Source organism: Anabrus simplex, chromosome 5 (assembly GCF_040414725.1).
Source record: "Anabrus simplex isolate iqAnaSimp1 chromosome 5, ASM4041472v1, whole genome shotgun sequence".
Classification (NCBI taxonomy): domain Eukaryota; kingdom Metazoa; phylum Arthropoda; class Insecta; order Orthoptera; family Tettigoniidae; genus Anabrus; species Anabrus simplex.
The window spans coordinates 354870011-354942099 of record NC_090269.1 but is presented as its reverse complement, the minus strand read 5'-3'; the positions used below and the strand labels follow the sequence as shown (position 1 = coordinate 354942099).

At 36.8% G+C, this 72089-nt stretch overlaps 1 protein-coding gene across 1 annotated transcript; it reads left to right on the top strand.

Annotated features, from left to right (window-relative positions):
• The first annotated feature begins 37871 nt into the window (after positions 1 to 37871).
• LOC137501005 (beta-1,3-galactosyltransferase 1-like) lies at positions 37872 to 68507 on the top strand. Its single transcript, XM_068227834.1, has 5 exons — positions 37872 to 37974; positions 39340 to 39605; positions 51650 to 51921; positions 53230 to 53597; positions 68389 to 68507. Exons 1-5 carry the CDS (start codon positions 37872 to 37874, stop codon positions 68493 to 68495), a joined length of 1116 nt encoding a protein of 371 aa, XP_068083935.1. The 3' UTR covers positions 68496 to 68507.
• Positions 68508 to 72089: the final 3582 nt, after the last annotated feature.

The following is a 72089-nucleotide window of genomic DNA, read 5'->3' as shown; positions in this document are numbered from 1 at the left end:
TAACAATTGTTAGTTAACATTTGTTAAGGAAAATTTAACATACAGTTGAAGAAACCGAGCCAAAGAGGAGAAAAGACAAAGCATGAAAACACAAAGCGACAAGGACAGTCTCCACATCTTCAAACAGATAGGCTCTTTAATCATTAATCCCAGTTCTTCTACATTCATCTCTTCTCAACCCATGCATGAAGAGTTCATTTCTGCCTCCCAGCTTTATTATTACTAGGGCCTAGATGTTTGACCTAAAAATGTTAGAAATATGCAAGCATTTATGACCTAAAAATTTATTAAAATATGACTTAAAAGTTTTTGATCACATTTTCATACATACATACATACATACATACATACATACATTATCATTATAGACTGTTATGCCTTTCAGCATTCAGTCTGCAAGCCTCTGTGAATTTACTAAACGTTGCCACAATCCTCGATTTGCAACTAGTGTTGTGGCCTCATTTAGTTCTATACCTCTTATCTTTAAATCATTAGAAACTGAGTCTAACCATCATCGCCTTGGTCTACCTCTACTGCTCTTACCCTCCATAACAGAGTCCATTATTCTCTTAGGTAATCTATCCTCCTCCATTCACCTCACATGACCCCACCACCGAAGCCGGTTTATGCGTACAGCTTCATCCATCGAGTTCATTCCTAAATTAGCCTTTATCTCCTCATTCTGAGTACCCTCCTGCCATTGTTCCCACCTGTTTGTACCAGCAATCATTCTTGCTACTTTCATGTCTGTTACTTCTAACTTATGAATAAGATATCCTGATTCCACCCAGCTTTCACTCCCATAAAGCAAAGTTGGTCTGAAAACAGACCAATGTAAAGATAGTTTCATCTGGGAGCTAACTTCCTTCTTACAGAATACTGTTGATCGCAAATGCGAGCTCACTGCATTAGCTTTACGACACCTTGATTCAATCTCACGTACTATATTACCATCCTGGGAGAACACACAGCCCAAATACTTGAAATTATCGACCTATTCTAGCTTTGTATCACCAATCTGACATTCAATTCTGTTGAATTTCTTACCTACTGACATCAATTTAGTCTTCGAGAGGCTAATTTTCATACCATACTCGTTACACCTATTTTCAAGTTCCAAGATATTAGACTGCAGGCTTTCAGCACAATCTGCCATTAAGACAAAGTCGTCACCATAGGCCAGACTGCTTATTACATTTCCACCTAACTGAATCCCTCCCTGCCTTTTTATACCTTACAGCAGATGATCCATGTAAACTGTGAACAGCAAAGGTTAAAGATTACAGCCTTGTCTGACCCTTGTAAGTACCCTGAACCAAGAACTCATTCTACCATCAATTCTTACTGAAGCCCAGTTGTCAACATAAATGCCTCTGATTGATTGATTTTAATAATCTACCTTTAATTCCATAGTCCCCCAATATAGCGAACATCTTTTCCCTCTGTACCCTGTTATATGCTTTCTCTAGATCTACGAAACATAAACACAACTGCCTATTCCTCTTGTAGCATTTTTCAATTACCTAGCGCATACTGAAAATCTGATCCTGACAGCCTCTCTGTGGTCTGAAACCACACTGGTTTTCATCCAACTTCCTCTCAACGACTGATCGCACCCCACCTTCCAAAATGCCAGTGAATACTTTGCCTGGTATACTAATCAATGAGATACCTCGATAGTTGTTGCAATCCTTCCTGTTCCCTTGCTTATAAATAGGTGCAATTCCTGCTTTTGTCCAATCTGAAGGTACCTTACCAACACTCCATGCTAATCTTACTACTCTATGAAGCCATTTCATCCCTGCCTTCCCACTACACTTCACAATTTCAGGTCTAATTTTATCTATTCCTGCTGCTTTATGACAATGGAGTTTATTTACCATCCTTTCCACTTCCTCAAGCATAAATTCACCAACATCATTTTCCTCCTCCCCATGAGCTTGGCTGTTCGCAACACCACCAGGATGATTTCCTTTTACATTGAGAAGATGTTCAAAATATTCCCTCCACCTCTCCAGTGATCCCCGGGGATCTATTATGAGTTCACCTGAATTACTCAAAACACTGTTCATTTCCTTTTTCCCTCCCTTCCTAAGATTCTTTATTACAGTCCAGAAAGGTTTCCCTGCTGCTTGACCTAGCCTTTCCAGGTTATTCCCAAAATCTTCCCAAGATTTCTTTTTGGATTCAACAACTATTTGTTTCGCTCTGTTTCTTTCATCTACATACAAATCCCTGTCTGCCTCAGCCCTTGTTTGGAGCCATTTCTGATAAGCCTTCTTTTTACGTTTACAAGCTGCTCTCACTTCATCATTCCAAGATGTTCACCTTTTCCCATCTTTACACACAGTTGTTCCTAGGCATTCCCTTGTTGTTTCTACTACAGCATCCCTGTATGCCACGCATTCACTTTCTATATCCTGAACCTGCTTACCGTCTACTGTTCGAAACTTCTCACTAATCATATCCATGCACTTCTGTCTAATTTCTTCGTCCTGGAGATTTTCTACCCTTATTCGTTTGCAGACAGATTTCACTTTCTCTACCCTAGGCCTAGAGATACTTAGTTCACTACAGATCAGAGAGTGGTCTGTATTGCCCCCGTTTTGCTGGGCAGCTCAGCCGGTAAGCAAAAGTCCCAGAGGCGGAACGTTCGCTTACAGGCAACGCTAAATTATTGAGGACAGGGACAACCTAAGGACTGACGACAAATGAAAACACCAAAAAAATATGGGTTTTAACATTTATTAAAAAGAAATTATTAGCACTTTCCAAATTCCATTAATATTTTCAAAATCTTGAATAAAAGTATTTAGCTCTTCCCTGCTGGAATTCATCCACAGTTCTTCATTAAATTGCATTCTGCAAAGATACGAAACTGAGTCTTAATAAATCGTATTAGGAAATTAATTAACTTATTATCTGAGAAAATCCTATCTCAAAATATCAAAAATCTGATTTTTCAAATTATTATTTAAATTAACAATACTCTGCGATTTATTTTGCAATGAGTCAAATTTTTACCTCACACGAAAAATCAAATAAATCATTTCTATTAATGAAATATTATTCTAATTAATTACTTATGCTTCAAATTACTTAATTAAATTATTTTGAAGTCCAATATTCAACTCATTAGATTTTTACTCTTGTGTCAATTGACCTAGTGTTGTGCACAACTCACAATAAAGACTTAAAATTCTCGCATTGTAAAGTTAAACATTTTACATTTTGTAAGCTTAGTTCATTGACGCGATCCTTGCTTAAGTATTTGCCCTCGAAGCAAAGATCCTAATCTATCTTATTCCGTCATAAAATTGCTTAAAGTTTTATAATTGAGCCAAATATGCTCGCCACAAGACAACAAAAAAAATCGAAAACTTTACGCGCACAGCGTACACATATCATGACAAAATATCACCATGAAAATCACATTTACAAAAAAAATCATTCATCCATCTCACATTCAAGCTTTGGTCCACGGTAATATTATCAAATAGATTTTTCGAACCCTATCTCTTGATTTTTAATTTTAAATTTTATTTGAAATATGAGAGTTTCTCCCGATGACAATATCAGATAAGGGCTACCATTACAATCGTCTGGCGTGTGATTGTAACAGGATTATCACTTTTCCAATGAAACAGATTCCACAACGATGTTCCAGGATAATTTTACAGTAGAAATCATCACTAAAAATTCCATAGAATTGCCTACAGTCATAGATAAATAAGCATTGAGTCACGACTACGTTATTTTTAATCTCCTATTATCTCAAATTATCGATCAATATGTGCTGCATAAGAAGAAATTATGTTCAAAGACACACTCTCTTCCTTAACTGACTCATGTAATGGACACACAAATAAAATCCTATCTTAAGATCCATTTACAAGTCTCAAAAATACCAGTAACAGTAAATGCAAAATTTGTGGACATTCAAGCCACGACCAATATTTCAGGCCAACATCTACTTCAATATAGCACACATTAATCATTTATAAGCACAGTAATAATTACACTCATGACCTTTAAACATTCTATTAGACCGTAATAATATCTATTATTATTATTATTATTATTATTATTATTATTATTATTATTATTATTATTATTATTATTATTATTATTATTATTATTATTATACGCGCGCTGTCGCGTCATCGTAGGTTATGGTTTAATGAAATCATAGATGACTCTATCCTATCTCGAATCTATGATAAACCACAAAAACGTCAAGGAAAAATCCTAAATTCACAGAACACGTCGATATTCTGTCCCAAATAATTAAAAAATTATTCCATCATTATTTTATAAATTAACAAATGTTATCGCATGGGTCAAATATTTTTAACACTTTCCTCGACTTATCATGGGACAGGGAGAACACGTCACGAAGCACTCACTCAAATAGAATAAATTATAGGTCCCAAAAACACTCTCACACACATCAAATCTACCAACACCAGTGAAAGAAGAGTGAAATTCCTAACTACAAAGACTATTAGAAATGATCTCAAATATTCAAGCAAGGACTACGTCTACATAATTATTACAACAGAAATAGAGAAAAGTATAATTTAAAATCTTAGCTGTAGTAGACTTGGCTTCTGGACTCGGTTGATGATCAGTGAATATTTAACCAAATTCCATCTCCGATATTATTCTCCCCTGGGCTGAATTATGCCTCACATTTTAGTTACACATGGCTGCAGCAGGCGAGGACTTAGGACAATTACAAACTCCGTCGTAATGTTGAAGTTCCATTCTTCCGAAATAGTTCAGGACTGCTAGTGTTCTTCCGTCTTCTGGTGAAAGCTGAAACTAAAAGGTTTGCTTTAGTAATAGTTCCCAACACACACTCGATTCTCCAAGCTGGCACAGTTTTTACGTACTTTAAATTTTTCCTCAGATTTATAAAATTAAGGAAATCTGAACTGCTGCGTTTCCAATATTTCCGTATCTTAAAATTTCCTCAGAAGCAGAAAAAATATCATCTTTCATCAAATGAATGCTTGTAATGTTCAACGTCGTATATGCCGTCTCCAATAACACATGTGCTCTTACAACACGATGACTTGTACTTGTGCGAAGCAATTATTCACATACACAACTGAAGACACAAAAAAGCAAAAGAGCAAAAAGAGGAAGATTCCCCCAGATACATGGGTATTTATTTCTTCAAGACGTAGGTGTGTTTGTTAAGTGAATTTTATTGGCTGAGATTTAGCGATCGGGCTAACCTTGCGATCCAATTGGTTAAATATCATGACGTCAAAATCTCAAAGTATTGATCGCTTTTGGTCTGGTAGAGTTCATGTCCACGTGCTACTCATCTGGTGTCTTCAACAAGGCACAAAAAAAAACCAGACTCGCTTACACGGCGGGGAAAACCTGTTCCACTGCGGGCTAGCAGACAGTGCAGAGTTGAAATCTCCTTCCTGGATGATAATTTTATGCATTGTTCCACCCCAGTAATAAAATATTCTTTCCATACAAACCAATAACCAATTTTCAAGGGTGCAGTATCATCGAAAAATCCGCGAAAAACTTGTACATTCCTAACAGATTTCCTGAATTCGAAATCGGTTAAGATATAGTCTATTATGGATCTGGTACCCCTAGCTTCCCATGTGAAGCGGTGAATAGCCTTATGCTTGAAGAATGTATTCGTAACTGCTAAACCCATACTAGCACAGAAGTCCAGCAAACGCTTCCCATTCCCATTAGCTTATCTTCCCCACATTTACCAATCACCCTTTCGTATCCTTTAGTTCTATTCCCAACTCTCGCATTGAAATCGCCCATTAGCACTATTCTATCCTTGCTGTTGACCCTGACCACGATGTCACTCAATGCTTCATAAAACTTGTCAACTTCATCCTCATCTGGACCCTCACATGGTGAATACACGGAGACAATTCTAGTCCTGATTCCTCCAACTGACAAATCTACCCACATCATTCGCTCATTTACATGCCTAACAGAAACTATGTTGCGTGCAATGGTATTCCTGATAAAGAGCCCTACCGCAGACTCTGCCCTTCAATTTCTAACACCCGTCAAGTACACTTTATAATCTCCTATCTCTTCCTCGTTATCTCCCCTTACCCGAATATCACTTACTCCTAGCACATCCAGATGCATCCTCTTTGCTGACTCAGCCAGTTCTACTTTCTTTCTTTCTTCCATAAGCCCCATTAATATTGATAGCTCCCCATCGAATTCCATTTTGTTCGCCAAGTTGTTAGCAAGGAGTCCCTCGCCTGTCAAATGGGAGTGGGACTCCATTACTCCCATAGGTCTGAGGCTTGCTTAAAATGTTCTGAGACCGGTAAATTCATGAAGCAGGATGCTACCCTACTTGCACATAGTCCAAGTGAGGATCTCTCCTCTAACGGGTTATGGACCACCGGTGAATTGTATAGTCCTAGCCGCCTGAGCACAAGGAAGGCCATGACGCAGAAATATGTAAGAGATGCCCACTCCCATTCCATAGCAACTGGTATCCCAACTCTCAGGACCACTTACTAGGCCACTCAGCCGTTGCCCATGGTTCACGGTCTAGGACGTGACTACAGTAACCCACACCATGAACCATCACATTTTCAAAATCTTCAAAATCTTGCCACTCTTTAAATTAACATCATATTGAAAATATACTTTTAAAATCTAGAACATTCAATAATAATAAATATGTAATAATATTAATTTTATTATTTTGAATTTATTTAATTACTCAGTCCAAAGATAACTCTCGCCTTTGCACAGAATGAAATAAATGTCACATTTTGATGGGCAATCGGAAATAATTACAGTAGCAAATTACATATATTTTAAAGTTTTCAAATAGGAATGATCTTCTATTTTCACACAATATTGACTTGTGACGGGGAAAAGACCACTCAACATCGCAGGATATTATTGGGCCATATTTGAAGGACGTCAAATCATCAGAGTTCAATTGAGAGTCACCTCTCTGCCGCTTTATATGCATCTGTCTCTTTTTATATGGCTTACCCTCCTAATTCACATGAATACATATTTCTAAGAAAGATAATTGTAAGAAATTACAGACGACAATTAGGAAATGTGAAAAATCTGTCTTCAAGGCGACTGAAACCAGGTATGCGAAAATGGAATAAAAAGATAAAAATATGGCAAAAACACAAAATGCACAGGGAAGTAAGACCATAATATGAAAAATTACCGGAAAGTGACAGAAAACGTTAAAAGAGCCAAAATATGACTTTGTATGACCCATTAAAATTGCATAACTTTATTCACCATAGATAAAATCGTGCTTAACTTGTATTTTTCATGGAAATAGTATAAAGAAATAAAATATGGCATGTTATAAACTTCCGGGCCCTTATTATTACGATTATTACTGCCAACATTGCAGTGCCATTCTGTTGAAGCCTGCTGTTCGGTTTTTAGTTGAAATTAAACAAATGTGATTCTGCATCTGAAACACTCTTATCAGCTGCAGTGCATTAATAATGCACCCATGCAGACAGCTTTGCCAGTATAGAAGACGGATCTAGAGTTGCCTGAAAAGGTGGTGATAATTCAAATGGATTTGTGACATGACTAGACATGGAGTACAAGGAAGCACTTTGTCCCCAGTATTGTTCATCATTGTGATGGTTGAAAATGTGAAATGGAACAAACAGCAGACCAAGAGTAAAGAATTAAAATCCTTACCTTCACAGACGATGTAGTAATATATATACAGGGTGAACCCAAACTCCACCGACAAATAGAAACCGACTTTCAACCTATGAGGTCGTGTTATGTACATTTAGAACGTGTTGAAGAGATGTTGAGTACAGAACAACAATGGCCAACCGGACACCAGTGGGATCCGAACCCACAACCTCCTGATTTCGCATCGGTTGCTCTGCCAATTGAGCTATGGTGGCCTAGGCCATATTTGTTCTGTTGGAAAGGATCTAAGCTACAGGTCTGGCACTACTGCCATCACACTGCAGAGTGTGTTTAAGTCGCCCGTTGAGGGCCAAGTCAATTAATATTGAATTTTCACGACTGCATTGTTGTCAAAACCGACTTTCAACCTATTAGGTCGTGTTATGTACATTTAGTACGTGTTGAAGAGAATTTGAGCACAGAACAACAGTGGCCAACCGGACACCAGTGGGATCTGAACCTACGACCTCCCGATTTTCCGCCGGTTGCTCTACCAATTGAGCTGTGGTGGCTTAGGCCATCTTTGTTCTGTTGGAAAGGATCTAAGCTACTCAACATCTCTTCAACACGTACTAAATCGGTTTCGATTACAGTGCGGTCATGAAAATTCAAAATTCATCCACCGACAAACTTCCAGATGTTGTTCAGGGGTATCTTCTGAGTATATTTATATAAGGGACCCATGGTCTCCAGTGGCTTATTACAAAGTAATTGCAGTTCGTTTGGTCTGTTGCCCCAGTTGGCTTTGTGTCTGTATTGCACTAAAAAAATAATGTTATTTGTTTTACATCCATCCTAAATGGTAATTATTGGCGATTGTCTGGTGTCAGAACTTTGTCCTGCAGGAATTCTTTAACGTGCCGGAAGCCAATGATACGGAGTTGTTACCTTTAAAACACTCTTTAAAGGTATAATACAGGCTTTTTCATTGTTATGAAGATATTTTTACAGAAACAATTATGATTTGGGATAACAAACTGAAAAAATCATAATTACATTATTAATCTGTAATGAGCCACTGGAGAACACGTTTTCGTTATATCGATATACTCAGAAGGTATCCTTAAACAATCTCCAAAAGTTTGCCTCGGTGGAGTTTGGGTTCAGCCTGTATACCGTATTTACTCATGTATTAGACCACCACCACCCCTCACCCCTCCCCTCGATCCTGGTTTTTGGAGACGAAGAAAATGAAAAATAATTTCACATACAAGATCCTCCCCCCCCAACATAATTAGTTGAACAATTTCGCTTCAAAACAGGTACAAGTCTTACTGCAGCTCTAACATCACACAAATTTTTGATAGTTTCGTCCATAAGACCCACGCAGAGGAAATACACGTCAAAATCTTGCGGTACATCTGTGTTTCGTAGTTAAGAAATATACACCTCTGTAGTGTAGGCCTACTGCAGCTCGGATGGCGGCGCACTAATAGGTGAATAGTTTCGTGTTCGACCTGCGCATTGCAAGCACGCATTGGTCATGTATATATGTCTGTGTTTTGTAGTTAAGAATGTCCGGCAGTGTAATGGTTAGCAAAATTAGCTGCCGTTCCCAGGAGCATTCCCAGTACCGTACTGCCAGAGATTTACGAATGGCAGGAAGGTTGATAGGCGGTAAAAATGGTATATTCAAGTCCTCTCCACTGGGGACCTGTCTAAAAAGAGCTGCACCAGGTGAGTTGGCCGTGCGGTTAGGTGCGCGCGGCTTTGAGCTTGCATCTGGGAGATAGTGGGTTCGAATCCCACTGTCAGCAGCCCTGAAGATGGTTTTCCATGGTTTCCCATTTTCACACCAGGCAAATACAGGGGCTGTACCTTAATTAAGGCCACGGGCGCTTCCTTCCAACTCCTAGGCTCTTCCTATCCCATCCTCGCCATAAGACCTATCTGTGTCAGTGTGACGTAAAGCCACTATAAGAAAAAGAGCTGCACCACTTCGCGATGAGGAAACGAGTTTACTTTAGTTAATAAATATTCACGGTTATTGTTATTAGTATAGCAGGCGAGATCATTGACAAAGTGATAGTTTAATATCTCGTAACTCAAGCCAATATTGGCTTTTTTTGAAAGAAATAGGCTTAATACGAGATAAAAACAATCCAATCATAACAGTTGTTTTACTCGCCAATGTACCTCACAAATAATAATAATAATAATAATAATAATAATAATAATAATAATAATAATAATAATAATAATAATAATAATAATAATAATAATAATAATACTTTTACGTCCCTACTGAATGATTTTCGGAGATGCCAAACAAAACATCGATGCATTAAAAAAATGGAGACAACGATCGTACAAAATTAAAATGCATTAGCACCACACCGGTAGATAGCCATAAATGCGGCAAACGTTTTTGTTAATCATTTTTAATCTTTCCATCGTGGAACGTCAGGCACTATCTGGACACTTGATAGCATACTTAAACAGTGTGGTGGTCTCTCATCTCATTTACAGTTGTTTAGGTACATTTTGAAGGTTGTAAATGTAGAGAACAAGCGTAAAATATACTTAAAAATAAGGGTTTGGCTTTCAACAGTTGCAGTTATCCAAAGAATGCTTCCAGTCACTACGTTTTACATTCGGAAGTACAACTTGTAACATATGCTAGTTATCAGCTGGTGCTTCAGCATGCTTTCTACAGCACGGCTTTATTCAGGAGTGGCTTCTGCTACATATACACCAACTGGGAATATCAGAGACCATGTCCAGAAACCATTTGGGAATAGATTCTCACTGTTTGGACTCTATAGTCGGGAACAAAAAAAAACTATTTTTAAAAGTTTCAAAAAGACGGGACCTTGAATACTCTCAACGCATGGCTGTTGACATGGCAGTGAAGATGACATCATTTGGAATTATGACATGCCAGTTAGCAGGGAATTTGGCGGCACAAGACGATGATTCAAATGAAAGCTGTGATTAGGTGTACTCGGTTTTACTGTGTGGTAAGCCTACTGCTCAATTGACAGACAAAAATGACTGGCCATTAAGTTCTTTTGTTTCAGTGTTGCATAATATAATACGATACCCTTATCTCTCTTCTCTACGGGGTCAAGTATGAAGTGAGAAGAATCTTCACAGCGAGTATTTACGACCATATGCCCTTCCTGACGTCAACCTAATCAGAGGAATTAATGAGATGAAACGAATGGCGTGATTTAAGTAACTAAAACTGACTATATTTACTTTAGATGTAGGCCTAATAGCCGTGTTCACCATTTATCATCTTTTTACATTTAGAAATACTGCTTTGAGCGAAAATAGCCAGTATAACTCAAATACATTCATGAGTTTGTTACAAAATGATGTACAATATTTACATGTATAATTTATAGCTCTTTATAGCCTAGAAGACATGTGTTCACTGCACAAAATTTGAGGTTATCGCATATTGGACCCTCTTACTTTTTTAGCTATAAAAGTGGGAGGAAAAGGGGGTTTAATACGGGAGTAAATACGGTACACAAGGGCTTTAAGTAAATTAGTGGCAATGTAGACCAGACACTCGCAGGAGATCGGGCATGCTAAATAGGATATGGGAGAGGTCAAGTGGTGCTGTTGTCGATTTTGTACCCGATGCATTTACTGGACGTATTAAAAATGGCGCCTACGGAAGGTAGAGGCCAGCCAAGGCAAAGAAATGTATAATCGGATATCGATATTGACGAATGCTAGGAGGCCATGACTAACTTAAACCTACCACTATGAAGGCGGTGTACAATGGTGTAGAATCGATAAAAATGTTTTTTAAAAAATAAGAAGGATCAAACAGATTATTATAAAAACTGACTTAAAAAATTGACGTGGAGAGAACAAGACGTTCCGAACTTCGCTCTCAAAAATAAGCGAGATTGGCAATATTTAGCGAGAAGTATTAAACTGAGAGGACGGAAATATTGAACGAATCGAATAGATAAACGTGGAAATACTGTGAAGAGGGAAATAAATCCTGAAGCTTTGAAAAATACGTCCAGATATTTAGACGCAAAGTCGTTTGAAAACCAGAACTTGATTGAGACGTGAGAGCTCGAGATTGAGCCACATTTAGTAAAAATTATCGCAAGGACAACCTAAAATAAAAAGCAATCACCATAAAATATATATATTCTACGCAGAACTATGACGAATTTATATTTTTCAGAATCAACGTATATTGTCTACTGTGTTGCTGAGCAGATGATGGCTTGCTAAATCTGCATAGACCAACCTGGAGGAAGATGTCATCCTGGCCGTTAAAACCACCCGACCCGTGTGGAGGAGGTCACTCTACCTGAAATACCAGTGGTGGAGATCCTGCCCAGTTCCCGATCCAAGGACTACGACCACACCGAAGAGCAACTAAGGCCCGAGATATTGAATGGCGAGCTAAGTAATAGTATTAAGTAATATAATTTCTTATGTAGAGTATTACCAGTATATACAGTAGATCTGAATAGCCTAAGCGTGAGATAATTAAGTGTGCTGTGAATATAAGAAAGTGCTGTGTGAAATATTTAAGACGATACCTTGTTACAGAATGGTAACGCGTTTACTACATTATTTTATCCAAGGATGAAGGAATACGATTTAAAAATACGACATAGTGTAACAGCTGTTTTCAAAGAGTCCCGGTTAGTTAGAAAGATCCATGAGTGATGTAGTACTAGTCAAACCCTGTTACGTCACAGAGGGACGCATGTTGAATTGGTTTAGTTAAGTTACCATACTCTTTGCTGTGTGATTTTATTGAAAGGAAAGATACTGAATTTGGGGTTATATACGGAATTGTGTGATAAAATGCGTTTTGAGGAACGAATTCTGCGCTATTGATGAGATACGTATCGTTGTGTAATTAATATTGGAGGTTAAACGCGGTAATTGTGAAGGTTAAATGAGTTAAATATGGATTGAATTGAAGGTTTATAGTAAGATAATGGAAGTGTATAGTATTTTAAATGATATATTGCGCAGATTAACAGGAAGTAAAGCGTATTTGATATATTTTATGTGCGATGTTGGAGCGCATGTATTGCGACTACAGAATTTAAGTATGCCCCAGGGAGGAACCATAGCAAGGTATGGACAATAAAGTTACGTATATTTTAATGAAGTGTGAAAGTGGTTTGACAATAATAACAACCGGTGATGGGTAAATGAATACATGATTATATCATATTCTGAATGAATAGTTATTGCATGGAAGAACAAGCTTGTATGCAAGTAGTATGATAATGTAGTGTTGAAATATCTTTGTGTTGGCATTACCACACCTATATATGAAAAATGCTTACTGGCTGTATATATATCGAGCTGGAATACGATACATAAGAAATTATTTAGCTAGAACAGGGAAATTATTTGACATTTACGTAGGATATCATCGATGTTTTGTTAATATGAAATATTATTAGAGCGAATATTTACTTAGGAGCCGTAATTTAAGTGGCAATCGGACCGAGAAACTTAGTGCGTCATTCAATATTTCATTTTCTACACTGTAGTCTGCACCAACGAACTCAGATAATTTTCAAATGTAACTTAGGTCACTGATATTTATATTCAGGACACATTATTCAAATTCAAGTCATTTCTGCGGTAACTTGAACAATGTTATGATTGTATTTTTTGATTAAGGTATATAATTAACACCGTGAGTGATGGAATAATTTATTGATAAACCGAATTTTGACCATGATCTGAAGACTGTGATGTAATATACTTAAGTGATCAAATGTAATGTTTAATGGGAAGATAATTCATTTCAGGAATACGTGACCTACAATATTAAGATGTAAACTTAGTTTAGGAATTAGGCAGCGCTGACCTTAAATATTTGATTCACTAATTAAAATATTTATTTATTAGATTGATAATTGGAAGCTTATGAGCCATACTTGATATTAACCATTTCTTTTGCGAATCTTGACAATTTAATAAATATGTTTCTTCATTAGTTTTTTATATAATGAAGTGAGTTTACATTTATACTGGTATTCAATAGTTGTACTTAGTGAGTAAGGTTCTTGTTGTGCGGATATTAATTTTTTTATGGGTGACTGAAGTTTACGTTCACGAAAACTACTACTGAGCGTTGAATTATGTAATTCTGAACCGCATATGATACCGTTATTTCTCTTCGAACACACGTTAAACCACACATAGAAAAATTAACCATTTTTCTGGAGGCATGAATACCCTGAGATATATATAACTGACTAGTTGGGATTACTGTGGTAACCCTGACCCGTAGGGTGCAGTAAAATTTGGCGCCTCAACGTGTTGCGAATGAAAAGGAAGACACCGCGTTAACTGTTGGTCGCAAAGCAGTAGTAAATTTTGTCGACCAACAGTGGGGCATTTGAAGAGAAAGACACCGCGGGAACATCGAATAATGGACCGCCAAAAGTAAAAATTTTCAACGTGGCGCGATTAAAGAGAAAGATACCGGGGAGAGAGACATATCAGTCACCAAAAATAAGGAAGTAAAATTTGTCGCACAACAGTGAGGAAATTGAAGAGAAAGACACCGCGGGATCGATTATTTAATTGAGAGTTAGACCCGAGAAAATAGCCCGATAACTTACTGCTGAACCAACATGGAGGTCAAAAGAGAATGATATTGCGGAACGTTGTGGGAAGCAAAAGAGCCCAACATGCAGTTGGTGAAAGAAATACTTGGAGATTTGTCAAGAAAATAGGCTCGGATGAGAAACTGATAGTTGAGTATTGAGAAAATGATGTTTAAGTATGAATATTTTCCAGAAATAGATTGTTAGATGGAGTGATAGGAGGATATTTTATCCTTTTTATTGAAATAATTGTAGGTCTTCATATTTCATTTTTTATTTTAAAATATGATTGAATTTATTCTTGGTATTTGGATTAATAGTTAGTATGTAAGTAAACGACGAATACCACATGGTGGGTAATTATTTTTCTCTTTCTGGGAAACTATTTCTGAAATGAATTCAAAGGAAAATGATCTGATTTCGTTGGGAAGTTGCTCATATTTTAACTGGCAGGATGATATCGATCTTCAGGAAGGTCTATATTTCAAATAATTTGAGAAACTAAGTGAATATTTAGTATATAAGACTTGATTGCTAGTTTTAAGGATATTTTAGATTTAGAAATTGAAAAATATTTCACATATTTATTGACACTGTGTGATATTAGAGAGCTTGGAAAGTTAAAGTTGGTTAGGAAATTAGAGAATTATTCGAAATATTACTGAAATTGACGAGAAAATGGCAACTCAGGGAAGAGTGCAAACCAGAAGGGAACAAGAAGAAGAAATGAAAAGAGCACAGGAAATGCAGGAACGAATGCCGTGGTGGTTCCTAGAATATATAAAGAAACAAGAAGAAGAGAGACAAAAAGAAAAACAAGAACGAGAGGAGAAAGAAAAGAAACAAGAAGAAGAGAGACGGAAAAAAAACAAGAACATGAGGAGAAAGAAAAGAAACAAGAAGAGGAGAGACGGAAAGAAAAACAAGAACGTGAGGAGAAAGAAAAGAAACAAGAAGAAGAGAGACAGAGAGAAAAACAAGAACGTGATGAGAAAGAAAAGAAACAGGAAGAAGAGAAGGATAGGAGACGGGCAGAGAAAGAACAAAAAAGAACGTGAAGAAAGGAAAAGGGAACATCAAGAATTCATAAAGAAGTTACTCAAAATGTAAGATGATATGTACGATAAGTTGATCGAAGAATGCAGAAAAAGTCGAAAAGAAGATAGAGAAGAAACAGCCAAATTCCGAACATCAATAAATGAAATCATGGGAAAGATGAGGTATGATGAGGTAGGCAAAGCCAGTGAAGAACTAAGAGAGAGCCAAGAAGTCATCCAAACTTCAAGAGAAGAAGAAATGGAGGAAAACCAGGAACTGGACGCAGAAACAGAAAAAGAAGAGAAGTTTATGGAACAACAAGAAGACACTCAAGAAGATGAAAAATGAAGAAAATGAGGAAGGTCAGCGAAAACTCACCAAAGAAACGGATAGAAAAGAGTGTCATAAGAATCAAACGGAGTTACCACAAGAAATAAAAAAGAAAGCAGAATTATTACAAGAAAAATTTGATAATCAGGGATTATCACAGGAAATATTGAATAAACAAGAACTACCGCAAAAGATAATTCGTCAACCGGAACTGTCAGATAAAATAACCAATAAACCGGACTTAACTCAGAGAAACCAGAGAAAGAAGAAGAAGCGAAAAGAAATAGTTAAGAATGAGGGAAAAGAGTTACGGAGGAAGACCAAGAAACAAGTAGGAAAACTGCAAACATTGCTTGAACTAGAAAAGAGAAGAGCAAAATTGGAAGAACGAAATATTCAAAGGGAATGGCAACATAATCAGCTAAATCAGATGAAAAGGATGGAAGAGAAGTTACGGAAACTGAGAAAGATAAAGATTAAAATAATGCAAACAGAAATATTAAAAATGAACGATGACATAAACTTACATCAGCGTGATATGCAAGAACAAGGAGATTCCCGTATACTCGAGGTGATAAGAACATTGACAAAGCAAGTTAGAACTAGGTTAAAATACATCGTGGAGACATGTCAGGAAAATTATTACGAAAATGGTAGATTGATTCCGGAAGGCGGAATAAAGTCGAAGCAAATACGGGAAACATCCAAACCACCAAGGAAGAGAAGGAAATCACTAAACGTAAATTAAATTGGACTCTAAACTAGCGAAAGAAATGGTAAATTTGACAAAATTCGTAGTTGGTTAATTGCGCAAGTAGACCACGGGAATATTCGACATGATAACCAGCGAAAGAGTAACTAGGTGGATACATCACACACATAATGTTCAGTTCGGCACCCATCTGCAAATCCGGTGGAGCGATACATGAAAGAAATAGCAAAATTCTGTAGGATATACTGCAATCATTGTCACTGGAAATGGATTGATGTAATAGAGATAATAGAGGAATGCCTAAATAACACCATAAATGAATCAATTGCTCAGGTCCCAAACTTGGTACATCACAATAAAGAATCACGAAGAACATGGGACAATATAATAAACATACCACTTGAAGAGAAACCAGACATCCAGCAGATCAATAAAATGGTCCAAGAGAGGTTAAAACAACAGTCTGAGAAGAGATTAAGAAGATTACGAAAGACAAGATTTCACGCACCATTTAAGAAAAACGATCTCGTTTTGATTAAAAAGGCACCAGTAACGAACGCACCAGCCAAAATATGCGCTAAGTTCAATCATTTATATGAAGGACCGTATAGAATTGAACATGCTTACGGAAATAACGCATATCTTATTATAAGCATGGATGGAAAATACAAAAACGTTCACAATGCATGTAATATGAAGCTATATTTCCCAGAAAACAAGGCTGGAGAAACGATAATATAAATCCCACAGAAGTACAAACCAAGTTCAGAGTAAATATATTGGTAAATCAGCTGATATGCAAAGAGATAGGCTTATAGAAGCTAAAAAATCATCAATCATAATAACAGAATAATCGATACGATTCCATATAGAAATAAAATCAATTAATCGATCAAAGAATCATGGAGAAATACCAGAAATGCATCGTCACATTTGTCAATCATAGTTCAAGAGAATAAATATATCGCAAGCAATATATTTAATCTGTACTGGGGGAATAAAATGTACCCGATGCATTTACTGGACGTATTAAAAATGGCGCCTACGGAAGGTAGAGGCCAGCCAAGGCAAAGAAATGTATAATCAGATATCGATATTGACGTATGCTAGGAGGCCATGACTAACTTAAACCTACCACTATGAAGGCGGTGTACAATGGTGTAGAATCGATAAAATTGTTTTTAAAAAAATAAGAAGGATCAAACAGATTATTATAAAAACTGACTTAAAAAATTGACGTGGAGAGAACAAGACGTTCCGAACTTCGCTCTCAAAAATAAGCGAGATTGGCAATATTTAGCGAGAAGTATTAAACTGAGAGGACGGAAATATTGAACGAATCGAATAGATAAACGTGGAAATACTGTGAAGAGGGAAATAAATCCTGAAGCTTTGAAAAATACGTCCAGATATTTAGACGCAAAGTCGTTTGAAAACCAGAACTTGATTGAGACGTGAGAGCTCGAGATTGAGCCACATTTAGTAAAAATTATCGCAAGGACAACCTAAAATAAAAAGCAATCACCATAAAATATATATATTCTACGCAGAACTATGACGAATTTATATTTTTCAGAATCAACGTATATTGTCTACTGTGTTGCTGAGCAGATGATGGCTTGCTAAATCTGCATAGACCAACCTGGAGGAAGATGTCATCCTGGCCGTTAAAACCACCCGACCCGTGTGGAGGAGGTCACTCTACCTGAAATACCAGTGGTGGAGATCCTGCCCAGTTCCCGATCCAAGGACTACGACCACACCGAAGAGCAACTAAGGCCCGAGATATTGAATGGCGAGCTAAGTAATAGTATTAAGTAATATAATTTCTTATGTAGAGTATTACCAGTATATACAGTAGATCTGAATAGCCTAAGCGTGAGATAATTAAGTGTGCTGTGAATATAAGAAAGTGCTGTGTGAAATATTTAAGACGATACCTTGTTACAGAATGGTAACGCGTTTACTACATTATTTTATCCAAGGATGAAGGAATACGATTTAAAAATACGACATAGTGTAACAGCTGTTTTCAAAGAGTCCCGGTTAGTTAGAAAGATCCATGAGTGATGTAGTACTAGTCAAACCCTGTTACGTCACAGAGGGACGCATGTTGAATTGGTTTAGTTAAGTTACCATACTCTTTGCTGTGTGATTTTATTGAAAGGAAAGATACTGAATTTGGGGTTATATACGGAATTGTGTGATAAAATGCGTTTTGAGGAACGAATTCTGCGCTATTGATGAGATACGTATCGTTGTGTAATTAATATTGGAGGTTAAACGCGGTAATTGTGAAGGTTAAATGAGTTAAATATGGATTGAATTGAAGGTTTATAGTAAGATAATGGAAGTGTATAGTATTTTAAATGATATATTGCGCAGATTAACAGGAAGTAAAGCGTATTTGATATATTTTATGTGCGATGTTGGAGCGCATGTATTGCGACTACAGAATTTAAGTATGCCCCAGGGAGGAACCATAGCAAGGTATGGACAATAAAGTTACGTATATTTTAATGAAGTGTGAAAGTGGTTTGACAATAATAACAACCGGTGATGGGTAAATGAATACATGATTATATCATATTCTGAATGAATAGTTATTGCATGGAAGAACAAGCTTGTATGCAAGTAGTATGATAATGTAGTGTTGAAATATCTTTGTGTTGGCATTAGCACACCTATATATGAAAAATGCTTACTGGCTGTATATATATCGAGCTGGAATACGATACATAAGAAATTATTTAGCTAGAACAGGGAAATTATTTGACATTTACGTAGGATATCATCGATGTTTTGTTAATATGAAATATTATTAGAGCGAATATTTACTTAGGAGCCGTAATTTAAGTGGCAATCGGACCGAGAAACTTAGTGCGTCATTCAATATTTCATTTTCTACACTGTAGTCTGCACCAACGAACTCAGATAATTTTCAAATGTAACTTAGGTCACTGATATTTATATTCAGGACACATTATTCAAATTCAAGTCATTTCTGCGGTAACTTGAACAATGTTATGATTGTATTTTTCGATTAAGGTATATAATTAACACCGTGAGTGATGGAATAATTTATTGATAAACCGAATTTTGACCATGATCTGAAGACTGTGATGTAATATACTTAAGTGATCAAATGTAATGTTTAATGGGAAGATAATTCATTTCAGGAATACGTGACCTACAATATTAAGATGTAAACTTAGTTTAGGAATTAGGCAGCGCTGACCTTAAATATTTGATTCACTAATTAAAATATTTATTTATTAGATTGATAATTGGAAGCTTATGAGCCATACTTGATATTAACCATTTCTTTTGCGAATCTTGACAATTTAATAAATATGTTTCTTGATTAGTTTTTTATATAATGAAGTGAGTTTTCATTTATACTGGTATTCAATAGTTGTACTTAGTGAGTAAGGTTCTTGTTGTGCGGATATTAATTTTTTTTTATGAGTGACTGAAGTTTACGTTCACGAAAACTACTACTGAGCGTTGAATTATGTAATTCTGAACCGCGTATGATACCGTTATTTCTCTTCGAACACACGTTAAACTACACATAGAAAAATTAACCATTTTTCTGGAGGCATGAATACCCTGAGATATATATAACTGACTAGTTGGGATTACTGTGGTTACCCTGACCCGTAGGGTGCAATATGTTGTGTGCATCTGATGGGTATCCAATTGGGAGTATTGTTGCTGTGTGACATTGAAGTGAATAGTGTTGATTTCACCACTCTAAAGCATGTTTTCAAAAGATGATCAGTGTTCATGGATTAAAACCGAGGTTGCCCGTGGCAAAAATGCATCAGAATGTTAACAAGCAGTACTTGAAGCCTGTGGCGTGAGAATGCATTACTGTATAGGACGGTTGCACCACAATAGGTCAAGGCGTTTTGTGTGGGTCGGAATGAGACTGTGGATTTGCACCACGCAGGTCAGCGTCCATTCCTCAAGAACAGATTGACATTGTGAGTGGTCTCTGGTCTCGTTTCCATAGACCATTTATGGACTGTCCGGGAAATTATTTATAGAGGTTGGTCTCAGTCATTAAATGGTGTGGCACATATTGACAAAATGTCTTAACATGAAGAAAATCGCCTCTTCTTGGGTTATACATCAACTCGCCAACGTACAGAAATGGCACTGGTATGCACTGGCTGGCATCCACCTGGACAGATACTGCAACGAAGGAGATGCATTCTGCAGAGTATTGTTGCCATTGATGAGATGTGGGCATGAGCTTATGAGCCTGAATTAACGCACCAATCGAATGAACGGTGTCGCCCAGTTGTGCCACGTCCACCCATTTGAGTGAAGCTTATGCTGATTGTGGCATAGGACTGCGAGGGTGTAATTCTTACGCATGCTAGGTTCGAGGGACGAACCGTCAACAGTGGCTACTATTGTCAGTTTCTGAAGCAACATCTGCATCTGGCTATGCGGCGTGAACGTCCACGTTTATTGTGAGCCAATCGTCCTATTGTGTTGCATGACAATGCACATTGTCATGTCACTTTGTCAAGCTCTTATTGCAACTGTGGCATTGGGAGGTGTTGGAACACCCTCCGTACTCACCAGACATGAGTCCTTGTGATTTTGACCTGATTCCAAAATTGAAAGAACCATTCCGAGGCCACAGATTTCCTGATGTTTCTTCTGTACTCCATGCAGTAGGGCGCTTCGTTGCTGTCATTAACAGTGGTCCCCAACGGCTTCCCAACATGTGGCAAACGGTAGTAGACTTTGTGGGTATGTACTGCAGTTGTACTTGTTAGTTCATTAAATATTGGTTGTATCAGTATTGCACTACTTTATTTACAGCCTTTGTACATACAGTGCTCTTTTTCTGGGAGAAAAGGTACCAGTACTCACCATGTACGTGCTGTTAAATCAACTTTCACACTTCTAACGAATACTCCTATATATCCTCGTCATCACCATCCAACCTTTCTTTTCTCTCATAGATGCCTTTTTTCTCTTTTGTGAAAGTGTCCAACTGTCTAGCCAGTCGTTATCAGAAACTGTTTCCGTTTGACCCCTTGAATCCTTGGTTTTGTTTTCGTGATCCTCTTCGTCACGTGTATTTTCGGTGTTAGTTTTTTGATGTACAGGATCACAAGTAGATTGGACAATTTCGGTTTCTTCAGCCTTCCTTATTTTGCGTATTGACATAAAGTAACTATTTATTTTACTAATTTTGAACAATGATTGCACTGATTTAACTTAACAATAGATTTATTCAAAACTCACGTGAAGACCTGCATGTTGCAGAGCATACATAGAACTGATAGTCCCCTATGAACCATGTGATCTTGCTGTGGTGGGGAGACTTGCATATCCCAATGAAGCACGTAGCCAAGCCGTAGGTGCAACCATATCGGATGGGTATCTGTCAAGAGACCAGTCTAATGAATGGTTCATCGAAAGTGGGGGGAGGGTAGCAGCCTTTCGGAAGTTGCAAGGGCGGCAGTCTAGATGATGGACTGATATGGTCTTGTAATAACATTTAACATGGCTTAGCTGTATTGATACTGCTACATGGCTGAAAGCAACGGGAAACTACAGCCTTCACCAATTCCCGAGGACTTGTAGCTCTCTCTGTATGAATTATGCACCGATGATGGCTTCCTCCCAGGAAAAAAAATATTGCCTAGGATCTCCGATTGGGGAGTATACGAGAGGGGGCAATAGTCAGGAAGATGGATACTGGCATTTGGCCAGAAGCATGGAATGTTAGAACTTTGAACCCTTGTAGTAGGTTAGAGAATCTGAAAAGGGAAATGGATAGACTAAAGTTATGTGTAGTTAGTATAAGTGAAGTACGTTATCAGGAAGAACAGGATTTTTGGTCAGGTGACTACAGAATTATCAATACAAAATCAAACAGGAAAGGCAGGAGTTGGTTTAATAATGACTAAGAAAATAGGGCAGCAGGTAAGCTATTATGACCAACATAGTGAAAGGATTATCGTCAAGATAGATACCAAGCCAATGCCCACCACAATAGTCCAGGTCGATATGCCTACTAGTTCAGCAAATGTTGAAGAAATCAAAAGAATATATGAAGAGAGAGAAGATTTAATATAATATGTAAAAGGTGATGAGAATCTAATTGTGATGAGAGACTAGAATGCAGTAAAAGGCCAAGGAAGAGAAGGTAATGTGGTAGGAGCATTCGGATTGGGACAAAAGAATGAGAGAGGAAGTTGCTGGTTGAATTCTGTACCAATCACAATTTAGTCTTTGCTAACACTTGGTTCAAACACCACAAACAACGGCTGTATTCGTGGATGAGACTTGGAGATGCTGGAAGGTATCAAATAGACTTTATTATGATTATGCCATAGATTTGGAAATCAGGTGTCGGATTGCAAGATTTTTCCAGTGGCAGGAAGGAATGCCAAGGGATGAGATCTAGACAAGCTGAAAGAAAAGATTGTGAGGGATTATTTCAAGGAACATGTTACACAAAGACTAAATGAAAAGGCTGAAGGAAACATAGTAGAGGAAGAATTGGACAGTCTTAAAGAATGATATCAGTAAGACTGCTGAAGAAAAGTTAGGAAGAAAGGAAAGATCAACTAAGAATCAATGGATAACTCAGGAAATACTAGACCTGATTGATGAATGACGAAAGTACAAGAATACAAAAGAAAATAAGGTCAGAATAGAATACAGGCAAATGAAAAATGAAGTAAATAGAAAGTGCAGGATAGCTAAGGAAGAATGGCTGAAACAGAAATGAGATTCAGAGATTCAGAAATCAGTTGTTGAATTGCAAGATTTTTCCAGGGGCAGGAAGGAATGCAAAGAAATGGGATCTAGACAGGCTGAAAGAAAAGATTGTGAGGGATTGTTTCAAGGTCCTAGGAAAGGTAGATGCTACTTACAGGAAAATCAAGGAAAACTTTGGAGGAAGAAAAACTAGGTGTGTGAATGTTAAGAGCTCAGATGGAAAACCACTTATAGAGAAAGATGATAGCGACATATCCGGCAGTTGTATCAAGGTATAGAAGTAGATGATATGGTTCTGGAATAAGGAGACCCAATTTTGAGGTCAGAATTTGACAGAGCTTTGAGAGGCCTATGTAGGAAGAAGGCAATGTGAATTGATAACATACCCTCAGAATTCCTGACTGCCTTAGGAGAAACCAGCAAGGCGAGGTAATTCCATTTAGTGGGTAAGATGTATGATACAGAAATGCATCCGGTTTTTTTTTTTGGCAAAATGTTGTTATACCTATCCCCAAAAAAGCCGGTGCTGACAAGTGTGAAAACTACCATACCATTAGTTTAGTATCCCTCACCTGCAAATTTTTAACATGTTTTATTTACAGAAGAATGAAAAAATAAGTTGAAACTGAGTTGGGAGAAAATCAGTTTGACTTCAGAAGAAATTTAGGAACACATGCAACAATCCTGATTTTACGTCTGATCTTAGAGGACCGAATTAAGAAAGACGAGCCCATGCATGTGGTATTCATAGATACAGAGAAGGTGTTCGATAATGTTGATTTGACCAAGCTATTTGCGATTCTAAAGGAGATCAGGATTAGATACTGAGAAAGGAGAATTATGTATAATTTGTACAAAAATCAGTCTGCAGTGATAAGAATCGAGGGCTTTGAAAAAGAGGCAGCAATCCAGAAAGGAGTGAGGCAAGGCTGCAGTTTGTCCCCTCTCCTTTTCATGTTTACATACAACAGGCAATAAAGGCAATCAAAGAGGAATTTCGAAAGGGAATCACAATACAAGGAGAGGAAATCAAAACCCTGAGATTTGCTGATATTATTTTACCTTACTCTGCAAAAGATCTGGGAGAAATTACTGAATGGTATGGACAGAGTAAGGATAGTATTGAGAAAGGAATACAAGATGAAAATAAATAAGTCAAAAACAAAAGTAATGGAGTGCAGTCGAACAAAATCAGGTGATACAGGAAATATTAGATTAGGAAATGAAGACTGAAAGTAAGTAGATGAATATTGTTACTTGGGTAGTAAAATAACTATGGTGCAAGTAAGGAGGACATAAAATGCAGACTAGCACAAGCAAAGAAGGCCTTTCTTAATAAAATAAATTTGCTCACCTCGAACATTAATATAGGAATTAGATGTTCTTGAAGACTTTCGTCTGGAGTGTGGCATTGTATGAAAGTGAAACATGGACAATAACTAGCTCAGAAAGACAGAGAATAGAAACTCTTGAAATGTAGTGTTTCAGAAGAATGCTAAAGGTGAGATGGGTAGATTGTGTCATGAATGAAGACATAATCTAATTGGTGAGGGAAGAACGATTTGGCAAAATTTGATGAGAAGAAGAGATAGAATGATAGGGTACATCTTAAGACACCATAGACTTGTAAAGTTGGTTTTTGAGGGAAGTGTAGGCAGTAAGAACAATAGGGACAGACGAAGGTATGAATGTGATGAGCAGATGTGGGATGTAGTAGTTACATAGAAATGAAAAAGGTAGATCTGGATAGGGTAGCATGGAAGCTGCATCAAACCAGTCTATGGACTGATGACTGAAACAGCAGTCTGACATTGGGTGCAATCAGAAAATGAACACAACTTCCTCTTCCTGGCTATGTTATGAACCTATGAAGCCTATGAAACATGGTGCCAACCCGCAAAATGAAACCGAAAATTTAATTTGTGAACACAATATCGTCTGCTGGAGTATTCATAATAAATTTATCTGTCAATATTTCACAGTTCTGGGAAAAGAAGGTGCCAGTACTGCATATCGTTTTGTACCAGCAGAAAAAAGCAATGTTTTATATATACACGTCTATCACCTTTTCTTGTGTAGAGGGATTCCTTCAGGCCTCCCAGGCTGGAGAGAACTTTCATTGGTCATCCAGAGCAAACCTTGGATAAAAAATTGGGAAATAAAGAATAAAAGTATAAAAATTAAAGGTCCTGATCAGAAAAGGAAATCGTTATACTTTAGATTTTCCTTAATTTTAGGGCAAAAGGGACCAGTCTCACATACATAGAAGTGAGTCACAAACAAGAAGTAAATATTTGTTGCCCAGTGTAATTTAAGGCCAACATATGTAGCCCTATGCTGTATTCGTATTGCCGTGGCACCTGGTTTTCAGAACTGCTGCCTAGGTCAGAAGAAAAATGTTTGAGTCCTGCCTATGAGTCATATTCCCTTCTTTTTAGTTCTTAATTAATCCCATTCCCTTTGGCTTTCCTATCCACTGTATAATTACAGTCCATCAGCTTTTCATAAATGGAGGGTTTCTTCTACTACTTGCTCAAACCCTGTCACTGTTCTTCACAAGATTAGAAGTGGAATACTATAGAACTAGTGTCATCAAGAGAAATAAACATTGATGTAAAAATATAAATATTTGAAGAGATTCATTGTCATTTACAATGCTGAGCAGTTTAATTATTCTTCAACATCCTTAACTCAGTTTTGTACAAACATACAACATATTATCAAATATGTCTTCCATGCTGAAGCTTTGGACAGCAACTGCAGTCATATCACATTGTAAGAAGCTCTTTTCTATTATGTAAATAGCTCAGGAGAGATTGATTTGTGTCGTATAAATCTTCAGTCTGGTAACCTTTAGATCTGTGTTATTGCAAAACTTTTTATAACATTGATTATTTGTAATAGTTTGATTGAGAATAAAAAAGCTCTGTGGATAACCAGTTGAAACATGCCATATTTTGTTCCTAGTCAGGTCACTGATTATATCCAGGTTTTCAGGCCCTGTAGATATAAGTGGTTTTGAAATATATTGGATAATTCTTGTCAAAGTTTTGTCTAAGTATTTTGACCACATACTTCAATTCATGAGCAACAAGATGACATGTCCTTTGAATTGTCCCTATTTTTTGCCTCCTTTAAATTGTCCCAAAATAAAATTTCCCACTCCTCAATAATCCTTATAAAATCTGTACTCTGAGATTTGAGCAAAGTTTGACTGACTTAACAGTGGGGCAACATACTATATTACAGTATGAATTCAAAGCAAATTTTCCTTTTTTTTAATCTTGCATAAAATGAGAATGACATAGTGAGCCTATCTATTCAGAACATTTGTTAGACTATGCACCCAGCTCCAGTTTCCTTTTGTGTAGAAAAATGTCATATCTGGCAGAGGCAATTTTTGTTACTTGTTTTGTCAAGGATGATACCTCTTTTTGCTAATTATGGACACCAATTTTAATCTGTAATAAATATCTAAAAAATATTATGACTTTATGATAGGCCTTTCCAACTCGAGCACTTAGTGCTGGGGCACACCAGCACTGCACTCAGCAGCACCGTTCCCCTCCTTCCCCACCTATCCCAGGCAGTGGTCGGTGCATGTGTGCGTAAGAGACAGTACATTAATTCTCATTCTCTCTTTGTGTGTGTCATTCTCAGTGGAATCAATTCGATAGAACAGATAGCAGAGCAGTTGGTTTCACCTTCGTTAAAAATGTTGTTTAATCCTTCATGGGTGGATTCATATTTTGTTCTCAATACCGAAGGAAAAGCTCAATGTTTAATTTGTCATGTAATTTTACGCGTAAAGTCTTCAACCGTTTGACTACACTACCACAATAAACATGTTTCAACCTATGATGATATTGTTGGCGCAGCAAGAACCGAATGAAATGCTAAGTTAAAATCGGAATTGCCAAGTTCTTCAGAGAAAAGTAATAACTTACTCATTAGGAATTGTTTTACATCCAATTCAGGGGATTTGTTTTCGTTTTGGGGTTTGTATTATTAAGAACTGTTTAGAATTAGACTTAGATGTGCTGCTAAGAAAACACAAAGATAATTATACAAAGATACTACCACTGGCACAGATATATTTGCAGCTGTTGAAGATGCAATGAGCGATATGGGCTTATCACTCGGAAATCTGTCTAGTGGAAAATTCTAAATTCCCATGGAGGGAATTAGGTATTTTTCACCAATAGAGCATGTCAAAAACATATTATACACCCAGCGTCAGTGGGTAGGATCTGACACATCCCACTCTGACGAGTCTAGTGTCAGACCTAAGACGAAACGCTGGTTAATAGAGCAAACGCCTGAAAAGCCTTACTTCTGATATGAATCTGTCTAGTATCGCTATTGAAGGAGCATCAGCGAAGTCGTCGGGTGGGCAAGGTTTTACAGGCCTCATCAAAACAAAGGTGCGCGATTCTGGGTTACCTCCAATATTATCGGTACCGGTACATTGTGTTTTACATCAAAAACTATTATGCACCAAGAATTTTTGCAGCTTTAAACCTGTTGTGGATACTGTGTCAAAATATGTAAATTTCTGCAGAAAGCAATGTTTGAACCATTGGCAGTTCAAAGAAATTTTAAAAGATCTTGAGGCAGAATGTAGCAACATTCCCTTTTATTGTATTGTGTGCTGGTTGATTGAAGAAATTCCTCTGTTCATGGAGATGAAAGGTTATCCACAACCAACTTTGCGGAGTAAACAATGGGTAGCTGACCTTGCTTTCTTGGCAGACATAACGTCTTATTTGAAGGATTTAAATATTTCATTGCAAGGAGAAACAAACTGATTAGCACCATGTGTGATAAAATTAAGGCTTTCAAAATGCAGAGTTTGTTATTGAAAAGTCAGCTTGAATATGGCGATTTTGACAATTTTCCTTCATAAAAATCATTACACTTGTCTACTTATAAAAATCTTGGAGACTATCAGACGTTGTTACAGACTTTGCACTCTGAATTCAGTGCCCAATTGAAAGAAATGAATGATATGGCAGCTCAATTTGAAATATTTATGACCCCGTTTTCAGCGCGTTTTGAAAAATCACCATCATATTTCCAAAAAAGAGCTGATAAAACTACAGTGTGACGCAATCCTAAAGGACAGGTACTACCACTACAGCGGTGATTTAATTTCCTTTTACAAAGGTGTTCATCCACAAGAACTTCCTAGACTTCAAGGACTTGCCTTAAAATTTACGTCAATGTTCGGTACAACGTATGCATGCGAACAGATATTTTCAGTTCTGAATTTAAATAAATGGAGAACTAGGATTTCTCTGTCTGATGCTGAGTAATTAGAATTTCTAATGCCAAATCAATTGTACCCAATATTGGTAAATTAGTTGCCACAAAACAATGTCAACAATCGACTTAAATGCTAAATGTACATTAAGGCAAACGCAATGTATGTACAGAATAAATTGTGTGTTTATGTGTTCATAGAATTGTCATAAATAATATTGTTTTCATAAGCTGCGTGCTGACTTGACGACCTGTGGTTCTGCCTCTGTCACTTCCCCTCCTTCCCCCACCACCACAACGGTGCTACAGCACTGTGCCGGGGCTGCTGCCGGGGCCGTGTGAGCACCTCAGTTGGAATCACTTGCTTTATTAAGAAATAAAGGAAATGTGTCCTAGCAAGAAAATGTAGGCTGGCTACTTTAAATCAAATCCAAGGTTCTTATAAATAACGTAGAAAAATTTACTTCTGAACTTCCTTATTCAGATGCTTTGAAATTTTGGGTGTGGAATTGAGTCATTTTGGTTCTTTCTTGGGTGGTTGATAAAAACTTCTTATCAAAATAAGTTTCAAACATATTTTCCTTAATATGGAAAGAGTATATATTTTGTCAAGGATGATATCAAGAACTCCTTTTGCTAATTATGAAAACTCTAATTTTAATCTGTAATAAATACCTTTGTTTTGCCTTAGAGAGTTCATTTTATATTATTTTGTATTTCATTTTGTTTTAATTATCTCTTGATATGAATCACAATTATAGCACAATAGGTATATATCCCATTGTAGAAACTAAAATAACAAACTAGAAAGGATCCAGATGGGATTAAGCCCTTAACAGTAATTTTTCAAAATAGTTTGTTTCCCCTTTTTTTATGATCAGCATACAATGTCTATTTTAAAAATAATTTTTGATATTCAGAGAATGTCCATAAGAAACAAATAGGCAAGAATGCCAGGTCAGAAATGGTGATGGAAGACAACTCTCTTTCTTTCTTTCTTTCTTTCTTTCTTTCTTTCTTTCTTTCTTTCTTTCTTTCTTTCTTTCTTTCTTTCCAGAAAAAATAATCTGGGCTAGACAGATTCACATCATAGTGCTAAAGTATTATACAAAGCTCAGGCGAGAGTAAATTCTCCTAAAAACATTTTTTCTCGAAACACATCCATAACATTCTTTGAATCCTTGATGAACCTGTTCTTTATATCCTTCACTTCTGAGGTCCTTAATGATTGCTTTTCCTTCCAAGATACAAAATGCTCTTAACCCATGCTTTCCAAAGGAAACGGTGGAAATCGCAAATGTATGTGTGCTATACAACTTTAACTTCTAGTTAAGGAAATAGTAATTTATAAAGCAATGTTCATCCAGCTAACAAATATACCACTTGGCATAGATTAGGTATAGACCAACTGGATGAATATCTCTTGTGAAGATTGCGTTATTATGAAACAAACAGAGTATCAGATTTTGAAGTAAATTAGGGTCTTTAACATTTATAGTTATGTTTCCCAACCTTCTAAGCCTACTCCTTTGAAGGACAACTCTAGAATCACATATTAAATCACCATTTCAGACTGTGGTGAGAAGAGACTCCTGTTGTTCTTTTTGCTATTTGTTTACTGTTTATACTTTCAGTGAAGAGCCAACAATTTCTTTGTATCTGTAATGCTTTGACACTTCGGTCTCTCCTACTATACGATGCTGGCACTTGCACCACAGACAGTACTAACCACCCTATTGCTTCATCTATGTTGTGAAGTGTCTGTATGTTTCACTCATAAGTTGCAGGGCTTTTTCCTCATCTTTGGAATGCTGCTGTGTCTAATCACTTTTTTTTTTTTTTTTTTTTTTTTTTTGGTGTATTCATAATATTGATAGAATGGTGTTTGTATTGTTTCACTAATGCTAGTACCTTTGAGTTTTGTGTAATTGAGAAGTGTGCATAAAATAAGTAGGCAGGTGAAATATGGCAATCTTTGTACCTGATGTAACCTGATACTGTGGAAAATTTTTATTGTAAATAATATCAAAATTATTACTAAATTCACTCTTGTGCATCTAGTTAATCTATTATTGCTGACTCTGGAAGATTTGGCATATACTCGATTGTTCTGCATGCTTTTTAGTATACACCACCAGCCTGCCTAGTGGCCATGATCGTTAAAGCATCAGGTCTTTAAGGTCTGACGGTGTGATTAGCTTGTTCTGAGTCCCTTTGATGGAAAAAATATTCATCATCAGGGCAGCAGAGGTTGTGGTATACAATTTCTAATCACTAGATTGCATGCAAAAGCCTAGGGTCAATTCCTAACCTCTCCACAGTGTTCATGTGCAGTGAGGCATATTATGCTGTTGATAGTGTTTTTCTGTCAGATGGAGTCGTTAAGCTTTTTAGCAGACCCCTTGGTGTTATTCAACAAGAGTAGGTGGCGACATAATGTTACACGTCTCATAATCAGAGGCGCAGGTCGCCCATGGGCGTCAAGAAAGATCTGCATCAGGCCTCTTCGGAAGCCACGCAACATCTGTTAATAAAAAACATACAATATTGCGCAAAGCTTGACTAAAATGAAAACTTGGAAATTAGTCATAGTGTAAGAAATCCTTTGAGAATATGTATACTATATAGTCAAATATAAACTATGCTGATCTTGTATTACTAACACTATACCCTTTTAACATACAGTACACTAATTAAATAGAAGCATGGCCCAGGCTGAGCCACCATTACAAGTTTCATCACGTGTAACACAAAATTTTTGTTTTTACCAACACATCTTCCATCCTTGACTTGTGTGTATAAGAATAGTTAGTCTAATATACCCAAACTGTGCTGATCTTGTATTACTTTTCCAAACACTATACTCTTTTCTTTTTTTTAACATACACTAATTAAATAGATAAATTGGAAACTTTGTTATTGGTGAGAACAGAATATCAAAATTGACATGCAAGTAGCCCAAGTGGCATTGGTTCAGAATGCTTTCCTTTAGCAGCTGAACTATATTACATAATGTCCAATAACGGACCATTTATATTGGTATTATATTACATCCACCGAGCAGGTTGGCTGTGTGGTTAGGGTTGAGCAGCTTTGAACTTGCATTCTGGAGATGGTAGATTTGAATCCCACCATTGTCAGCCCTGAAGATAGATTTCCGTGGTTTCCCATTTTCATATGAGGCAAATGCCGGGGCTGTACCTTAATGTCATGGCCGCTACCTTCGCAATTGTAGCCCTTTCCCACCTTCCGTCGCTAAAAACCTTTGATGTGTTAGTGCAACGTTAAACCCATAGCAAATTAAGAAATATAGCACAAGAAAATAGAAGTATTCCTGCAAATGTGGGGGGAGGGGGGTAAAAAGTCTTCATGCAAGGTTGTAACTATCTTACTTTCTTTCAAAATTTGTATGTTTATAGGAGGAGATCATTATATCCATGCAGTAATGCAGTGTTAACTATGTAGAATATTGTTTCAAACTTATTTGTAACTCTGTTTCTTTTTCTTAGTCATTCATTAGTGTGGTGTATATAGCTCCCATTTTTCAGCATTTCAATTGTGCTACTGTGCTATAGATATTAAAATTTCTCTCAAGTGTATGAGAAATTAACAGGTTGGAAAAAAAAAAAGTACCTCATTCTTGGGTTTTTTGTGATTGCTGAGGAGAGATTTGTATGTCAATGAAATGTACGGCCACATCGGTCAGCATTGTCTCATTCTGGCTTTACTTCAAACAGAGATCTCTGTGGTGTTCATCTCAATCATAATTATCCAGAGTGGAAAATTATTTCTTCTTTTAACAAGTTTTATTGTGTTTCCTGTGGAATTAGTATCTTCCCAGATGTCTAGCTTTTTACTCCGATGTGAAGTATTTAAAGTCAGTACCTTCTATGTTATTGCACTTCTTTTTCTTACATATTTCATGCTTCTTTCATTTCCAAGTTGATCAAGTTGTGTCCTTTAGACTGAGTTTGGAAGGGTAATTAATGCATGTTGTAAGAGTTATGTTTTTGTTTCAGTCATCAGAAATTAGCTGTTTGCTTTTTGTAAAGTTTTATGTTTGTTCCATTTCCTGTGTAAAATATATCTTGAAATGTCAAGAAGCAGTAAAAATCGTTCTAGTTTGATACCATTTTCTTGCAACCCTTCAGGCCTAATAATGACTTTAAACTTTCCCTAAAGTGTTTGGAAAATTGTATAAAGTGACCAATTGATAAGAAATGTTATCTATCACTACTCTGCTTCCCCACTCCAAATAATGTACAAATCTGTTAAAGAAACAATCCTGAAATGTCATGGATATAATTGAAGGCATGCACAGAAAAACATGTTAACCCTCAAGATTAAAAAAGTAGAGAAGTGTTGCCTTTTCTCGGATAAGAGATGTATCTGTTGTGATTCTGGGTTATCCATTAGCGTTTATATTAAATACAAAAGGTGAAATTTCTTGTATTTCTGGATTTGCCTTATCTGTAATGTCAAGAATGGGAGCCACTGCTACAATACATCTGCCTTCTAAAGGCAGGTAGTGGAACTTAGAAGCATGGTAACCAATACAGTAAATGACGTTCTTATGACTCTTATAATACTGTAGTAGGTGATACCTATATTTCAGTTTTACAGAACAGAATTTTTTTTCATGGATAATGTGCTTATAATCTATTAAGTAGTTAACCATATCAGTATTGCAGAACTTGAGCAGCAGTTATGTTGGCACTCCATACTGAAAAAGTAAACAACAAAAATGAAAGTAACTAAAAATCAAACTTCTGAGCTATTTTGTAAGTATAATTATGATGAAGTAGAGGCTTAAAATTCTGTGGAGCTTAGAAGAGAAACAAAATTGGCTGGTAGACCCTTACTTAGTTGTGTGACATTCCCCACCAAATATCATGGTCCAAGCCCCATAAATCCTGCAAAACTGAAATATTTAAAGGGACTGTTGGATTACGTTCTGCCAATTTATTATGCATATTATGCAGAATCGAAGAACATTCCTGATGAGCAATTTTTTTATTTTTCAACTATAAATTTCCTGGGAAAATAGAGTCATGAAAACTTTAAAATGATTATTTTTAAGTTAGAAGCAAATATAAATATTTTTGTTATTTTGGAGATAGCTTTGTGAAGGATTGAACAAGTTTAATGTGAATATCCTCCATTTATTATTGATATTGTCTTGTTTTGGATTTATTAGAGAAAGTCAGTGATCAAATATGTAAATTTATACTTTGTGCTTAAGCCTTATGTGCACAAAAATGAATACAGATAACTCCTTACATTTTTTCATCCTTATTCACAACACTCAGTTTTTCTCTATGTTAAACAAGTGTGGGTTAACCCATGTTTCTGGGCATGCCTTCAATTTCCTCATGATTATCCCTCCATATGATCAGAAGTCCTAGAATGAAATATCTACGTGCTCTCAGGGATGAAATCTGTCATCACACAATCCACTAGACATTTAATGTGCCAAATAATTTTCTCATGGGTACTGTCGGTCCACCATTTCTTGTTGCCAGATTGATTTAAGTGAATTATTGTTATTAATAAAAGTCTCATTTACATAAAATACTAGTTTCACATGGCCAGAAATTTAAGTTTGGTGCTAGTGTTCAAGCATATTAACCATGCTGCAAATGCTGCTATTCTTCATTAGAAAATTATGCTTAAGTTCAAGGTACTTCCTAGGGTATGGAAATATGCTAGCATTACTGGATGAAGACCTTTTGTCCCCCCCCCCCCTCACTCTCTCTCTCTCTCTCTCTCTGATGCAAGACTTTTTGTAATGATTTACATTTGTTCCATTTCCTCTTTAAAATATATCTTGAAAAATCAAGAAGCAATAAATCATTCTGGTTTGATTCCACAGTATTTGTCATGTCAAAGCCCTGTTGACACTTTTCCTGCTTGAATATTGTAATATCCCACTCTCATAGAAGTAACCCTCAACTGTTTGAAACTGTTTACTACCTCAGGAAGATGGTAGTTAGGAAAGGAAATAATCTATTTAGTCAATAATTGGTATTGCCATCGCTTGAGTGCTCTGCTACTACTTCCTGCTTCTTTTGCTTTTGCATAGATATTGCTGATAAATTTTGAACCTATGAGGGGTACACCATTGGTTTTGTGAGCAATAATAAAGTGTCAGAAATCTCACTTCCTTTGCTTCCTTTCTCTTTTTGAAGATTTGATCAAAGCCTCACTGATAGAGAGATTGACTGTAGATGTGTTACATTATAAGAGAACCAGTAATTTTGTGTAAAACAGGATATTGCCAAGCAATACATAGAAATATTTAAAAGGGTGTGAAACAACTAAAAGAGCAAAAATAGGCTGTTTGAAGGTGTGTTCAGAGATTTGTTATGTAACAACAGTTTAGTTCAATTAATGTGAACTAACAATACTAGTCAGTGATCAAATATGTAAATTTATACTTTGTGCTTAAGCCTTATGTGCACAAAAATGAATACAGATAACTCCTTACATTTTTTCATCCTTATTCACAACACTCAGTTTTTCTCTATGTTAAACAAGTGTGGGTTAACCCATGTTTCTGGGCATGCCTTCAATTTCCTCATGATTATCCCTCCATATGATCAGAAGTCCTAGAATGAAATATCTACGTGCTCTCAGGGATGAAATCTGTCATCACACAATCCACTAGACATTTAATGTGCCAAATAATTTTCTCATGGGTACTGTCGGTCCACCATTTCTTGTTGCCAGATTGATTTAAGTGAATTATTGTTATTAATAAAAGTCTCATTTACATAAAATACTAGTTTCACATGGCCAGAAATTTAAGTTTGGTGCTAGTGTTCAAGCATATTAACCATGCTGCAAATGCTGCTATTCTTCATTAGAAAATTATGCTTAAGTTCAAGGTACTTCCTAGGGTATGGAAATATGCTAGCATTACTGGATGAAGACCTTTTGTCCCCCCCCCCCCCCCTCTCTCTCTCTCTCTCTCTCTCTGATGCAAGACTTTTTGTAATGATTTACATTTGTTCCATTTCCTCTTTAAAATATATCTTGAAAAATCAAGAAGCAATAAATCATTCTGGTTTGATTCCACAGTATTTGTCATGTCAAAGCCCTGTTGACACTTTTCCTGCTTGAATATTGTAATATCCCACTCTCATAGAAGTAACCCTCAACTGTTTGAAACTGTTTACTACCTCAGGAAGATGGTAGTTAGGAAAGGAAATAATCTATTTAGTCAATAATTGGTATTGCCATCGCTTGAGTGCTCTGCTACTACTTCCTGCTTCTTTTGCTTTTGCATAGATATTGCTGATAAATTTTGAACCTATGAGGGGTACACCATTGGTTTTGTGAGCAATAATAAAGTGTCAGAAATCTCACTTCCTTTGCTTCCTTTCTCTTTTTGAAGATTTGATCAAAGCCTCACTGATAGAGAGATTGACTGTAGATGTGTTACATTATAAGAGAACCAGTAATTTTGTGTAAAACAGGATATTGCCAAGCAATACATAGAAATATTTAAAAGGGTGTGAAACAACTAAAAGAGCAAAAATAGGCTGTTTGAAGGTGTGTTCAGAGATTTGTTATGTAACAACAGTTTAGTTCAATTAATGTGAACTAACAATACTTAGGCCTAATGTAAGTAAGTAATATATATATATTACTAATAACTCCACACAAGCTTACAAATTGACTGTGGCAGCAGGCCTGGCCAGTGTTCCAAAACATTGCAAGATTCAGATTGAACAGCACTTGTGAGATATGCCAAGGGCAAATGGCTTCCCATTTATTTACTACTGTAGTTCTTAGAATGGGTTATGCCGTTCTCATGGGATGTTATATTTTAAAGAATACAATATACATAGCTGGAACATATGGTTTTTACATCTTTGATTTGATGTAGAATGACTAATACTTCATGTAATTGTATATTATATCTTTGTATACAGCATGATAAATGTATTTTTATAAATTGTGTTAAATATGTACTTATTGAAATGCCTCATTTGAAATTTTGTCCAGTTTTATCCACCAAGAAAAAGTATTTTAATTCAGTGGCAGCTGGTGATTATTCTGTAGTAGTGTCTTTCAAAGTTGCAAGTACAGACAGTGCATATTTATCTGTGCTGTAAGTTACATGAAATTACTTTATCTGTGCTGTAAGTTACATGAAATTACTTTAACTGTGCTATTGTACAAGAACATTCTTTTAATGAAGTATCAATTGAAACAAATTTATAAATTGAAAAACAAATATATGTACTTTAATCCATATTAATTTTTCTTAAAATTCCAGTTTTAATAATTTATTGAAAAATTAACTTCTTCTTTCAGAAGAGAAATGAAGAAAACTTATGTAGGGCCTGCTCACCAAAAGTGTTTGTTCCAAAACCTTGAATGACACCTTCAAATTAACTAATAAGAACTGTACTGAAAGTAACCTGTGCTTGTCTCACATAGGAATGGCTGTTGCCAGCATATGCCTGTACATAGGCACTTAATTCCTATGTCCGTATCTGCTAAACTGAAATTTGCATAATGCCTTACCTTCTACTTCAAGGCTACTCTCTACAAACGTACATAAATTTGGAAGGGATATCCACTGCTCCCTGTATGATTACACACAAAAATACGAGGGGCACACTATATTGTTTTACACTTCATCTTTTGTATGTCTGGGTATGGTTCACATTTCACTTTCGAAGGTGGAGACGTGTAAATAGTGTCTTGTTTTACTGTTTGGTACAGCACACGCACAGTGGCCAACGAATGCACTCGCCATAGCCATTTCAAAACAACACTGTCAGTATAGGAGCGGACAACATGAAAAGCAACCGTCAGGGACAGCGCTGTATGACTTGGTTCCTATGGAAAGAAGGCGTGACCCCAGCAGAAATTAATCGGCGCTTGGTGGCAGTGTGTGGAGAACATGAGCCGTCACGGAAAACAGTTTACAGCTGGATAGAAGGTTGGAAAACAGGGCGCACATTGGTGGACAAGGGAACCCGTTCTGGAAGGAATGTGACAGTGTCGAGACCAGCCAACATTGCCCGGGTTGAACAGGCCATCCAAGGAAATAAATATATCACATTTACGGAAATGGAGGCAGCCATGGGAATTAGCCAAAACACCCTGCAGTGGATCGTGCACAGCCACTTACAGTTGGGGAAGGTTTCATCCACATGGGTGCCTAGACTCTTGTCTGCAGACGAAACACGGAGGCATGTGGACGTATGCAGAGAACTTTTGCAACACCATGATCAAGATCCAGCTGACTTCATGGCTAGGCTTGTGACTGGTGAAGAACTTTTGCAACACTATGATCAAGATCCAACTGACTTCATGGCTAGGCTTGTGACTGGTGAAGAACTTTTGCAACACCATGATCAAGATCCAGCCGACTTCATGGCTAGGCTTGTGACTGGTGATGAGACATAGCTCCATTACCATGAGTCAAAAACGAAACAACAATTGATGCAATGGAAGCATAGGGGCAGTCCACCTCCAAAGAAATGTCGAACAGTGCCATCAGTTGGCAAGTGAATGGCGACAGTGTTCTGGGCACAAAGGGCATCATCCTCATTGACTGGCTGGAATTTGGGGCCATGATTAACAGTGAGCATATGTGGCAACCCTTAAGTGCTTACGTCATGCCAGTCAAACTAAGCGGCCCGGGAAATGGGCTAACGGTGTGCTTCTGCAGCATGACAACGCCTGGCCCCACACTAGCCGGGAGATCACCGCTGCCATTGATCAGATTGGATTCACGGTGCTGCCACACCCACCATACTCTCCCGACTTGGCACCAAGTGATTATCACCTGTTCGGGAACGTGAAGAAACCTGTGCGTGGTCACCGCTGTGCGGATTTTGCAGAACTGGGCACAGCTGTCAAGGCATGGGTATGCAGCACTCCGAAAGAGTCGTTTCAGGAAGGTCTGGAGAGACTGACACATCAATGGCAAAACTGTAGGAGATTGAGAAGGTGGACGTAACAACTGATGTGTAATGTACTTCATTTGGGTAGAAAAAATAAGGTGTAAAACAATATAGTACGCCCTTCATAATTTAACAATGTTATTAATAAACGCATAATATAAACACCGGGAAAGTTATGAATTTTGATATTGTGTGCTTGCATTCTGGTAAGTAAAGGTAACTGTGACACTATGTTACATAAATGTAACAGCAAAATCCCAGATTGTTGCATTACAATCTTAGAAAGATTTATTTTTGTCACTTAAGTGAGTTAAAAAAAAATTGATAGGTGTCTGTTTTAAAAAATATAAAAAATATAATAGTCATCAGATACAGTGACAAAATCACTTCATTGGCAATACTGAGTGGTGTGCTTGCCATATGCTGTACTGTGGTGTTCCTAGTGGTAAAATATAAAGAAATTTTGACTTGTGCTTGTACATGCTGCACTCTAGCAGATGAAATTGAAGTGTAGCATCACGTGGCCGCTGGCACACTCTCAGCCCTAAACAGCACACATAAAACTGAGCCAAACAGTCTTTTGTTCAGTGTCTTGTATTCAGAAGTGGTACCCGTGACATCTGGCTAACGTACTCAGACAGGTGCCACCAGAGTGCATGTTGGTTTGCATGCTCATTCAAATGAAAGCAAAGTAAGGTATGCATACATTTTCTTGAAATTTAAATCTCATGTAAACTCTTCCTGAGAGGAAAAGAATCTTATATTCTTTCTTTATTACACACCGGCACTACCTCACAAGCTGCCCCTGTTTGAGTTACATGAGTAAATGTATGTCCATCTGACAAAGTATTTTTTAAAGGATCTTAATTTATTACGTATTACTTTACATACAACTTCTGCATTATTCATGTAAGAAATGTAATCATCTATTTTGTTACTTTGTACTTCTGTTCCATCCTAATGCTTTTTTGCTATTATGAGAGTCCATAGTGTAGCAGCCCATAGAATTATATAAACTGATTTCACTGTTTCTTCCCCTTAGTGTCCATTGTTGGATGGGCACACAATCGCAGCCGGGATCTACGCTTATATGTACTGCCCGATAATGCAACGGCAATCATCGCACAGCCAGACTTGTGTGGACAGCAGCTCTTCCTTCTAATCGTGGTATGCTCAGCAGTAATTAATTTTGAGGCTCGTGCAGCTATCCGTGAAACGTGGGCCTCCGTTGCATCAACCTCAAACAATAATACTAAAACTGTGAAAGTAGCATTTCTTTTGGGTGATCCTGATAATTCAACTTTGCAGGTACGTATATATTGTTCAGTGTGATGTGAGGCATATTCTAAAAGTGATAAATACCTCTCTTCTTCTGTTCAGTCTAGTACGGCTCTGTCATCCTACAGATAATGTGTCTCCATTTAATTCTATTCTGAGCAGCTTCTTTCAGTTCAGCGATCTCAGGCCTGTATCTCCTTTGATGCCATCTAACCGTGATCTTGGCCTTCCAATTCCTGTTTTGCCACCCACCACTCTGAGCATGACATTCTTGTTGAAGGAGGTACTACCAATTATGAGGTCAAAGTAGGATAGCTTTTGTGTGTCTATACTTCCTTCCAAGGAGATTTTTGGCTTGATTTAGTCCAAGATTTTCTTATTACTAATTCTGGCATATACATTATTCTAGGCAGATTTTCCCAACACCTAAGCTCAAATGCATTGATCGGGGTTTAGAGTTCGTCAGGGCCAGAATTAATGAATGAGAGATCCAGGGAAAACAATACATCAAGGAATGAGAAACAAGTTTAATCCAGATTGTATTGAATAGGTTCTCAGGACTGCAAATTATGAAAATTATCGTTCTGGGAACAATCGATTGAGTTTCCACTGTACAAAGGACTGCAGTTAGACTTATGTTTATATATGGCTGAGAATGCCGGCCACTGCAAAAGCAACAAACAAAAAAAAGCTACGTGTTGCAGAAATGAAGATGTTGCATTGGGCTGCAATTAATATGTGCATGGGAGTTTTAAAGTAAGGCCAATCCAAGAAACACTTCAAGAAAACAGACTGCAGTGGTATGGACACATGCAAAGAGAGCCTATAGACATGATCCATTCCCTAACCTGCATAATAGATTATGAGACTGAATAGACATCCAGGAGAAGTAGGATAAGGATGCCCAACCCTGTATAGGGATAAAAAAAACAAGAAGTAGACACACACAGTATTTGCCACTGCCATTCACATAATGTTAATTGCTTTGTGTTTTAACATTCTCTTGCATTCACTCAGTAATGGAGATGGGGTAGCTACAGGTTTCATTCACAACTGTACCAGGCATTTCATGCCCTACAACCCACTTGCTGGACTGGCTATTGCCTTAAACATGTCAACAGAATGAAGCAATGTTGTATTCTGCTTAGGAGATATTATTAGCCCTTAGAAGACTGGTGGAGTGAGACCCCAATAGTCTTTACACAGAAACTATATACATTCCTACGTCTCAGTTATGTTTTGATTTCAGACCATCCTATTTTACTTACTTTCCTGACATGATAGCAACATTTTGAATACATTGCTTCTATTTATTTAATTTTCCTCCTATAAATTTTTTTACTACTATTTCTCTCTCGAATAATGTTCTGGTGATTGTATTATAAGCCTTTTATAAGTCAGTAAACATCATTACTATATAATTTTTCTCCTCTGATACTTTGTCCTGTAATGAAAATATTGATCATCTCTGGAACCATTTTACAACATGTAGAATACATTGCTTCTACTGTTGTTATTTTCCTTTTTTTTTTTTTTTTTTTTTCTTTTTTTTTTTCCACAGCTCATTTCCACATGTTCTTTTAATTGATTTTTCTTGTATTCTTTCATTAATTTTGACAGTATAGGATACACAGTCAATTCCAGCTATAATGAACCTCTACAGATTCAAATATTTGGTTGGCTATAGCCAAAACTCACTATAACCGAAAACCTTCTTCCGGACAGAATTAAGTAAACAAGTGAAGAAAAAAAAAAAAGGTCTTAAAATTACTACAGGAACAAGAGGTTTATTAGTGTAGAAACAGTTCTGTTAATGACATTTACATTGTTCAATAAGACAAAAATAAATTTCATGCACTGTACTCATGTTTATTGAGCCCTGAAGAAGTCTGTTATTTACTACTGTTTAAGGTACACTGTTTTAATTAAAGTTTGTTTACAAGACAAATGAAGATACAAGTAGAAGCATTCATTGAACGGCTGTCCTCTTCCTTACCCAGTGACCTAGATGTGTCCAATATGGTCATTACACTGACAAGGGTAAAATTTAAGACACAGAGGACAGAGAAGGTTTGTTCGGAGATTAGTTGGGTGGGTCCCTCGTCTCGCCTCCTGAGCTCCATCTGTTCTTAATTTTAGCAATAGAAGTTTATGCACGGAAATAGGCATTATTTTAGAATGCAGTGTATTGTATTACATCCCTTTAATTAAACTTTTACCTTTTGTACTCACTATAAGAGATGCTGTAGTTACAAGCAAAATATTTAGTATGTATTATAATGTATGTGAAATAGGATCAGATGTTCAGGTTCATTGTAGCCAAATATTGATTATAACAAAGTTTACTACATCCAGAGTTGACTGTAATTTCTTATACTAATATATAGTAAAAATATAAGTAAACTAACAGAACGTATCTGTTGTTGACAGACCGATAGTTGGTGATGTCGTTTACTTCTCTTTCTACCCAACATTAACACATAAGCTGTCATTTTTAAGTCGCTGGCAAAGAAATGACTTTGGTTACCAACTCTGTGTTGGTTTCCAAAGGCCTCGTTGTACACTGAATTAATGGTCAATCCACCTGGGGCAAAAACCCAGCTGAACAGTGCTTAGCCAGCACTTGTTCTGGAACAAATGCTTTGATATAACAAGTGTACTTTCGTGGACAACCATTATTTACAAAGAAAATGCGTGTGACCTTTTCCATGGAAGAATTATTTTAAATTCACATATTGGCTTTATTTTATGATAGGACTAACTATTTGCCCATTATTTTGATTTTTACTGGTTAAGGCTTGCTTAATGCTGAAAGTCGCTTAACGATAAAAATAAAGTTTAGCTTTGTGATAATAGTCTTGTAATATCTCCATGCTAAGACACACAATGAAATATCTTTTTCCTTGCAAACTTCAGTATCATTCCAGCCTCATACACAAAAGGTCAATGATTTCCTTAAGACTGAGGGCCAATTGCAGAAACGATGACTAGTTTTAAGTCTTAGACAACGTCTACCTAAACAACGTCTAAGTAGCGGTCTTCCATTGCATAAACAATGTTCAGCCAGTGTTTAATTAGACATTGTTTGAAGTTTCAATATTGTTTCAAAAATGGAGATGGCTCTTTGCTTGTCGCAACCAATGAAATTCGTTGGTGTGCTTGCCGAACGCTAGTCAGCTGTTGTGTTCCTACAAATTACTCAAATATGGCTAAGCATGAGCATGACTTGCCCATAGATAAGAATATCGCTTTCGGTGGAAATTAAATATCATAATGTTATCAACACTAAAGCGAACCACCGCCATACGAGGAAGTGTAGCTTTGATTATAGTGTTGTTACGGTGAGTGTACTCGACTCGTAAATAGCTTTGGCAAAAGGAAGATGAAACAATAGCACTGTGAAACCAAAGGAGTTGTACGAGCCATATAGATGTGCCTTGCATTCTAGAGATCATAGGTTCGAAACGAATCATCGGCAACCCTGAAGGTTGTTTTCCGTAGTTTCCTCATTTTTACACCAGGCAAATACTAGGGCTGTTATTATGGCCACGGCTCTTCTTCCCCAGTCCTCTTTAAACAGTAATCACCACCATCACCACCACTTGCCTTTTACTATCTCATAGTTTCCAAAAACTTACCTGAATTAGCATGACGATTATTTGGAAAAAAAACACATACAACCTACTTTTTAGTTGTCACTATAATTGTGTGCTTACTTGGCAGTAAATATAACTGAATTCCCCTTCCCGGGTTGATGTATGTGACAGCCTCTGACGATCGGGACAAGTTGAAATGACCTATAATTCCATGGAAATTATCCCATGTATAATAAAATATATCAGTTCTTGACGAATTGTAGTCAAGTTGACAGTTAACGGACTGTCCCTTTGTCAGTCTCAAGAAACAAGTCTCTTGAAAAGCAAAATCTTATTTTAAGCTGTACCTCCCCATACATTTCAAATGAATTGCTGCGATTTCGTAGTGGTTGACCCACAGAGAGGCCATCGGACTAACCTTTCTTCCCAGAATTGTTTCAACATGATATTACAAAAAATTACGTGTTTCATGGTACATAACCTCTGATTGTGATGCACTCCTCTCATTTGAGGTTAAACAGTGTTCTCGACAGTGTTTAAACATGGCCGGTTGAACATCGGTTTTAGATAGTGTCTAAGTGATAAATAATGTCTCTGCAATGCGACGGCCATACTTAGGCATTGTTTAACCGTAGACATTGTCTAAATACACTTTATGCAATCGGCCCTAAGGGTTCTGTGAAGTATTTGTAATTGTAATTTTACCGATTATTTTTTTTTTTAAATTGTAATTGAGTAAAATATTTATTATGGAACTGTTATTCAGCCTTTTCATTTCTTTTCCTATCATTGGATGAAAGATACAGGTGATAAATCCATTAAAGTTGATTTGCTGCACGAACGCTGTTAGTTATTTACGTACATTCAACACTTTTTGACATCAAAAAAGAAGAAACCAAACAATCCTGCATACACCACACTATATGCCTTAAGAAAACATTTTGTTTTCACTATAAATGCAGACTGAAATGTACACTATGATGTTTCACTTTTTCCAGTGGGATTGGAGGCCGTGCTCTCTGCTACTATTCTTGCTCCACATATTGCTTGAAATAGTTCTGAATCGTTCCTAGTTAGGGAGAAATCTTACATATCTCTCAAGTATTGAGAGACCTAACAATAGGTCTTATTGTTCGAATCCGAGTGATGTTCATGTGAAGGTTCCTCGCCCGACTCTTGTTCCTGTATTCCTTTGTCCTTTTGATTATAATCAGCAATGAATTGATCAAAATCTGTAAGGTTAGCTTCACTTTAAATATCCACATCTAAGTTTGGGTAGTCCTCGACAGTGCTACAGGTCATCCACATCTTTTTACCAAAGTTGGCCAGGTGAAGTGTTTCCTGGAAGATTCTCATTCATCTGTAGTGGCTTCTCCACCATTCTTACTTTTACAATCCAAACAATGTCATCAAGCACAGTAACAGGCTGTGCCTGAATGCTGTCAGAAGTTATGGATTCCATATTGGCAATGAGAGTTCCCAAGACATTTTTGCGATAGTTTATCTTCATGCAGTTCATGACTCCCTGATACATTGGTTGCATGACACTTGTTGTTTTGAGCAGAAACCACTCCAACTTTATGTTGGATAGCTCAAGATGTGGTTGACATGTAGCCTTGTTGAGAAACAAAAAGACACGCCTGTTTTGTTACTTCATTCTCTCATTAAAGCTTCTCATCCAATCTCCCATTATCGCAGCTTTCATCTTTCCCTAAAAAATTGATGTGGGTATTGAAAGTGAAGCTAACCTTACAGATTTTCATCAACTACTTCCTTTTCTTTCTGTTGAAGCATAGGCCTGGAAATTCCAATCTTCTTTCTTGTTTTTGTTTGTGTGCATTTCCTATTTAAAAAATTTTTGCTGTCTCCCTGGACATAAATCTGCACAATAAAACTGTCAGCCTCTTTCTCTATTTTTTTTTTTTTTAATACCAGGATACCTTTTGCCTTTTAAGCACAGAGTTTTATCTGGTAGTGCTTGGAAGAATAATCCTCTCTTATAGAGTTGATGTCCTTTGGTTTTTAGACCTCAGTTCGTGACAATACTTTGACAGCCCATCCGGCCATGGTCTCTTCATTGACATCTCCAGCTTCACAGCAAATGGTCTTACAAACAATAGTGTATCTTCCAGAATATTTCCAACCATCTATTAGGTGTTGTAAAGTAATCTTTCCCTAATTTTTCAATGACTTTGAAGCATAGGCCTGGAATTTCCAACCTTCTTTGAGCTTGCACAAACAAACCAGCCTCACATCATCTCTCCTTATTTTCTGTCTTCTTTAATTTTCCTTTGTTAGCCAATTGCATTTAACTTCACTTCTTGCCTTTAAAGTTTTGTAAACTAGTTAATGGTGCACACATTTTATAGCTGAAATGAAATATTTGAAACCAGGTTATGAACTTGTAACTGAGCCAAAGCCATTATGCGCATCTAGTAGTGCTTCATAAATTCACTTTAAGATCCAGAAGGACAGAGCTCCTCAAGGTAAATAATAAGCCCAAAGACACAAAGAAGTAACTTAACGGACATGTTGGGTAACTAACACACCAACAGTGCGAGGAAGGAGGCACACTAAACTAGACTTACAAAGAAGAACTAGTGCACCAGAAGAATTAAAATTCACACCATGTCAGAAGTTGCATAATTGTTTCCTTGACCTTACCTGGATCAGAAACCACAAAACTTCAATAATTCATCTTGGTATTCCTTTATGGTGAGGCAGTAAGTACAAGTTGGCCATGTTGGAACAAAGTGAACAATTTTCATTCTTCTCGTCTGGTAGCTGCTTCTTAATGGACTCTGCCAAAATGTGCATACTTTAACAATCTATATCGTCATTTTCTCTTATCCAGCTCCCGTTATATTATTAAGATAAAATGTTTAAATGGTCGGTGATGCAGTCTGAGGGCATCCATTTTCTGGAAAAACAGGGATTATATGGCAAACACAGGGAAATGAAAACACAGAAAATATACAGGGAAATGACTTGTCACATCAAAATTCAGCTTTCGATCTAATTCTTGACCTAAACGGAATGATCAAGCGAGACTGATATGTAGATACAACACAAGCCGTATGCAGCGAGTATTACTTTGAGAAGGAGACAGAGTGAGCATGCATGCTAGAGAAGGAGAGTGAATGAAAAGCGCTAAATGCTCAAAGATAGCAGTACATGAGGCATGCAACATAACTAGTATTGTATTAATTAGTGTATGGTGTAGCTTACAATTCACTCTTAATGATAACATAATTCCAGGTCTTTACTTTGATTGTAAAATTAAATCTACATAGATAATAACTTCCCCCCTTAACACGTTCGCGGCCACTCGGATATTGGCAAACATTACCGTGGTACCGTAATACTTTTTTTGTTTAAAGGAGTTCATTTCTGTGTCCTTATGCATTTTAGATTATTATTTTAATTATTTCAATATTATTTATCTTCATACGAGCGGCACTACCGATGAGTTTTTCGCCTTCGTTGCCGTTTGACGCAGCATGTGCGTCATGACTGGTAATGAAGTGGAGCGAGGAAAATAATGTTTTGTTCGATTGTAGAACTTCTTTACAACAGAAAAATAAGTTTTTGAACATTTCACTGTGCAGTAGAATCTTATTATTGCTGTGTGAACAATGTATACTTACATTACTCCATAAGCTGTACAATGTAACTACAGTAGTCCATACAGTGTGCTACAGTGACATTTCCTTGCAAAAATAACTCTTCTGCAAATGCGTTACATTCAGTTACAGTGTTATTCAGCAAGTTGTCATCTGCAATCAAGCAAAAACAATCAATAGGTTTCGCGTCACATGGCAGTGGAACCTTCATTCCCAGCCGACGAATAAAGTTTATTTTGTTTCATTGAGGATGAATCTGAACTCCAAGAAATGGCCCCTGAAATATTGTCCATGTTATTTGGCGGGAGATTTGGAGATGAGATATTAATTAGGTCTTCCTCATCTTCTGTAATGTAAGAATTGGGAGTAGACACTCGACACACACATCCGTGATTAAAATTCTCACTCAGGTGGCTACAGTCACTTTTCACACTGTCATCGCTGTCGTCACTATCATTGCTGTCACTGTCACTAGCGTTCAGGAGAGCTTCCAGACTATCATCATTAATTGCAAATTGCCTGTTTATCCCACTGACGGGTTTCTTCCGGTGAGAAGGTACTGAAACTTCACTGTTCCCTCATGACATAGCGGAAATGTATGCCGACTTGTAATGACTACAGAGATTGTAATTAACAATTGATCTGATGCCCAGGTGGCGCATATGTTTAATAACACCTTAATAATGCACAGATAAGAGGTCTGTTTGTTTACATACATATTGGCAGAAATACAAGCTTTAATATTTGGAGCGGAATGTGACGCACGTGTGTCGTCATCGGCACTGAATGAAAGTGGAGTCATGACGCATATGTGTCATCATCGGCCGCGAACGTGTTAATTTGTAATTACCTTGTTCTTATTAAACCAAAACTTAAATTACAATACTATTATCAATCAGAAGGACAGTAACTCTTATTTTCTTAATGTTCCTTTTAAAGTGCCCAGTGTTTTAAAAGCTACCCATGTAATTTACATAAGTTAGAGGTGCTAACTATTATGGATTGCCCATAATTATTATTGATTTTGCCTCCCTATGGAAGAGAAATTATGGAAAAGCAAAATTATCACAGAAAAACATTCTACAAAAAAAAAGGAATGTGTCAGTGGTGCTTGTTTATACTGTATACACACTAGTTGACCACCATTCAAAGGACGCGTCCATTTGCTACAGGAACTGGGATCTTATTCCTGAGTTTCTGAACATGAACCCATATGTTACTGTTATGAGCATGTTTAGAAACAGGCATGCGCATTCATACCAACGTCAGGAATAAAGTCCCTTATGAATACAGGCGTTAGTTTGAAGGGTGATTGACTGATGGCTTACTGTGAGCAATGTAGTTCATTTTCTTTTGTGTTTCTTATAGTGACTTTCTATGATGGGATTGTAGATAACCCACTTCAATGATAGGGTGTGGTTTCTTTGACATGAGAAATTAATTTCGAGTTCTCTATGCCATTGTAAGTGTCCATCCAAATATGTTTAAAGATGATGATTCCAGAGTATGATAAACATACTCGACCATCACATTTATATACCACATCCCACTAAATTTAATGGAGGGAAAATGGGAACATCTCAGGGAAAACAGATTTAGGTTAGTAGTAGGCACCCTGAATCTGAATCCAGGGTGATGATAGTCTTGATGATTGTCTACAAATGGAAATGAGTTTCAGAGTCCTTTTTTAAATGACAGTAGGAAATTTCTTGCTTTATTTTAACGCCATACCAACTTTAAACTTTTTGACAGTTTGTTTTACCGATACCTTGTCTTTTTCACACACCTCAGTAACTTGCATTTTAGCATTCGGGTCTAACACGTTCCTCTTTTTTTGAAGCCATAGTTATAACTCAGACTTACAGAATTTACCATACCTTACCATAAGATCACAGAAAAAATGCACTGACTGAGCTCAAGGAATGTCCTTGTTAATGGAGATATTAGCACAGTGTATAACCCACAGTAAATTTCTTCAAACATTAGTGTCACTTGGAGTCAGTCGAGGTCTGGACTTTTACTGGGAGCTCAAGTTGCCTTACCAAGATTTTAGCAAGAGAGGTTGCAGTGACCGAACTCAATAGCTGCAGTCGCTTAAGTGTGCCCAGTATCCAGTAATCGGGAGATAGTGGGTTCGAGCCCCACCGTCGGCAGCCCTGAAGATGGTTTTCCGTGATTTCCCATTTTCACACCAGGCAAATGCCAGGGCTGTACCTTAAGGCCACGGCCGCTTCCTTCCACTTCCTAGGCCTTTCCTATCCCATCATCGCCATAAGACCTATCTGTGTCGGTACGACGTAAAGCAAATAGCAAAAAAAAAAAAAAGGAGGTTGTAGTGAAATCATGCCAAATCTTAAATCACTATCTCGGTACAAATATTTGAGTAGAGTTTACTATAGCCATTATATAAAATTTGTTGGTGAATATACTGACTTCTATTGGGCTACCTTCATTGGAAGACAGTTTTTTTTAAGTAAAAAATAAATACCCATCCAGAAATAGGTTTGTGTACTTAAGGCCCACCCAGAGTACCAAAGGAGTGAATTAAGACACTCCTGTAGCTTATGTCATTGAAATAATTTTGCACATACGTGCTGCAGATGGGACAATAATCAATATTCAACTGTATTTGAATGATGTAATATCTGTTATAAGCCCAATTTTCCTTTCTGTTCCCACATTGGACAGTTTCTGTTTAATCAAGGTTAATGTACATGGAACTGAGAGAGTTGGCCATGCAGTTAGGGTCACGCAACTGTGAGCTTGTATTGGGGAGATGGTGGGTTCAAGCCCCACCATTGGCAGTCCTGAATATGGTTTCCTATGGTTTCCCACTTTCACACCAGGCAAATGCTGGGGCTGTTCCTTAATTAAGGCTATGGCTGCTACCTCCCCAATCCTAGCCCTTTCCCATCCTTCCATTGCCGAAAACCTATGTGTTAGTGCGATGTCAAACAAGTAACAAAAGAAGTAAATTTCTTCGGAACTACAATAAAACACCAATAAAGACAGGTTTTCACTTAATTCAGGTTCCATTATGAGCAGCTTTGACTATTTCTCTTTGTGGGCTGCAAGCGTAAAATGCTCCTGTAACACAAAAAAAATGTATAAGGTTGTAGTAATGTGTTAGTTATGATTCTATGAACATTTTTTACAAACAAATTTAAATCCTGTTTGTGCTGCTTTTGTTTGTAAGACTAACAGTTTACTGGCTAGTTTGGATTTTATCAGAGAAAGCATGCACTTAAATCCAGAAAAAGCAGATTTTTCTTGAAAAACTGTTACATTTAGAAAGTAAATGCATAAGAGCTCTTTTTCCTTCTAGGAAATTGAATTCTATTTCAAGCACACTTGTTGAGCTCTGTTCTTTTAATATTAAAGAATCCCAGGTACACAATTTTTCTCACTTTTCATAAACTGCTGCTCTCCTAATATGCTAATATAATTATACAAGGTGTATTAAAACTTGACTATAAAACTTCAGGAATGGGTTCCTCGTATAGAGAGAGAAAAGAAAAGGGATATGACAACATGGGTCGAGAAATTCATAATTACAGAGTTATCCAATCTTTATTGAAATGAATGCAGTCCGACACTCCCAACACTGTTACACCTATTATGCCTCTGGTGTCAGCTGGAACATTTTGTTCATAGTTCAGATGAAATGTTCAAAGTGACCTCCTCCTACCTGAATAATACAGGCCTCCATACTTCTCCTTGAGTGTCAAACATGATCAGTAATGTCTGGTATAATGCATACTGTCTGACAGGCTGCCACAATGTGCATACAAAGAGTTGGTTCATCATCAACAGTAGTTAAGTCTACAATTATGCATTTCTGGAACCACGTCATACCTTTTTTTCTCTTCTCTGTATATGAGGAATCCATTTCTGGAGTTCTACCATTGAGTTTTGATACACCCTGTATATATAGTGTATAATAATGGGAAGAAACAAACCTTATAATGGTAAAAGAATCATAGCCTATAATAGTGTGGAAGAAATAAGCTTTCTAATGGTAAAAGAATTATTAAAACTGGTTATGTGGTTTCTGGGATTACCCTCCTCCAAAACAACTCGCAAACTTTCTTTCTTTCTTTCTTTCTTTCTTTCTTTATAATTATTATTAATGTAACCGGGCTGAGTAGTTCAGACGGTAGAGCACCTACCTTCTGAGCCCAACTTGGCAGGCTCAGTCCAGTGGTATTTGAAGGTGCTCAAATACATCAGCCTTGTGCCGTTAGACTTACTGGCATCTTAAAGAACTCCTGCGAGATGGAATTCCAGCACATTGGCGTCTCTGAAAACTGTAAAATTAATTAGTGGGACATAAACTTGAAAAAGCTGGGCTGAGTGGTTTAGATGGTTGAAGCACTAGCCTTCTGACCCCAACTTGGCAGGTTCGATCCTGGCTCAGTCCGGCGGTATTTGAAGGTGCTCAAATACGTCGGCCTCGTGTCGGTAGATTTACTGGCACGTAAAATAACTCCTGAGGGACTAAATTCTGGCACCTAGGTGTCTCTAAAAACCGTAAAAGAGTAGTTAGTGGGACGTAAAGCAAAATAGCATTATTAAAACTCGAAAAAATTATATCATTATTCTTGTTGTTGTTGTAGATTTGAACCATTGCCATATTCACAAGAGAAGGAAAATTTTTCATCATCACACTTACAAATTTTGTGTATCCTTCATAATAGTGAAAACGAAGGCTTTTAAAATACATCTCCAACTTTCGGTCAAGAAGAAATACTTTAAATTTTGTATCTTCTATTAGATTTTTAGTTCAATACTTTGAACTCAATATTTTGACAAACATAAATATATGTACATATTTAGCTCTGGTGTTGGCTGACAGGAGCAAGTAGAGGAGGAGAGTATCAGACATGGGGATGTGATCCAAGAAGGCTTCATAGACTCGTACAACAACCTCACTCTCAAAACTGTGATGATGCTCAAATGGGTGCACTCCTACTGTACGTCTGCTCGCTTCATCATGAAGACTGATGATGACATGTTCGTCAATATCAACAATTTGATTAAGCTTCTGAAAGTGAAAGGAGGCTCTGGATTGCTACTAGGAAAATTGATATATGGGGCAAAGCCAATTTTAGATGCCAACAGTAAATGGTAAGACTTCAATTTGATTACAAATATTAAAGAAAACTATAGCTAGCCTTTTTGAATTCCCTTCATGTATTATCTTTTTTATTTAACCTGGGAGAAGGCACGTACGCGACCAACACTTACATGAGCGGGCACGCACAGTCAAATAGGCTACACCCTATAATCACTCGCAGCAATCACATTTCATTGTTATATATTTCTGAATAATTTCTTTATGTATTTTGTGGGAGGGGGTCATTTCTTTTACATTTCATACTAATGTTCTCTTTTATTGGGCAACATTGTGTAAGTTTACAGTCGTGTATTTCAAACTAGTATAACATTTCCTTTTACAGTGAGTAATCATGAATTATAAAGATCACCGGCCTAAAAATCATGTTATTCGTCATCTGTTTCCTCTTCTGAAAAAACTGTGGGTTTTTATCCGATAACATCCTCAAAAAGCCTACGGCATAATGTGCCCTGTTCTCTTGCTAGTATATTCCTCTCTCCTTTTCAACGCTGTCAAGAAATTTATGTATTCTTTCCTGTTTATTCTGATCTATTATGAGTCAAAAGATACAATCCGCTAACTGAACAAAATGACAAAAATATGGGAATAAGCGTAAAAGAAATGTCAGAAACTCAGTACGCCACAGGGCACACATAGTCAAAAGCACCGCTAATATACATGTTCAATCACTGCATTAACATGATCACGACTGAGGCATCGACAATGCAGTACGTGCTACCCAACACCTCCTATAAGATTTGATTGGAGTGAGGGAGCCATACAACAATCAGTTAACAATTGGCAAACTCTTTAATATTGTTGCTGTTGAAAAGGCCACGGCACGCCTACTCCCAGGTTAAGCATCACAGAGTGGTGGGGCTATTTAATACAAGTTTTATCTCTGCTTTAAAATTATTGCATTTAATTAAGTTGTCTGATAAGTTTCTCTGCACCTGAATTATGCCATGTAAACAAAGCACTGGAGATTAGTAATGCAAATTAGGAATAAAAATATAAAATGGATGGAGGGGTTTATTCCAAGAAATGCAAGTTTAGCATGTTTGTTAATACTACAAAATAATTTGTATTCGATGTCAACCATTGTAAAATTATTCCTTTTATATAAAATATTAAGTTCCCTAAAGGAGACCATAATTTCATTGATTACAAATGTTAAAAACATTCAAGCTTTTTAGGCCTTCTCAATCGTGAAATTATCAGCATTTTTACCCCAATGTGGCAGTGGGCTCATCACAATTGAAAAGGCCCATTTTTATTCCTTTTAGTTAGATAAAGGTATTTTTTTAATGGTCTTTCAGGTATTCACCACGATATATGTATGCTGGACGTGTTTATCCAAACTACGTATCTGGCACTGGCTATGTGATTGCAGCTGATGTAGCTCAGAATTTGTACCGTGTGGCTCTTCGTACTCCACTCTTCCACCTGGAGGATGTGTACCTGACTGGTGTTTGCGCTCGCAAAGCAGGCATCCGTCATCGAGACTATCCAGGCTTCACTTACGATCATCGTCGCATGGATCCGTGTGTGCTTAATGAGCCGTCAGTCATTACTAGCCATCGTGTTGACATCACAGAGATGAGAAAGGTGTGGACCCGCATGCATAGTCCTTCCCTTGATTGCACAGCTTTTGCAGCCTCTCAGAAATCTGCTTCAAAAGCAAGCGGTAAGAAGGTTGTGTCTGTTCGTCGTCCTGGTAACAGATGTGTATGATACTTCTATTGTTCTGTTTGTCCATCTGTTACTGCTTCAGTATACTATCCGTCATGATTGTATGGTGGTGTTGCTGGACTTCGTAGTCCAGTTACGTGTGTCCTGTTTTGAAGGCTGTGGCATTGTCTTGTCATGTGAGGTGTATGTTATGCTGTCTGTTTTCAAATTCAGTGTCTGATTGAGATGAAGACATCAGGAAAACATGTTTACAATTCATTGTTGGTCTCCAGGCCAATGTGTTTCATGGTTGATTAAAATTCTTCAGTTTCTGTAGCTGTGCAGACAGAATTTTGTCATCAGTTTGGTTTATTAGGTTACCGTATATTAATTCCTTCATGTATGAGAATCAGGTATACAAGATGAATCATGCTCAACTTGAGGACACTGAAATTATTGTACCAATCATGTTTTCAGGCAGAAATTAAGAGGAAGCATGGCATAAACAGCTACAGTTACCATTTTCATATTTCTTCTAATGTGCTAGTACTGTCAGATCTGTAGAGGGCATAACATCAGTGATATGCTATCCACCTAAAACTGCATTCTTCATCTCATAGTCGTATCTACTCTCCAATTTTATCATAAACCTATTTTGAGATTATTGAATCAATATACGTATAATTATATAGATCTGAAATCCTAAATCTAAAATCTAAAATTTGAAATGACCGAAAAAGAACAGAGCTTCCATTTATACCACAGAGTTCTGTGGTGAACTCTTGAGGATCTTTTTATTCCTATGAATTTATTTTATTCTAATCCAAACCGAGTTACCTTTTCTCTTCTTGTACCATTTTATACTTCATGTAGGGAAAAGTAGACTTTAAAAATGTATACTTAACAGAACTACAAACTGTAGTCTTGGATCATCAGGTGCATTATATCATCTTTGCTTCATTTTGTGGATTTCTACTCAAAAACAGTATCAGACAGAAATTCTAATGCTTTTTTGCAGTTGGCTCTGAGCAGTCAGTTTGTAGCAGGAAATTTAGGGGTTGGTTTAAACAAGCTGTCCTGTGACTGGCTCATTCTGTGATTAAATTAATTGTGTGTTGCTTCATCTTTTGGGTGCATTCAGCACTGTACAAACAGATGGTAATAGTTGACTATATAGTTATGAAGTAATACTTGAAAAGCACTCTTCTGCTCCTGCAGTTCAAAAGTGCATACAGTATTACTTATTAGAAAATGAGGAATTCGGAGAACTTGTTTAAATCCAAGCTGCACTTACACTTTACCTCCTGCCTATTCAACTGATTCCTTAAAGAAGATTACAGTTTAGTGTGTTCATAATATTTTATATTTTATTACTACTTGTTGCAGTAAAACTATAAGTTCAAGCAATAGAAAAAATTCTGATCATTTTGCCCGTAAAAGGAAAAAAATGTTTAGCAGCTGAAGTAAGACATAAGCTCCAATTATCGTAGTTCATGTGTTTTTATTTTATTGATTGTGATATTATTTGTAGTTAGGTGTGAAAAGAATGAGTTTCCTGATATTTCTTTGTAGAAACTTCTTTTTTTAAAGGGTAATAATAAAGAAGAGTTAAGTTTTTGTAGTTCTGTAAGTATATTAGATGGTAACCATTTAAAAGTGTGGGAGGTATGGATGCTGTCTGATGTGAGACGCACAAATTGTTGTGCCTCCCTGTGGAATACTTGCACATAAATACTCATAAGGGACAAGACAGATTGGGTAGTTATCTCAAGCCGTCCGTCTGAGACATTTAGTTAAGACAAGACTGCTTGTTTTGATATATATGTGTGTGTATGTATGTATGTATGTATGTATGTATGTATGTATGTATGTATGTATGTATGTATGTATGTATGTATGTATGTATATATATTTAAATGTATATTTTTACTGCTTGGCTTGAAATGTTTTAAGTTGTTATGTCTGTATTGTCCCTTATTGACAGTCTTACATGCCATATTCTAGGTAAAAGACCAAATACTTTTTATCATAATGAGGACTACACAGGAGAGAAGTAGATTAATAGATTTATATAGTTTTATTACATTTTTAAAGAAAGAGATCTGGTAGATGTAAGGGCTGATGGATAGTTGATGTATCATATCACTGCGTTGAACATGCAGCTTCTCAAACCTGCCTTCCCATCCATTGTCCTTCAAATAACATTCAGTCTTGGAGACAATAATATGGTAAACTGTCCTTCTTCCTTGGCTTGCCACTAAGGAAAGCTCTTCTGACTGCCAAACTTTCAGTTGGACTCCGTGGGAAAAACAATTGCATGATTAAATATAAACTCCATCAGAAGATGTACAATTTGTTACTTTTGATATATTGCTGTTATGAACTCCAATTTGAGTAATCTTTTATCATTGTTGATGGGATTCTTGAAAATTACCCAACCCAATGCTGTAATTATCTTATGTACATTTCCTTTCCATTTGATGCTTGTAGTTTGGTGTTTCTTATTTCGTAGTCTGTGATCACTAGATCAAGAGTTCCTGACTATGCTGTTCCAAGTACTACTATAGAAATTCTGTTGTTAATAAGTTACCATTTAGTAAATACATTTAAACCATTATTAGCATATGAATACAGAAAACCAAGTTGCAATACAAGGTATATTATTGCCATAATACTTGTCATATTATTAATGGTACTATTTGAAACTCCTCAAAACATGGTCAGTGGGGTAAATATTTAGGGGGAGATTTCCTTTCATACAACATTCCTTGTTCAGTTACTTTTCAGTACTATTGCAACTTCAAAGTCATCAAAGTACTACACTCTTGACGTTGCAGAATATAACTGGCTATGGGTGAAAACTGGCTGAGGTAAATAGAGACCTACTGAATGAGTTAGCTACGCAATTTGAGGCATATAGCTGTTAAGCTTGCATTCGGGAGATATGGTAAAACCTCATTAATTCAAAGTCGCTGGGACGCAAAAATCAAACTTCAAATTACGTGATTTTGAATTAACCGCAATACGTAATTCAGGAATGCCAACCCTTGCCGCATCACAGAATATTCTAAGACCCGTTACTGCATGCAGTTGACCTTGATTCACAGTTTAAACATTTCAAATGCCATGGAAAAATCTATTTCCAAAATGTATCCAACAAGATGCATTTACAGTATTCAAATAATGCACTTGGATAACTCACTGGCAAACATAACCTCACGTAACGAAAGGGAAAAAAACATGATTCAAAGACAAGGAGAACTCTATGCTGGCTCCCCTGTGCAAGTGCTTAATGTTTTGGATTACTGTACTGTTTGCATTTTTAGATGCCTTGTACTTGCACGGAAAGTGCCCGATGCCCTTAAAACATTGTGGCTTATCAAACTTTCTTATGACGAGGGGAGGAAGTTTCTTGCTTCCATCTGCATTGCAACACAGTAGACTACAGTGACCACCACCCTTGTGCGATTCCCCTGCCTGACACTACTCCCCTTTAAAACCACAAGTCCGTTTGGGTCCGGCATTAAAAAAAAATGCAGTTTCATCGGCATTGCTAATATTGTTCGGTGCATACGAATTTATTAGGCTGCATAAACCACGCTCTTTCGCCAAACGTCGGCATCGCCATTGTTCACAGATTCTGCTTCTCTGCACACTGCCTGCTACATGATATTGTGCCATTCTTTAAAACGCTGTATACAAAAGAATTATGATTTCATTCAAACTTAGCAACTATAAACACACCGAAGTGAGTGAAAGTGCGGAGAGTTACCCCTCCATGGTCCGGAAGACGCGTTTTATCGTGATGTGGAGAAATTTTGAGTGTAAATTACTCTGTAAATTACTATTTTATTTTTATAATGTAAAGGCAGTTTTGAATTAAAAATCAAATTTTTGGAAATGGGACCGACATTGTTCTTCGAATTACGAATTATCCGTATTTTGAATTAAACAATTTAAATAACATGCAAAACCGTACCTCATGTTTCCGGGAATGAGATCATCTTCAAATTAGGCAGGATTTTGAATGTACACATTAATGTACCATTGGAGCTTCATCCCATACAATGAGCCATACTAACTGAATGTTGTCAGCTGTTTTGAAATTTAATTTTAATCCATCCACTAAACTCTCATTTAAATTCAAAGAAATTGTTAATGTACTGTCAAGTATCCAACCATTGGGCACGAAAACAGATATACCTATTACGAAGCTGTAAATTGAAGCACTTTTGTGTTAAGCACAAGCATCAGTGTGTAAGTACTTTTCCAAAGACCATCAGTGAAAAATGTAATTTTGATATTGTGTTGTTTTCTGTGCATATCAGAGTTGAATACTCATAGAAAGCTGTTCCTGGTTTCATATTAGTACCATGTCGGCCACATTAATTGAAAATTGTCATTTTAATAGTTCACTGGTTTAAGACAGATAGGAAGTTCAGTTTTGTTAGAGAGAAATACAGTTTCAGGGTTTCATTAATTAATATCTCTAATTGATAAATTGCATTTGTATCTGTTGGAACTGATAGGATTTTTATCATATTTTCTATAAGTAGTAACATTGCAAGGCTGATGAAATATCACCACCATCAGCTGATACTCGTACCTGAGTATTTGTATCTCTCCTGCCATTCTTCCAAGATTTGATGGCTTTGATGGCTAAGAAAACCAATCCTGGCATGAAACATGCCACATTGGTTGCACTTTATAGAGGGTGAAGGTCGTGGTTGAGCCTGGCGTTGTTTATGCCTCTGACGTTTTTGTACTTCATGTCTACGATGTTAATGCTTAAATTGTGCAACAGCTGCTGCAGTAATTGTGCACCAGTGAGTGCGGTCTTCTGTAATAATATACCAACTACTTGGATCAATGTCAGTCCTTTTGAAGGTCTTCTGAATCTGATGTGTATAGCACTACAGAAAGGCACCATGAGTTATCCTGCCTGTACTGATTTCACTATACAGTATTTTTCGAGAAAGTCTGCCATCATTCGTGCACTGGACATGAAAAAATAATTATATTTATTAAACCCGTTTGTACCACATCACTCGAGAAGAAAAACGAAACTTGCCTACAGGGCGTTTGAGTTATTTCTCATTAATTTGTTTCTGTCCAGACATACCAATAATAATATGAGTAATAAGCATAAAATCTCAAATCCTGTGGGATGACAATACCTACATACCGATAAACTCTAATATTTATTTTTAAATGAATTAGGTATGGAAACAACAGATCAAATAACAATAATTTATTTATAATCATGATTTCTCTTACTACGCAGACAGTTTTGGTTGTTCATCATGATTAATCTAAATCACATGGACAGTCACAACTGTTGGCACTGATCTGATTTGAAATTGATTTTGTTTCATAACACAAATAAAACATGAAGCAAAATATAGTGCACAACTGACAAAATGAGACAAACCACTACATCTATTTGAAAATTCTTTGGTTCAACTGATGTGTCCTAATAAATATTCACCGGGCAAGTTGGCCGAGTGCGTAGAGGCGCGCGGCTGTGAGCTTGCATCCGGGAGATAGTAGGTTCGAATCCCACTATCGGCAGCCCTGAAGATGGTTTTCTGTGGTTTCCCATTTTCACACCAGGCAAATGCTGGGGCTGTACCTTAATTAAGGCCATGGCCGCTTCCTTCCAACTCCTAGGCCTTCCCTATCCCATCGTCGCTATAAGACCTATCTGTGTCGGTGCGACGTAAAGCCCCTAGCAAAAAAAAAAAAACTAATAAATATTAATCAACAGTTTAAATTGTAATACTTGTGCTTACAGTCATAATAACATGGCTCTGCCTATCCCAACATTATTCCTCAGCAAAAATTAAATGACCTAAAATTAATTAATCTAAGTATTTAAAAGCAATTAATCACAAATAATGTGAATAATAATTATATTCTACTAGCACGATGAAGACTACTGCATATATCTGGTAGTTCTCCACCTAACTAATCATGGGTAAATATTCTTAATTACAACATTAAATGTTCAACAGAAATAACTCGAACAAAGAAATGACGAGATCAACACAGATAAAAATATAACGTTTAAAGACAACGATGTTGGATTCATCTCCCCGATAACTCACGGTGACAGTACTTGTGACTCAGTTCACAATATGGGATTAAGCTGAAAAGAGGATTAAACTCTTGTGTATTCAGTCTATACTAAAGATGACATTCAACACAGCATTATTCCTCTATTGGATACATATTAACATAATATACATCGATTCTTGATGACAGTGCATATTCACAATGACGTGTACCTATCACACAGATATCCGCAACAAATCATCTCATACACAGCATTCATAATTCTCTTCAGTATTTCCGAAGACCGTATGCAATTCTTCCAGTTTTAAAACATCTTGTTTTCAACACTATCACACTATCTCAATCCTCATTTATCATCACAGTTTTTTAGTCTATCATCTCAACTGTAGCAGTTATTTAATTGTGATCCTTAAATTCAATCTTTCCACAATTCCTGTATCATGGCAATTATCTGCTTCACTGCTCCACTTGGAAAATGACATAAATTACCTTCCCCTACATTAGCAAGATTCATCAATCAAGTTATTCACTAGTTATTGGAAACTTACGACTTGTCGTTCTCCTTCAAGTATTTAAATTCAAAATTAGTTAAATTATCATTATGTAAAGAAATGAAAATTCTTTAGAGGAATAACGCTATTTGTAATAAATAAATAAATAGATAAATAAATAAATAAATAAATAGAGAAATGTTACTTTTACTTCTTCTTTTATGACCACATAGGATCACTTTAGTTAGTCCGTCATTCAGGTTTCTTTGAAGGGATTGTTCAAGCTTTGCGGTCCTCCCAGTACTTCTTCAGGCGCTCCGATCTTCGTGCCCTTTCCTCAGTTAAAAATCTGTGTGTTGTTGGTTTGTTTTGTGTAAGGGTAAAGCGGAGGTTTGTATTCTTGAGTTTTGTATTCAACTTTATCTTATTTGTGGTTTCTTCTGTTGTAAGACCTATTTCCGTCAGATCCTCTCTTCTCTGAATCATTTACATCCTGTTGTGGTATTTTTTGAGACGAGGTTGTGTTGTACTAGTTGTTTCAGAAGTCTCAAATCCTGTATCCTCATGATATGTCCAAACAATCCTAGTCTCCTCTTACGCATAGGATCTGTAATAGGTTCTAGCTTTGTACACGACTTTGTTAGGTATTAACCGCCACTGTCCATCTTCCTGGTATTTTTTGTTGATGCAGGTTCTTCCAATCCTCCTTTCAATTTTCTGAAGTCTGTCAGTCTTTGATTGTTTATTCAGGTGAAAAAGTGTTTCTGCTGCATATGTAGCTTCCGGTTTTATAACTGTGTTGTAGTGTTTTATTTTTGCATTTATGGGTAGACATTTCTTTTTGTAAATAACTCTTGTTAATTTTTGTGCTTTAGTTAATCTATTTGTTCTTGCTTGGATTGAGATTTTTTCCATTTAGGTTGTGTGTTATTACTTCTCCAAGATGTTTAAATTGAGTTACTATTTCGATTTTATTACCATTTATTGTAACTTCTTTTAGTTGTATTGGTTTTTGGGGCATAATTTCTGGGGGTTTTTTTTCAAATTATATTTTGAGGCCAATTTTATTTGCAATGTTATGAAGTTCTGAATCTGGGTGTTTGCTTCTTTTATGTCCACTGATAGTAATGCTAAATCGTCAGCGAAACCCAGGCAATTTGTTTTTGATTTTTCGGCTAATCTTTATTTTGGGGGGACATTTTCTAAACCATTCCCTCATTACCATTTCTAGAGCACAATTAAATAATAGTGGTACGAGCCCATCTCCCTGCCGTAGTTCAGTTTTAATTTCAAATATGTCTGATGTTTCACCCCTAAACTTCACTTTTGATTTGGTGTTAGTGAGAGTCAATTTTATCATGTTTATTAATTTGGGGTGTAGTCCAAGGTGTCTTAAAATTTTAAACAGAGATTCTCTATAGATGCAGTCATAAGCTTTCTTGAAATCTACAAATGTTATCAGCATATCTCTGTTTCTTCTCCTGTTATAGTCCATTATCAACTTAAGACTCATGATCTGATCAGGACAGCTCCTCCAGGGTCTGAAACCTCCTTGATATTCTCCTAGTTCTTTCTCAAGTTGTAAACTTATCCTATTAAGGATGATTATTGAAAATATTTTGTATGTTATGTCTAGGAGCGAGATTCCCCTGTAGTTATTAGGATCGGTTTTGTCTTCTTTTTTGTGCAGTGGGTATATGAGGGCTGTTGCCCATTGTTCTGGTAGTTCTTCTTTAATCCAGATAGAGACAAGTTGTTGGTGGAGGGCAACTTTTGCTGATGTTCCTGCATATTTCCAGATTCCCGCAAAGGTCTGATCTTCTCCTGGCGCTTTGTAGTTTGATTTATTCAGAGCTTGGTAGACTTCCTTTATTGTGGGGGGGATTGATGTTCTCTGGTGGTGTTTTTATTGGGGTGTCAGTGTCCAAATGAAGGAATTCTGTAGGTTCCTCACAATGTAAAAGCTTGTTGAAATATTTAGCCAGAATTTCTGCATTGTCTTTATTGTTATGAGCCAACTTACCATTTTCATCCTTCATCAGTAGGGTCGGGGGTTCATATTTTTGGAGCTGCTTTCTGAAGGTTTTGTAGTAGTCCCTTGATTGAGTTTTATTGAATTGTTCTTCAATTAACTGCAGGGTGTCCTTATGATATTGTCTTTTTATTCTTCTTAAGGCTTGGGTAGTTTCTTTTCTCTTACTAGATTTTGATAGGATATTTCTGTTTTTTGGGACTGATGTAATAGCCATGCTTGATGTCTTTTCTCCACTGTTTCATCACATTCACTGTTCCACCATTGGTGTTTTTTACATGGTTTAATTGGAGCCAGGTCTTCTGCAATTTGTTTAAGGTTGTGTACTTAGTCTTCAAGTTTATCTGTGATTTTTATTTTTTCAGTTGCTTTCTGGTAATTTTTGTTGTTGATTAACTGGGTAAGATCTATTTTTCTTTTAGTTTTAAGGGCTTGCTTTTGCTGTCTCCTCTGGGGAGTGAGTTTAATTTTAACTACGTAGTGATCTGAACCTGTGTCTATTCCTCGGATGACTTTGACGTTTTTGAGGTTTCCTCTTAAAACATGTAGATTTTGAGATTAAATCATGGTTTCTACACAGGTCAACTAGTCTCTCTCTCCATTTTTATTTGTTTTCTTGTGTGCTGGCCATTTTCTGTTATCATTAGTGGGAGCATGAGCATTTATTATAGTATAGATTTTATTAGATGCCTTTAAGGTGAGCATTGAGAGTTGTGGAGACTGTGATTTAAATTCTTGAACTGAGTTTATTATTTTAAGGCTGACCAAAAATCCTGTTCCAAATTGTGGGACATTCTTCATCACTCTCTTCCCAGGTATACCTTTATAAAGTCTGTACCCTTGAGATTCCAAGGCATCCTGGTCAGTGTTTCTAATTTCCTGTAATCCCATGATAAGAATTTTGTCTTGGTTCATTATGTCGGTGATCACTTTTAGTTTACCGGTTTGCATGAGTGAGTTTATATTGTGTGTAGAGAAGTATGTTATCTGCTTTGGTTTGATTCTTGATTTGTTTAGTTCGTGTATGGGGTACTGGGGTATTTCTGTGCCTCCGACTTCACGGTATCTTTTAGGTGGCAGCCCACCGTATCCGAATGCTGCCTTCTTTGAACTCTTGGTTCAGCCAGTGGAGCATTCCTTAAAAGACCTTCCATGGCTGACTGTCAAGGTGTCACCTGTGTGGGACTAGATCCCGAATTACTACTCTGGATGTGATCCAGTGAGGTGATAATGAGGCCGCTCCTCTGGAGTACAGACGCCTTGTGCAGCCGCCCCTGACCTGGAGAACAGATGCTGCATAATGGATTCCAGTAGCATTTTCTCCACTGTGGGGACCATCACCTCACCTAAAGGGGCTCATTCGCCCAAAGCCGTTGGCCCTCTTAGGGAGTCAGGTTATTTCCCGCTGCCCAACACTCGGTGTTGGCAGTTTTTACAGCTGGGTGCCAGACCAGCAAACCCTCCTCCTTTCTCATTTCGGACTTGGGACCGGACCATGGCAGAGTTGAAATGTTACTTATGTATTGCCATCTGTTTTGGATTGATCATTGCTACCTGACAATCACCATTGCCCACATCTCATCTTTCTCTTACATACCATTTTTGCATGTGGTATTATATTTTGGGTTTCCACATATTGTTCTTCTACCTGAAACTTAAAAAGAAATACCAGTTTCTGTGGCACACAGTATGTCTCATAGTGACTAGTCCGAAACACACTTGCCTGTCGATTCTGTAACTACTATCACTAATCAACTGATTTATATTACAATTGATTGTTTTCTCACATTTTGTAACCCGTATTTTACTCCAAATAACCTCAGTTATTATATGTTATGCTCCTTTTAAGTCAACCAGTCTACTGCTGCTTCTTTCATATCCAGATTAGTGTGTTGTTTGGTTTTTTAATTTTTTTTTTTTTTACAATTATCATCCCAAAACACAAATAAAAAGACATTGAGAATAAAAACAATAACACATTAGATCTTGATTTAATTGCAATTCATACATAAATATTCCATGTTTAGCTGTTGTCTATGATCTCGTCTTATATTCTTCAAACATATGTTTGGCCATCCGTCATGTTCGTGAAAGGTCTTTCTATATAAGGGGCAGTCAAATGAAAACCGAACACCTGCTACAATGTGACCATGCCTGTCATAAGAGGCGACCAAGGGATGATTGTATTAGAACCATGAAACTACTTGTGATTAGTACCACCACGCAGGGAACACCATGGTCGCTTTTACTTGCGCGTAGTACCACTATGTTAGGTACCAAATAGGTTTGTGATTAGTAGCCAGAGAGTATGTTGCCGGTTTTTACAGTACCTGTGATTAGTACCATATATGAGCAACACCATGGTTCTGGCTTGCCTGTGATTAGTACCCACTATATGAGGAACACAACGGGATAGCGCGAGTCCCTGTGGTTAGTACACTTATGTGATGAACACCATAGGTTTGTGTTGCCTGTAAATGGCGCCGCATGTGCGAAACACCATAGGTCTGTATTACATGTGCGAATTTCATTACGTATGAGTAGTATCGTAATGTGTGGAATATCGCGAGTCTACGCTACTTTTGACTAGTACCACAACATGACAAATACCATGGTTCTACTTTCCTAGCGATAAGTACCGTAATGAGGGACCGATGACTTGGATTTTGGACCTCTTTAGACTAAAAGCCTCATTGATTCAGTATTATGCTATACTGCTTGGTCAGTAATACTATTATTTCACGTCAGTTTCTGCGAATGCCCCACATTGCCGGTCAGATCCACTGATTGTTTTAAATTCATATCCATCCATTCATTCTTCATCCTCACGTTTTGAATTCTGGTCGGTGGAGGATTTTAATTTGTCATTCCATTTCGTCTCATTTCATACCATTAGGGGCCGATGACCTAGATGTTAGGCCCCTTTAAACAACAAGCATCATCATCTTTCTTCCGGTTGCCCAAAAATGTAAAAATTACAAGGTAAAAGATCTTGGTTGTACAGAGGATGTTGAATGGTTTTCCAACCAAATTGCTGAAGCATAGCATGCAACAGGATGACTCCGCCTGACAGCATTCCAGGGTGTTTTTCTTTTATGACGTATCGCAATTTCTGCAAAGTTTCTTCATAGCGCTGCACATTGATTGTGGTTCCACGCTCGAAGTCAACAAGCAGAGGGCCCTTGCAGTCAAAGAAGAAGGCCATCATTACTTTACCAGAGCTTGTGTGAATAGCTTTGGATTTCTTTGGTAGGGGAGAATTATGATGTTTCCATTTTTGGCTTTGCCGTTTGCTCTCGGGCTTGAAATGAGGGCACCATGTTTCGTCCCCTATGACAATATGGGACAGAAACGCATATTCTTCCTCGTGGTAGAGCTGCAGATGACACTGATATGACACCATTCTGTTAATCTTTTGTCCCTCCGTCAGTTGATGCAGAGCCCACTGCACACAAATTTTGCAGAAATGCAAGTGATCTTTGATAAAGACATGCGTGGAGCCATGGCTAATGCCGACCTGAACACGAATTTCTTCCTCCGTAATTCAACGGTTTTCCCAGATGAGGCCATCGATCCTATCACATCAGGAGTAAGGGCTCAATGGGCCTGGGCACACATCGTCTTGCAGCGATGTGCGCCCTTCTCAGAATCTGCTATGCCACTTGTGCACACTCGTCATGGACATAGTGTTTGCCATACACAGCAGACATGCGACAATGATTTTCACGTTCTCCAGCACCCTCAGCCACCAGAAAACGAATCCACACTTTTCTGCTCTTCTTTGCTTGCCTCCTCCATTTCTATAGCTGGACACACACACTAGACCAGTCCGCACCCCAACAAAGACATAACCCAACAACTGCGTACATGTGTGAGTTGTCACTATGCAGTTCTCCTACCATATAGATGGCAGTATCGATATGTAATGACAATGTTGCCACCTTTTGTGCGTGATGTGTGTTATGGCATGTGCTCAGTTTTCATTCGACTGCCCCATATATATATGGAAATAATGGTTTCAATTGAAAGAGCTGAAAAACTCGTGTCATTTTCCACCTAATAGAATCAGTGCATTCATTGCCACTTCCTGCTACATATATTAAAAGTATCTTATTCAGAGGGAGAGCTGTCCGGTCAGTTAGCTTGTGAGTCACACACTGGAGCCACTTGCTTGCTGTTCCAGCATTGCTGGTGTGGGAGCGTCTGCCAGAAATGTATGACTGAGAATTTATATTGTGTAGAAATGTGGGAAATTGAAAAATATGTGACATTCAGTTTTACCCCACTTTATGGTACTAACTCAAACAACGCATGATTTCAGATATGCAGACTCTAACAACCAAAAGCACATGTATTAATCCTGAAACACCAGTTTATTACATATACTGATCTCGTGGCACAGTTGGTTAGTGTTAGCAGGTTCGATTCCAACTGAGGTTATGGCATTTAAGGAAGCTTAAATGCGACAAATCCATCATTGGCTTCCAGAATATTAAAGAGTGCCTGTGGGACAAAATTTTGCCATCCTTATGTCTTCATAAGATGTGAACTTCATGGTTTTGATCCGTATTGAATTGTGATAACAATAACAATTATTAATGTCGTATGGTCCACCTTTTTCAATACTATATTATGCAATATTATTGAATTACATTACTAAACTAGGGATTAGTTTCGGCCTTGGCTGGCCATCTTCAGCCTTAATGTAATACATCTAATAACTAAACGAATGTAAAAACACACAATTGACATGAAATCTAATGTACAAACACACAATTAACATTAAAATGTGGGATGAACTAAGTGTAAAATCTGAGAAATAAATTAGGCTCTAAATTCTTAGCGTCTGTAGTATGCTCATCCTCCAGACTCTTTCTTGTATTGATATTCATAGAATTTTTCATTCCATCACTGTTAATCATTACAATTTCAATTGCAAAACAGTGTTCATTGCGAATATATACCAGCCACAAATTAAGAACGTGTCAGCTTTAACCATATTTTCATGTGCCGTCCTGAAAATGTCCAACAGCATTTCAGCATGTTTTTAACAAGCACAACGGGAACATTTCATTTTATTTACGTTGGTCGATCTGGAAACACCATCTAGCAGTTCTGCGTCAGCTGGTGGTTATTTACAGTGGCTTCCAGTAGCTTGCATACTTGGTAACACCACTCAAGTAGATTTGGTGATTGATGATCTGACTACAGAATCAAGATTTACCAGTTCCCGTTTTGCAATTGAAATTGTAATAATTAATTTTGCAATTGAAATTGTAATGATTAACAGTGATGGAACTAACAGTTCTATGAATATCAATACAAGAAAGAGTCTGGATGATGAGATGCTACAGATGCTAAGAATTTAGAGCTTAATTTATATTTCAGATTTTACACTAATTTCATCCCAGATTTTAATGTTAATTGTGTGTTTCTACATTAGATTTCATGTCAATTGTGTGTTTTTACATTTGTTTAGTTGTCAGATGTATTACATTAGGGCTGAATATGGCCAGCCAAGGCTGAAACTAGTCCCTAGTTTAGTAATGTAATTAAATAATATTGCATAATATAGTATTGACAGTAGGGGTAGACCAAGGTATGAATATGACAAGCAGATTAGAGCAGATGTAAGATGCAGTAGTTACGTAGAAATAAAGGTTAGCACTGGATAGGATGTCATGGAGAGCTGCATCAAACCAGTCAATGGACTGATGACTCAAACAATAACATAGTATTGAGAAAGGTGGACCATATGACATTAATTTAATAATTCTTATTGTGATCCTTGTGTCTCCCAAAATTTGCATCACTTGAAAGGATATTAAAATATTGTTATTACTATGATTTATACATGGAGAAAAAAGCAGTGTATCAGAAGAACTTAGATGTGAAGAGAGAATAGGTTGATGTACAATCTTTCTCGCTGCTTTGAGGTCGTAGCTTTTCTTTAATTGGTTATTACTCAAGGCAGAACTTTGTCATTTTCAACTCTTTCTCCTTAGACAAGATACACTTCATTGAACAAAATATTAACATTCTAAGCAGATATCTTTTGACGACATTGACAGTGTTTTGCTTCAGAGCAAATGATTTGGTATTATATTTCATCTAACAAATGGCACATTACGCTGTGCATGTGCTGTGTTATATTACAAGTTGATTTATTATTCAGAATGTTGTGAATTTTTGTGAACTGATTGTTTCAGGGTCAGATGCTAGAAGACTCTCAAGTCATAGAAAGAAAAATGTCTCCTGGAGGTATTCTCTCTGGTTAATTGTGACTAGACAGGTTTGCAATCTATTTATGTCATGAAAATAATATAAAGAAACATGGCAACCAGATCTAGAGAAGAAAAGATGAAGAAAAAATTAGTAGTAGAACCAGTGGACTATGAGTGTTAAACTTCTCACATTGTGATACTGTTGCGGACAGTGTTTTCCTGTACTCAAGCATAATTCAATAAAAGTTTGAAATAATGAAGCCCAACATTTAATTACTGCATCAGAAAGGAGTAAAGGTCTGATACTATTTTGATACATATTTTGTGTTTAAGTAGAGTGTGACAGAAATTTTACTTTTTCATTAGTTTTGTTGTGTCAGAACCTCTCTTGGAAACTCCAAGCGTTCATCTTCTAGTCAGTTTTAGAATAAGCTCTCAGTGCCCTCTTGCTGTTGCAAGGAAGTTGTACTATGACAGAGGAGTTGATTTGAAGGAGATATCAAGTGGCTCCCAGTGGCTAGTCTGATATTTTTAGATGGAAGTCGATTGTATGATTTAGTTAGCTGCTCATTCAGTCATACATTATTGTATATATTTATCTATTTATTGTGAGATGAATTTGAATACGCACGAAGTGATGCATATTTATATAGAATTTTATGTAGAATGTTTTAATATATATAATTTTATTGATTTCCTTGAGTAGAAAACCTGAAGAAAAAAAAAAAAGCAAAGCATTTCCATATTCCTTCGAAAATGTATATGAAATATTTTCTTGATTATTGTGTGCCAAATGGGTGTATAAATTGTGGGTTTTCACTTAACCCTAGAACACTAACCCTATTTCGCCACACATTATTACTAACCCTTCGTAAATTTGACTACTCCAAATTATAATTGTTATATTTTCTATGCAACAACTTATATTTGGCAAGATTTTGGTTATTTAGAGTTCCTATAGTGTCGTAAAGGGAACATGAATCAAAATACATAGATATTAAATAATTTTATGTGATTATTTATTAAATATAGAAAACTTGACGCACAAAAAATATTAAATGAACACGTTTTATAAGAAATGAATTTTATAACACAACATATTCAAATAAACTCTTAAAATTATGAATGTGGGTTATTTACATCGCAAAGAAACCAAAACTACCAAGAAAATAAATAAAATAAGTATAAATGTAAAAAAGGCATGAAGAAACATTATACTTATAAGTTCACACTATCACTAACCGTTCGTCAATATGATGACACCCACCCAATTATTACAAGAATGAGCAAAGATATCATGCCACAGTCAATAACTGCTCGAAAAAATCTGCTACACAAAATAGCAGCACACACGCATGCGCGGAAGGCAATAAACTATACCGTTCTGCTACCTACCGTCGTAAAATTTACGAAGGGTTAGTGTTCTAGGGTTAAGTACTATACTATTATTTCTCCTGTAAATCTACCAGCTGTAACTGTATAATTTAATTTTACTGATGGTAAAATCACCTGGTAAATTCCATATACTGTAGTTTCTCTCTTTATGGCACACTATAATGAACTGATGTAACATAGAAACGGTCACTTCGTTTACTAAATTGAAATTTTCATTTTATCACAAGATTTGAATACGTAAATCTTCCCAAACTTTGCTCTGTAGCTTATGATGGGAATCCAACACACATCATCTGTTCCTATAAGGAAGCATATGAGATAGCTATAGCTTTTTTTTTTTTTCCTCCTTCCTTCCTTCTAGTTATAACTTTCTGACGACGTAAACCTGTTACTCTCTCTCATTGTGTTTTGTATTCTTTTCAGTGAGAGATAGAGCACATCTAATTGAAAGCCATTCTGCTGATATAGTAATTTTAACAAAAAGCCAGTATCCTGAAACTGTTCTGAAGAAACATTTTTTCCTTATTCTTCGTCACAATAAAAGTACAATTATTGTTTGGAAAATGAGCAGATAGACTTATGTGCTCAAATCATATTTCTTGGCATTGTTTTTATTCCCCCCTACATGGTAAAAAAAAAATTTTTCTTTCCCTTTCTCAGTTACTGTGTTGTGTTATCTTAGAACCTCTCATACAAACTTCAAGTGTTGGTCTTCTAGTCGCCTTTAGAATAAGCTCTGCATATTCAGGTCTGTGACTGGTACATGTTTAGTAATGCATTTTAGTCAACGTTGTGTGGGTCATGTAGTTGTCAACTTACATTTGGGAGATAGTGAGTTTGAACCCCACTGTCAGCAACCCTGAAGATGACTTTTCATGGTTTCCCATTCTCACACCAGTCCATTGCTTGGGCTGTAACTGTAATTAAGGCCATGGTTACTTCCTTTCCACTCCTAACCTTTTTGTATCCCATCGTCATAACACCTGTCTGTTTGGTGCAATGTAAAACAAATTGTAAAAGAAAAAACGATGATGTGAATCCACATCGCAACAAAGACTCTGATATGTATTAGTGACCATCTTATTACATTTTTTGTCTTAGAAAGAAGATATAAATCATGATGATGCCAGTGGATTTCTTCCAAGTGTAGCATTCTTACAAACAGGTACAAAATCTTGAAACTTTGTACTTTTACAGAGTTTTTGTCTTTGTTGGCAAGACCTAATGTGCAGTGCATTATGTCTTCTGGTATAGGCTAAAATAAATTTGTTGCTTTCATTGATTTGTCTCTGTCTCATTCTTGACTTTGATGATATGAAAGTATAAGCAGTGTTAGTAACATCATTCTTATACGTAGCCACTCGGCTATGAATAGCGCAAAAATATCACTTGTAGGGTTGGGTGTTGCATGCATTTCAATGGGCTTGGCAGACTGATATGTGATGGTAACTTTCAGCTCTGTGAGGAAAGCAACGGGAAACTACCTAACTACCTCATTTCTCATTTCCGTTGTATGCCTCTTCAGCGATGCCTAGGCCATCTATGACAGCTGGTGGTAGAGTTGTTGATAATCCAACCAGCCTTCGGGTTGAGTACTCGACGTATTCCTAGTTTTTTTTTTTCATAAACAGAGTTAAGCAAATTTATTTTCTCTTCTAAATAAAACTGAAATTCCTATGGATCTATCAATTACTGGTATCTTGCAGATCAAGATATCAAAATATTTTTTTTCCTATGCTATCTACCGATGTTATTTAAACCTTTTAGTGCCAAAAACCTATATTAGATGTTCACACTTGGTCTGAATTCTTTTCTTGTTTTATTTATTTTTGCATGTGTATAATATTTGGGTATAACTGAGAATTTATTAAGTGATGTCCAGAATTGTGTGTAAATGTTTTATTTTCTATAAGCTTATTGCATAAATGTTTTGATGGGAACGGTTTTCCTTATTGCATGTTGGTATTTCGTCCAAAATAATTAGTTATCAGGTATGTTATATTTTTCTCTGCTGTGTTGGTACTAAAAGGGTTTATTTCTGAGCAGAATTGGATGCCGTTATGCATCACTAGACCAAGCGCCAAAAGTTGGTTGCGAGATAATCGCGTTTAAATTTGGTTCTATGTGTAAATTGGAGCGAACATAATTTTGCTAAATATGCTATTACTGGTGTTGTAGGATAATAGATTGTACCTTCTCACCAAATTTCAACATTTTTATACTCGCATTACATAGATTTTCTTGAAGAAATGGCACTTAGTCTATTGATGCAATTTAAGGTTTTTCTCAAG

Coding starts and splice junctions, on each gene's coding strand:
- LOC137501005 (XM_068227834.1), top strand. CDS start 37,872: ATGTCGAACAGTGCCATCAGTTGGCAAGTGAATGGCGACAGTGTTCTG. Junction 37,975..39,339: donor ATTTGGGGCCATGATTAACA/GTGAGCATATGT, acceptor TCTTCCCCTTAG/TGTCCATTGTTGGATGGGCA. Junction 39,606..51,649: donor CTGATAATTCAACTTTGCAG/GTACGTATATAT, acceptor GTTGGCTGACAG/GAGCAAGTAGAGGAGGAGAG.